The sequence below is a fragment of the Bidens hawaiensis genome, unplaced genomic scaffold (assembly GCF_021521415.1).
Source record: "Bidens hawaiensis isolate Kalapana, Puna unplaced genomic scaffold, B.hawaiensis_p1.1 tig00034191_1, whole genome shotgun sequence".
NCBI lineage: Eukaryota > Viridiplantae > Streptophyta > Magnoliopsida > Asterales > Asteraceae > Bidens > Bidens hawaiensis.
In genome coordinates this window covers 21660-93748 of record NW_027495897.1, presented here as the reverse complement: position 1 = coordinate 93748, position 72089 = coordinate 21660, and the positions used below count along the sequence as shown (strand labels likewise).

The 72089-nt window shown below is 34.7% G+C and overlaps 5 protein-coding genes across 5 annotated transcripts; 1 reads left to right on the top strand and 4 right to left on the bottom strand.

Annotated features, from left to right (window-relative positions):
• Positions 1 to 7485: 7485 nt before the first annotated feature.
• On the bottom strand, positions 7486 to 10880 carry LOC143585860 (auxin efflux carrier component 2-like). Its single transcript, XM_077067543.1, has 6 exons — positions 9163 to 10880; positions 8829 to 9072; positions 8640 to 8725; positions 8376 to 8533; positions 8128 to 8204; positions 7486 to 7820 (listed from the first exon to the last, which is right to left on the bottom strand). Exons 1-6 carry the CDS (start codon positions 10403 to 10405, stop codon positions 7754 to 7756), a joined length of 1875 nt encoding a protein of 624 aa, XP_076923658.1. The 5' UTR covers positions 10406 to 10880; the 3' UTR covers positions 7486 to 7753.
• Positions 10881 to 40947: 30067 nt separating this feature from the next.
• On the bottom strand, positions 40948 to 41386 carry LOC143585862 (uncharacterized). The gene is made up of 2 exons (XM_077067545.1): positions 41161 to 41386; positions 40948 to 41093 (listed from the first exon to the last, which is right to left on the bottom strand). Exons 1-2 carry the CDS (start codon positions 41354 to 41356, stop codon positions 40972 to 40974), a joined length of 318 nt encoding a protein of 105 aa, XP_076923660.1. The 5' UTR covers positions 41357 to 41386; the 3' UTR covers positions 40948 to 40971.
• A 3354-nt stretch (positions 41387 to 44740) lies between these two features.
• Positions 44741 to 46204, top strand: LOC143585861 (glutaredoxin-C4-like). Its single transcript, XM_077067544.1, has 4 exons — positions 44741 to 44897; positions 44974 to 45047; positions 45816 to 45914; positions 45994 to 46204. Exons 1-4 carry the CDS (start codon positions 44746 to 44748, stop codon positions 46065 to 46067), a joined length of 399 nt encoding a protein of 132 aa, XP_076923659.1. The 5' UTR covers positions 44741 to 44745; the 3' UTR covers positions 46068 to 46204.
• Positions 46205 to 47411: 1207 nt separating this feature from the next.
• Positions 47412 to 51374, bottom strand: LOC143585859 (putative glucose-6-phosphate 1-epimerase). Its single transcript, XM_077067542.1, has 9 exons — positions 51218 to 51374; positions 49381 to 49455; positions 49147 to 49203; positions 48908 to 49074; positions 48615 to 48749; positions 48339 to 48441; positions 48168 to 48267; positions 47830 to 48074; positions 47412 to 47715 (listed from the first exon to the last, which is right to left on the bottom strand). Exons 1-8 carry the CDS (start codon positions 51332 to 51334, stop codon positions 47860 to 47862), a joined length of 969 nt encoding a protein of 322 aa, XP_076923657.1. The 5' UTR covers positions 51335 to 51374; the 3' UTR covers positions 47412 to 47715; positions 47830 to 47859.
• Positions 51375 to 52893: 1519 nt separating this feature from the next.
• On the bottom strand, positions 52894 to 62331 carry LOC143585858 (villin-4-like). Its single transcript, XM_077067541.1, has 21 exons — positions 61967 to 62331; positions 61612 to 61711; positions 58650 to 58718; positions 58142 to 58556; positions 57924 to 58056; positions 56612 to 56774; positions 56373 to 56520; positions 56191 to 56294; positions 55950 to 56105; positions 55780 to 55848; positions 55611 to 55679; positions 55391 to 55528; positions 55187 to 55315; positions 54954 to 55101; positions 54714 to 54865; positions 54485 to 54610; positions 54319 to 54387; positions 53936 to 54254; positions 53625 to 53824; positions 53416 to 53556; positions 52894 to 53313 (listed from the first exon to the last, which is right to left on the bottom strand). The coding sequence occupies exons 1-20, from the start codon at positions 62020 to 62022 to the stop codon at positions 53443 to 53445; spliced, it is 2877 nt and encodes a 958-aa protein (XP_076923656.1). The 5' UTR covers positions 62023 to 62331; the 3' UTR covers positions 52894 to 53313; positions 53416 to 53442.
• Between the last annotated feature and the right edge of the window lie 9758 nt (positions 62332 to 72089).

Here is a 72089-nt window from a genome sequence, read left to right as displayed (position 1 = left end):
TTTGTTTTAGGAAGAGAGGAAAGTTGAGCCCAAGATACATTGGACCGTTTAAGATTATCGCTCGTGTAGGAGAAGTAGCATATAAGCTCAATCTACCTGCAGAACTGGAAGGGATTCACTCTACCTTTCACGTTTCTCACTTAAGGAAGTGTCTTGCAGACGACACGTCTCACGTGCCGTTAATGGACATAGAGGTAGATGAGCGATTGAATTATGTCGAGCAGCCAATCAAAATTGTTAACCGCAAAGATAAGCAACTTCGTCAAATGGTTATCCCCTTAGTTAAGGTGATCTGGATACATCGTAAAGGATCCGATGTGACACGGGAACCAGAAGAGGAGATGCGTAAGTTCTACCTGCAGTTGTTTATGTAGTAGATAGGTTTTGGGGACGAAACCTTTTTAAGGGAGAGAGACTTGTAACGTCCTAGTTTCGTTAACTAAAAAAATAAAGTATGTCGGTTTATTTCAACTATCGTATCAAGAAACTTTAATTTAAATTAATTAAATAATATGTAGATTATGGGTGAAATTAAGGGATTATTAGGCTTAAGAATTGGTTATGGGCCAAAAAGCCATTGGGCTTAGCCTATTTAAACCCAAAAAAAAACCCTAATCCTTATCATTTTCACCATCATTCTCCAATCATTGTTACACACACTCCCATGCACACAAACCATATTTCCAAACACTCAAGTCTAACCAATCAAATCTAAAGGTAAATATTATGTTCATTTCGTTCCTTTACTCGTTAAGGTTAACAACATGTAGACCGAATCAAACTGACATAATAAACCAAGATAAATGAGCTTGATTCAACCTAACAATGAACAATAATAATGAAGTTGATAAGAAAAGCAAATAATACAAACAAGAAGTTGATACAAACAGGTATTCTATGAAACCCGGATCCTACAAGAAAACCCGAGCCTAGATCTGAACATTAAACAACTCAGTGAGTCTCGCATCCGAACTCAAATCTTACTCATGTTCATCGCCGACGACCTGAAAGCATGCCCAAAACTCGAGACGCGACCTCCTTACCCGGATTCAAAAAAAACCACCAGACCCGAATCCAAATAAGAACAGCCAAACAGTAACAGAGGCAACCCAGATCCGAACTCCCATGCTTTCGCGCGAAATGGCCGTGCGAAAAAGTTACACGAAAAAGGCCGTGCGAAAAAGTTACGCGAAATGGCCGTGCGAAAAAGTTACGTGAAAAAGGCTATGCGGAAAAGCCCCAAGTGAATTCCTCATGCGAACTTTTTGTGCAAGCTGCCTCTATGAGAAGTTGGCATTTCGCATCCCTTTTAGCCGTCACCTGGTCGCCGGAAGGGAAAGGACGGGGAGGCAGCGGCGGCTGGTGGCAGCGGAGGTTGCTGTGGGTGGCCGGAAATCTGCAACTGGCGGTGGCAGGGTGATCATGAAAGAAAAAAGAAGGGGAGGCTGGTGATGGTTAGGGTTAGGTGAGATTAAAGGGTGGCCGGTGTATGGCGTCGTCGGAACCTGAGGGTGACGGTGGCGGCTCCGGTGAGAGAGAGAGAGTGAGTGTGAGGAAGAAGAAGGGTTGGGTTGGGTGGGGTTGGTTTTATACCTAGGGTTTAGGATAATAATAATAATAATAATAATAATAATAATAATAATAATAATAATAATAATAATAGTGTAAGTTGGACATGAAAACTTAAGCGAGACCCGAACCCGAAACCCGACTCGTCTAACGAACCCAAACCCGAACCCGCTTAAAGACGTTAACTTATTGACACAAGATGAATATGAGCTATAACAAAACAAGAATAATATATATGTAAATAATGATAATAAATAAGGATTAAAATGTATTAAATTAATACGAACGGTTAAGGAATAATACATGTCGGTTCGGTTAACTTAAATGGGTAACCCCGTTAACTTTAAAGATTAATAACGAGAAATTATAGAGGATTAACACATGTAAATTATTAACAGTTAGTCGGGCACAGTTGAAGAAAGGAATATTACTATTAACGGAGAACGTAACCGAATCCGGGTGAGTTCTAGCCCCTTTTTGTGTTATGCTTTCGGGGCTGTGTGCATACTGCGATGTGTTTAGATTTATACATTTAACTTAAATGGTAAGTGTATATTAGATATATGCTTGCGTATGAATGTGAATGATATGGATTGTTTAACTAGTATACATGTATTGTTATATTGGTTATGATTGAATGAATTAGAAAAGAAATGTAACAAAGTTAGAATGGCATGATATGTTAGAGGGCACCGGGCCCTAATAATAACCGAGGTATGTAGGGCACTGGACCCTTATAATATCCAAGGTAAGTAGGGACTGGACTCAGAGGAGATCCAAGGTATGTAAGACACCGGATCCTATAAATTCCGAGGTATGTAGAGTCTGGACCCTTATAATATCCAAGGTAAGTGAGGAACGGATCTTTATAGTATCCGAGGTATGTTGTCAGTAAGAAGTATAAAAGTACGTATGTATGTATGTATGTATGTATGATTGAATGATAGACGAACGAGTAAGTATCAATACGTATCTTCGGACGGTATTGGTAAGTAAAGGAATGTAATGTATGTTAATTAACTAGAACTCACTCAGCGTAGCTGACTTTTAGTATGCACGCAGGCAAGTAGAATAAGGCAAGTTGCTTGATGAGGACACGTGGCAAATAAGAGGAAGACTGGCACCGCTATGAAGAAGACACCCGTGTCGTTTATGTTTTATGTTTAAAACTTATGTTATGTTATTTTAAGACAAGTTATTTATGATATGTATGAATGAATGACTTTTATTCCGCGAAATGTTTTAATTAACTATAAGTTTACGAATTATGTGAATAAATCCAACCAACACGAAAGTAGGGTTCCCGGATCGGGGGCCTTACAGATAAACAAAAAACACAATGAGGGTTTTCACTCAACATTGTTTTTTTTTAGAACGAGAAAGACGGTGAAAATATTTTTGTGTTTTTACTTTTTACGTATTTTTATTAAATTTTGAGTTATGGTTTTTTTATTATTTTTTTATTTTTTAAGGGTTTTTTATCTAGCTTCAAATCATTCTCATCTTTCTTATTTTTGTCCCCCTTTATATAATAACTTAACCATACTAATATATTATTAAGTTATTTGATAAAATAAAAACGTTATAAGAAAATTTACTTTCACATAGATACCAAAAAATGGACATTATTTATTGTTTAGTAATAAATTTGATGAAAAGTTAAACCATACACCATACAAAACGTGTTTTTGTTTTAGTATGCTAAATGCACCCTCTCTTTTTTTACTTATCACATCAATCCCTTAAAAATAAATGTTTCACCCTTTAAAGTATTTTTAACGGTTTTCTTTTTAGAAGAAAAGAAGTATAAAAAAATACTTTATTATAAAAAAAGATAAAAATGCTTTATTAAATTAAATAAAATATATTTTTTTAATGTATAAAGAACTTGAACTACGTTCTTCTGAAAATTTAAAAATCATCTTAATGAGATTGATGTAGCTAGTATTTTCATTTTCTACAAAATGTATTTAAAGAATAATGAAATACTACGTCTTATAAAAATGATTAAAATTTGTTTGTATTATATTCGGGTGCATAAGATTATGTCCCATGAGAAAAGAAACAAACTTTTTAATCAATTCATATGTTATTTAATCCTTTTTATTTAATTATTAAAAACAATATGAGTTTTTAAATAAACACTATATCTAAAAATTATCTTTAAAAACACTCTTCAAATAAATTAAAACATTTATAGAAAAAAATTAAGATAAAAGAATTGTTTTTAATAAGAAAAAAAATGTATTTGATTAGTTAGGAAAAAATAAAAAGAACTTGTAATAAGTATAAAAATAAAAATAGCAAAAAGACTTTTTTTAAATAGAAAAAAACGTTTTTGAAAAATAATAATGATTATTAATAATAACATAATGGAGAAAACAAATATAAAGATGTCTGAATCATATTAATGTAAAAGTTAATAGACGGGGTACGTTTAGCAACACTCTTTTGGTAATTCAAATTAATTTTTGGTGTTTACAAAAAGGGATATGATCCTCATACACCACCATATGCTGACTGGACATGCATATACGGCCCGTATAGGCCTATACGGGCCGTATAGGCCACGCATGATTGACAGGGACACAAAAAAACAGTTTTTTTTTGCAACTTATACGACTGTATAGATGTTTAATGGCTCGTATTGGTCCCTGACACACCATAAAACCTATACGATCGTATAGGGCTATATGACTATATAAAAAACTTTTGCAGAAAAAGTCAGTCTGCCTTTGACCACTGTTAAGCGCTGCCGGAAAATAACTATACGAGTCGTATAGTGCTATACGACCCGTATTGACAGATTTTTATGATGGTTGATAAGATGTTCCATGTGTTTGGAACATGATGTATTTTGGGGTGCATTTTTAATTTTATGTATGTGTACCAGATGTTTATTAGTAGGTTTTGGCCAAATGTTTTCTTGTTTGCTTAATCACTGATTGATTATTGTGTATAGACTATTATAAAGTGTAACATAATATAATTTTAAACGAAGGTTCTCGGGGTACAATTACAAATTATTTAGCCAAGTATATTATATAAATGTTGATAGACAATTTATGCTATTCTAACATATCATATTTAGCCAAGTATGTTTATACGACCAGTGTAAGCCTATACGGCTTGTGTAGACCTATACGGCCCGTGTAGGCCTATACGAGGCACTACAAACAATTACCGGCAAACATCCGACACAAACTGACATGATTCAGGTGCTATTCGACCGTATAACCCTATACGAACCGTATAGAAAAAAAATGGTGTGTAAGGATCTCTAGTAGTCTGGAAGGATCCTAAGCCTTACAAAAATAAGGATAAACTTTATTAGTGTGTATAGAGTTTGAATCAAATACAAATGGAATTAACCTATTAAACATACAAATCAAAGAGAAAAAACAACTTGGTGTGTGTAAATAACAGAGCTTGATCAATTTCAATAACAAGCGTGATTCAGCAAGGGTTTTCGTTAGGCGATCCAACATAGTGTGCGAAAATAATTGAGTTAACTTGTTTGCATTATCAATCAAATGAAATTTAAGAACTTGATAATTTGAAATAACAAATCATGTGAAATTATTGAAAAAATTGAGTCGTAGCATTCGCATTTGTTACTAAATTATATCAATAGTTGAAGAGATGAACACTTATTTGCTTGAAGAGAAAAGGGAGTTACAGTTTATACATAACTAGATTAATTACTCTCATATGTAGAGTAGTTATTTAACCAGATTTATGACTGAACATATAACTAGAATAGCTAATTTCATAAATAGGGTAATTATACAACTTTAGAGTTTGTAGTTGAAACTATTGGTGGGTAAATGAATCAGTTAAACAAATTGACCTGAAAATTGAACCGAAACCAAACCGGTTTGACACCGATTATGTAGAAACCGGTTTGAAACTGATTGACACCTTAGGTTCAGGACCGGTATGTAATTTTCTCCACATAAACCGGTTAACCGAACCGAAACCGGCCAAAATCGGGCAAAAACTGGTCAAAACCCGAACCAAATCGATCAAAACCTGAATCGAAACCGATTGTAACATGGTAAGACACCTGTTTCAACCCGAACCGAAACCGATCATAAACCAGTTTTGACTTTTGTTGACCAAACCGAACTGGTTTTTACCCATACCGGTTTTAAGTTTTTAACCGGTTTGTGCACCTCTAGTCGAAACATCTAAACACACACTAATTAATAAGTATTCTACTTATACACGATAATTACTCTACCTTCAAAACTTACAGCAACCATGATAACAAAACTAATTACTCTATTTATACATAATAATTATTCTAGTTACATGTGTTAATTATTTACATAAAAAGCAACTATTATTACCAAGTATAATTGTTTGTATAACTAAAGTTATTATGCATTTAAATGCATGACTTTGAGATATTACTTGGTAGTATATAATTAGCCACCTATTTTTGTGTACAATTATTTTATAACATACCTACTTTATAACTAGAGTAATTAACTTCACATAATTACACGTATAGCACCACGTTATTAACTTTGTAATTTTCTTTGATTCATATATTTCGCATGATAAAGTGATTAGATTTGTTTGTTAACTCACACTTACATATATGTGTGTGTGGCGTGTGCATATGTGTGTGCGTGTGTGCACGAGCGTGTGGGTTTTAAATACTTGTGCATCATGACCAACATACATATGGCCGTTAACTAGCCTTGTCGTGTATTAGTACGTTGGTTTAGGTTAGACAATTTAAGTCGTATTTAGAACAAGTCATTTTGGTATTAATTCTTGTGTGTATGATCATACACTAATAAGCCTTTAAACACCTAATTGTAATGTGTTAATGAGTTAATTAATTGGTTTAAGTTATACAAAGTCATAGGAAGTCATTTTAGATGTGGTAAAGCATGGTCAGTATAGTACACACATGAGGCCATTTTTTTGTAATAAGTCTTTCAACCAATCCAAGAGGTGGATTATAAGGTATCATCTTGGCTCTATCTTACTTTAGATTAAAATGTATAGCAATAAACCTGCAATACCTTTAGATTTTAATTAAAACTAGCATTCATTACTGCATCGGATTTAAAATTCTAAACCATGTACAATTTTCATAATAAAACCTCCAAACCCACCGATTATAACCAATTTTATGGTGTGTGGAGTGTGTTTTGGCATTCGATAAAGAACACGTCAGGAGTCTCGTATATTTCGAAAACACGATGAAATGCGTTGCAAAACGAGAATGTTTGGAAAATATATATATAGAATGACTGAACACTTATCATAAACACAATCACATTGTTTCATCTGAAAGCTAGGCGGAAATATGATATTTAGTTAGAGCGACGCATTACTAACAAATCACCAGTCGGATATGCCTTCCCGACAATAAAACATGAAATACCTGACGCCGAATCTTATTTTAACTTTACCAGCAGATTAGTGACGAATGTTGCCAGTCTGTCGGATACCCGTTGTAACGCTGTTCAACCTAACGCAACTTTTTTCCATTGTTTAAGCCGCCTGTATATGTAATTTGTCGGTAATTATCGACTAATATCAATATCTTTTTTATTCGTCATTGGCCATCTATTAAGCATTTAAGGAATTCTGCTAAACAACAATCCACCTAAGAATAGCTAATTACAGATGTATCCTTTAGATTACAGATAAATTGAATGGTTATTGTGTAATTTATTAAATAAGTAAATCAGTAAAATTTATATACCCTTTTAACGCTCTTTAATTTTTTTAACAATGTTTGAAACCAATCCTAATATCAAGGTGAACCTTTTTAAGACGAAACCCGAACTCTCTTTATTTTAAAAGGTGTGTAGAGAGGTGTGTGAATATCATATTCTTGATTACCAAATAATTGAACTCTCTTTGACTGAAGTGGTTAACCATATATAATTCATAGGGCAAAACATAATAAGAACAAGAGTAAAATTAGCATTAATAATTCTACACTTTTTATATGGCACCTACATCTATAGTTTCCTTCATAAAAAAACAAAAGATAAAGAAAAATAATCTAAAACCGAAAGCAAACTATAATTTATCCGCGGGTCCACGTAAGCTGCATGTGATGTGACTCTATGCAAGTCGCCTTGTAGCACGTTGAATCATAATCGTTGACCGATCTAGCCTTGGATTTGCAACCAAGCGTTGACTTTTGATCATCTTATACTCCAAGCAGCACATAGTAAAGTATTGTTATTGGCAAAGCTATCAGCATTCCGAAAATAACCCTGCAAATTTCCAATATTACAGAAAACATCAACATTTCGACCTATATAAAACAAACCCATTTTAAAACAATATTTTTATTTTTTTAGAATGGATAGGATAAAATGTAATAATTCTATTAAACGTATAAATAACTAGAGTATTATAATTATACAATTTTAAAATACTTTTTTATACTAAAAAAATAATAAATTGTAGTTCAAAAACTAGAGAGTAGTAATAATTATTCTAGTTATCTGTATATTTTTCACGTTATGAGTCGTTTTAATTTGAACCAAACACTTTTCAGAATATCAGCATGTTACTTACGCAGTACTGAGAATATCGGCATGAACGTTATACTCCTTCGCAAATACAAAGGGCACGATTCCCTGAGGCAAAGCCGCCTGCATTTTAAATTTATTATTAGTGATGGTCTAATCGACCCTATAGCCTATTGGTTTAGTAGTATGGTATCCCCTCACAAATATTTGAGTTTATAGGTTTAAATTCTTGAAAATGCAAAGTAAAATTGAAATGTTGTTGTTCTGTTAAGTGTGATAGTGGTTATTCCATACCTGAACGATAGCAACATGAAGGAGAACACCCCGGAGTCCGATAGCGATAGACGTAGCCGCCATGACAGCAGGTCCGGTTAAAAACCTGACTGCCATCGAGAACGTCGCTACACGTTGCCCACATGCTATTATTTTTGGCTGTAATGCCATAAATAACCCTGTACTTATATACACATTCAATGCACCAACATCAATAATTACTGATAATATATAATCCTTCTATTATATACAAGCTATCAATGCAATCTCTAAATTATTACTTACCCAGACTGAACATGGCCATCCCTAGACCTGCGTCGGATAATATTGAGATCGACCCACTTACTATCGTTGGCATTTTAATGTCCCATCTGTACGTAAAGATTTAAAACAATGTCAATTATTAATTCATAATATCATGGTATATGTTGTGGTTGGTGAATTTGTAACGAGCTAGGCCAGTTGGAAACGAACCTGAATGAGACTAGTGACCAAATGAGACCTAAGAGGCTCGAATATGTGTTCGGGTTTCGAATAAGTTTTCGCCAAACCATTATGAGGATGAGCCTTGTCATGACACTAGCCGGTGGCATCCGGTGGTTCTTGTTTTCAGTTTCGTCTGTTCGCATTTTCTTGAAATGAGATCCGTTTAGTTTTGGTTCCTCGATGTCGATCTCCTTTTGTTCTCCGAATGTTTTGGTCATTGGACTCAAATTTTCTGTGACAAAAAATGTTTGTTTGGTTATAGATTTATTATCAGAAAACATAAAACAAAGGTTACAGGAAAAAAAAAGTTATAATATTTAACCTGGTGTGTGTACGGCTTTGGAAGGATCAATGGCTCCAAATTCGGCAGCTGCTTTATTAATTGCAAGTTTCATGTTACCTTCAGAAACAGGAGATGCACTTGAACTCCATACAAACATGTGGAGCTCCTTATTGCTGTTGGGCGGCGTTGGACTTTCTTTTTTCTTTGGACCGCCGGCGCTAGTAGATCCAAGTGAGAAAGTAGGGTTTGGGATTGGTGGTGGGTAAGAACATATTAAACTATTATTGTTATTATTATTGAATAACTCCCCGCTCATGCTCCTTCCTCCGGTTCGTTTCTTCCCTAGTCTCAGCATTTCTTCCTCGAAATTTGACGTTCTTGGCGTGGGGCCCTTCGAGGACTGCATCGAGAAAACATCCCCACCACCGAAACTACTAGTATACCCGTGTTTAGGGCTTTCGGCTTTACTGCCAGCTTTACTGAACATAGCATAAAAGTCTGACTGGTTGAAGCTGGAGGCCCGAGGTGTGGGTCCTCTGGAAGACTGAACGGAGTAGATCTCTACTCCTGTCAAATTTGACGCCCTAGGGGTCATACCAGTGATATTATGAGACTTATTGTACGAAGATATAACAGATCTTGAGGATGCGGTGGAAGATCTCCGCACCACTACGTGGAGCTTCCCGTCATCTCCTATCTCGGCGTCAGTCTGTAAAGGCTCACGACCGTTTAAGGAAACAACGTCAGACTCCACATGGAAAGATGTGATGGAGCCGGCAGTTTCTGGAAACTGCTCAGTTATGAGGAGCTTTGCTCCTCTATACTCAAACATAAACAGCATGAGCGTGTACCAGATCACGCTCTGCAACACCACAATCTGGACCATAAGGGATCCAGAGAAATCCCCATACATGGCCTTGAGCAACGGAATGCCCATGACCAACGTGTTCGGGAGCGTTGAGAGGGAGAACAACGTGATCATCCACTCAAGGCTCCCGCTCTTACTTAGCCATTGCCACAAAAACAAAGCCCCTAACATAACAATCTTTTGAAGGGAATCAGCCGCGATAAAGTGGTAATTCATCTTATAAGGATTGTTTGAAGATATAAAGTGGAAAGAAAGAAGTGGAACCGCAAAGACCGCGACAAAACGGTTAATGCCCGAGCATTGGTCCGGAGTGAAGATCTTCCACCAACGGACCGAACCATAAGCTAGCATCATGGCAACATATAGTGGCACAATGGCTGCGAGAACATCGTAAATGTCCTTTCCGGTGATCATGGTGCTTTTGCAACATGTACGAAAAGAATCACACCGCCACACGAAGGCACACACGAGGGGTTGATATTAATGGTGGTGACGGTGGTGGCGGTGGTCGTAGTGGAGAAGGGATGAGGAAGTTGCAGTGTGAAGGGTTGTAGAAAAAATACAAGTGATGGATGGATATAGATCCTTATGTATTGGAACTCCTCAATAATGGCAATAAAGGGAACTTGCCTAGAGAATCCTCGATAACACTTGTTTATTAAAATGTATAGATTTCAATAAATAAACAACTCATTATGTCGATAATTCATAAAAGTAAATGGCATATACATTGGGCTGTGTTTAGTTGGGAATTAAAATAGGTTAATAATCGTGGGAATCGATTTAGTCAATGTTATGTTACCATAACTAATTAACTTTATGCCGTTAAAAAAATTAACTTTATACAATAAGATTTATTTTTCTGCTTCTCCTTTCAATGTCTTAAATAAAAATAAATTATAACCGATAAATTTTCTGACCAGTGACCACATTGAATAGATAAATATAGCGCTACACATGTACATTCAACAAAATACAACTTGTATGGTTACTATATTTGAATAGAAAATAAACATGAGCATTATGCACGTGATCATGTGCAATGCGCATACAGCAAAAAATAAATAAAATAGAAATGCTCATGTGCACTAAAACATGCATATGCACATACGTATTATAGCACCTTATTGCACGTACATCAATTTGTGTAACAATATGGGACAACTGGGAGTGTTAGGTCGTAAAAGTAGCAGTCTAATGATGATAAGTGTCGAGTAGCTGTATGGCAAATCCTAATTGAGTAATTGGTGCACCAATTATTGTGATGCCATTGCGAGTTAGGGCTTGTAGCGTGCCATGTCACTACACGAAATAGAATCTAATCAGACAGGCTTTACCGATGATATCTGGCCGGCATACCCTTTACCGACATGTCTGCATGTCGTTGATAGATCGCTAGAAACTTGCCGCAATAGCTTAAATTTGAGGTCGGTACCTAAGAATATCGTTTCTGATTTTTAAAATACTTTTTTTAAATAAATTTAATAAATATTTTTGCCGAAGTCGTTGCTAAAGTTTTCGAAAAGTAAAGATTTGTTAAAACATTTTTAGTTTTCGCGACCACATCTCATCGCTAAAACATGCTTTTTAACTTACTAAGTTAAAAAACAAAGAATACTGCAAAAGAATTCTGGCGAAGCTTGTAGCGACCATATGCTTTTACTTTTTTTTTTAGTTTTTCAAAAAATTTTCAGTAATTTTTGGTAGGGTTGTAAGCGAACCAAATCAAGCCGAACGAATTCTTGTCTATGTTCATTTGTTTAGCATTAAATTTGTTTATGAACGGTTCATCAACACTAATTGAACTGAAAATCTTGTTCGTGTTTTTTTGTTAAAGAAGTGAACTTGTTCACGAACACAGTTCATAAACGCAAACAAACATTTATTATTTAAGAAAAAAACGCAGCATTCTTAATCTAAAACATTACATAATCACTTCAATTATTTTAAACTAAGGCACTTAATAATAATCGTAAACATAATCATTCCTGAAACGACAGTTTTATTCAAATATTGTCAACGAGGCACAAGTTAGATTTTTGTTAGTTAAAGGAAGACTTTATAAAAAAAAAGCATTAACGAAATGAATTGAACATAAACAATAAAGTTAGAAAATTTAAATGTTAGGTTGGTTATTATAAATAAAAGACTATAAAATATAAAACAAATCTTTAACTGGCGAACATAAACAAATGAACGTAAACGAACATAGATGAACACATTATCGAATGTTCACGAACACAACCTCTGTTCATATTCGCTCATTTAATTAAACGAACTTCCAGACGAACGGTTCACGAATTTTGCGACCCTAATTTTCAGAATACACCCGTACCAGAAAAATGCATAATAATAAAACTGCATATAGACCCAAATTAAAATTACAAACGTCAAATTACATGTTTGGTGAATTTTATACAAATGTCAAACTATCATAATCAAATAACTAACACTTCATGTCCTCATCTTCATCGTCCCCTTCATTATCGCCTTCATTCCCTTCTTGATTTTCACTCGATGTCTCAAGAATTTTCCCCTTGCTTAATGCCTCGATTTTAGCTTCCATTGTGAAGGTGATAGTGAGAACCCACACGCCTAATCGAGGGGGTATATCGAATTTGCCATCGACCAACATGGTCCAACCACGTCTTTCACCAAGGGCACGTGCTAAGCACTCGACTTTCTCAATTTGTGCATCATTATACGCTTCTTCTTGCATTCTTCTTGACTTGTCTTGAATCCTGTCAAGCATTAAACAATACAATAAACTTTCTGGTCAAACAGGTCGTATTCGTAATACTAACATATAAACGTATACATCCATACACACATATAAATAAATAAATAAATAAATAACAAATATAAAAAAACTATACACATATACATATACACGGTTCTCATTCACATAAATAACATATATAAAAAAATGCAAACATATACATTTAAAAAACTTATACACACCTATAAATACAAACATATACATGCATACACACATACTAATACATAAATAACATATATAAAAAAATACAAACATATATATTTAAAAAACTTATACACACATATAAATATAAACGGGTCTCATTCATAATTACTAACATATAAACGTATACATATATGCATATATATATATGCATGTGTACAAATACAAAAATAACAAATATAAAAAATCCAAGCATGCATATTTAAACAAACCTATACGCAGGGTCGGCTGGTGAGTTAGGCAATCCGTAGCACTTAATTTTCGACACACACACATATATATATATGCAAGGGATATTTTGAGAACCTTGTATAGGAGAGGGATATTTTGAGAACCACTGGATGCCACCGGCTAGTGTCATGAGATCTCCACTGGATATTTTGAACCGGTGGTTCTTGTTTTCAGTTTCAAATGAGATCTCAAGTATTGATTTTGGGCACAGGCCGGACGTATTTCCACCAGCATTTGGATAACGGTGTCTTGATATGATATTTAGGTTTTTTGGGACTGTTTAACATATCCTCGTTAAGAAACAACTCATCAATGAGTTTGCTCCATGCATGCCTCTTTATTTTGTATTTTTGTATTTCGGGGTGATGCCTTTTTTTGCTCTTTTACAAATTCTTTTAGCCTCGAACGTCGAGAAAATGATCTTTTGAGACACCCTAAAACCCATTAGGATCGAGTTGGACCTAAAATACTCTACATTTATAACACTTAGTTGTTTTTTTTATTGTAAAATAAATTTAACACAATAGTTAATTTTCTGTTTAACTAATCAAATTAATTACATCACCAAAAAGGTATTTTATTTTTTAAAATTAGGCAATCATGCCCATATAACTTTTTTTTAAACATTATTATTGTTTTATTTTCTATTTTTTTGTTCAAGTGGGTTTGTTTCATATCCTAATATGAACAGGTTGTTATCCTTAATTCAAAAATTACTGCAAATATTAATTACGTGAACACACTACTTCTTTAGAATTTCGACAATCTTCGTTTTATTGTAGTATGTAAACTACCTGCATATATATACATACAAAATTCATTTTCATTCCTCAATATATATTTAAAATAAATGCAAATGATTATACGATGATCTCGAGTTTTTATACTTAAAAATGGTATCCTCATTTGAGCCCAACACTGGGCACACAATTTTAATACGAACTTATTGAGTAGAAAATCACAAGAACAAGATAAGCACTTTTACGTGGTGCTCGTCAAATATAGTGAGATGGTAAAAGGCAAACAATTATGCGACTACGTTGTTCATATATAACGGTGAAAGGTAACAAATTGGCTTTCATTTTTCGTAGTTATTTACTTGAAATTGATGTCTAATGACGCGTTAGATACAAAATAAATTTATAGAGAATTATAACAAAAGAATAGTTTATTTATGTACGATATTTTGCAATTTTACTAATCACGATAGAAATGTTTGTGCAATGTTTCACCTTTCTTTCTAGCATCACTTTACGTATACATATATGATATATATTTATGTGTGTGTGGTGGAGAGTGATCGAATATGGGTATGAAATTGGTCACGTGGGCAGGCGGACAGCCATGCAGAAACTGCATGTCATACGCGTTTGCGCTGACAAGCTGAACGTTGAATGTATAAATAACTGAAATATTTATTTAAAACAATATTAAACTAATGTTAATTAATCATATCTTGCTTATCTTCAACGCCAGTAATCAATAATTGAATATATATTAATTGTTGTAGTAAATTGATGGAACTTTAATCTTTAATTCTTTTAACAAACAAAACCAGATAATAACGCACGTAATTTGGAAAGAAAGAGTTACAAATATTCTGTATATATATAAATTTAAAATTTTAAAGTTTAATTTGAAGATATTTAATTAGTTGTAATAAGCTGACGTTATCATTAAGGACAGGAATCAGAGGTAATTAAACAATGTGAATTAAGATTAAAAAAAGAGATGGTGTAAGCAGTGGAGCAGACATCGGCACAACCCCCTCATCCATGTGGGAGACTTGCACTGACTCACGTAAAATATAAAATTAGTGTAACGTAACATGTCTTGTTGCCAAACAGATCATTAACAACCTGAAATATATATGTACAAGAAACGTGAATCAGTTTACATCTTCACAGTATTAATTAATTTCTCTTAAAGCAAACTAGATAAAGTTATGTTGTGTATATATACTTGAATGTTTACTTAACTATTTGAATGTTTAGTTTAACTTATATATATAATGGACCGGCCGTGTATTTAAATCAAGTTTTAAATATATGAAAAGGTTAATATCGAGTAGTCCGCACATAAAATGAAATATATGTGACAAACGATCATGAAATGGTACATAAATGATAAGAGATACCAAAGTTTCTAAAAAGCATCAATTAATGTCTATTATTTTGACAGCAATTAGAGTTTGCTGGTTTGCAATGTAAAGAAACCAGTTAACATGAGGGCGGCATCTCCTTTCTCGTCTATTTCATGTTGATCAGTTCTTCACGTATGTAATGGAAAAACATGAATATTATGATAAACCTATAACTAAAACATACCTGTTACAGCAGAGAGAGTAGCCATGGCTGATGAGAATCCTCTTGTCGACATGATAGTCAACTTAGTCGAGTTCCCCTTTAGGATGTATGTTATTGATGGGGATTAAGGTTCTTGAGGAACCGAATATGGAGAGATAGGGGTCACAAATTTCTTAATGTGAGAGTTAGGTTTTTCTTATGATGTTAATTAATCTCTTCCATTTATTTATATACATTCAAGGGGAAACCCTTGATTAGTAAGTAATGATAATATGGTCCATCAACAATTACCTAGCTAATATAATAATAAGGTATAATTTAATTATTTTGATCTATTATTATATAAATGATAATGATGGCCATACATAAATATATATATATATATATATATATATATATATGTTTATTCTTACATTCTCCCACTTGGCCGAATAATCATTTATTATGAGCGTTAGATTAGTCTGCAGATTTTAACACTCATTTTAGCTTTAAACTCAATCTGGAGCAGAAAAACACAGTCATTGAATTGAACATCAGCTCAAGACCTCCATTAATCATACTGCATTCCTTGTTTAAAACCTAAGTAGTTATGATAAAAAATTTTATAAGCAAGCCCTTCAAATATTTGATTTGTATATTAATTTGTCTATATGTCATTACGCATGCAGAACATATTAAGAGACATACAAAATCAAAACTGGTGAAGAAAATTAATAATTAGTCAATTAAAATTAGTCATTCATATAACGATATACTATTATACTGATACATGGTCATAAATAATCCCGTCTTTATTATAAGCGCTTTCATAAGACTTATGGGCAATAGACCTTTAATTATAGGATCCTTAAGCATATCACGAATGTATTCGATATGAGAATTTAGTTTTCTCAATTCGTTCATAAACAAATAATTTATTTCACATCGAAATTTAATGCAGCACCTCTCGAACTATTACTGTTTGAAAAAACATGGTAGCTGACTTTATCACAATAAGTCTTCAATACATAATTTATATGGAGTTAGTAAACTTATAAGTCTAATGATAAATTTACAACATTTATTGACAGTTTCGTTGAGATTTAATCAACATATTATGTCGTTAAAATTTAGATTGTTGTTATCAGTTCATTATGACTCCTCCGTGAGACAGATTATCTTCTGACATAAGAATATATCCCGAAAATTACATTTTATTATTTTTGAATATGACGAAATTTAGAGTAATCAACCGGTTTAAATTCTCATTATTCTTTTAAATTATAGTCTCTCGTTTCCTTTAAAGATATTTCAATACTCTTTTAGATGCTTCGCGTTAATCTAGACATATCTAGTGTGTTGCAATTCGAGTAATATCTGAACGAGTATAGACTTGTACCTATACAAGGCTTCTACTTAATGAAACACAAGGAAATAATCTCAGTGATCCTATTATCCTCTAAAGGAGAGCGTTATTGTGTGTTACATGTACAAGGACCTTTTTAAGTTAATAATTTCCTGACTGACCCGTCGGAGGGAAGATCATCTCTTCTACCGGCTGACATTTTGGTGTTTGGATGGATAGGAGGGAAACACGTGTGTGTGGATTTAACAGGGGTTTCTCCTTTGGTGGGCTTAGGGAGTAGTGGTTTCGCGGTCGGTCAAGCCGCATTAAAAGCTGCTTCAGGTAAGGTGGCAAAACATGAAAAGGCGTGTCTTGACAACCAACATGTATTTATTCCTTTTGCTTTTGACACTTTTGGTTTCCTCGCGCCTGAAGCTGTGGAGCTACTTACCCGTGTTCAGCGGGTCATGCATAGTAATGTTATGACTCCAAGATCAGCAAATATAGTTTTTAAAAGATTGGGTTTTGCGATTCAAAAAGGAGTAGCGGCGCAGCTTGTTGCCCGCTTGCCTTCTGTTTCGATGTAATCCAATAAACAATCATATATATAGATGTATTACAGAAACAAAATAATGTCCCTTTGGGTCTATCTCAGTATGTTATGATATCTATCACATAAGAGATATCTCTTGAGATTTATCATATTAAAGTATGTACAAACAATACTTAGACTTATGTAACATATGTTTGTCAAAAGAATGTCATCTATATAAGGACAAGTTTGTTTTAGTTGCTCCCACTCATCTTGAGGTAGGTACATTGATCCACTTAGTTGTTGATGAAAATTATTGTATAAACGTTTCATCACATTTCTAATGTTTATAGACTAAGTGTTCTTTGACCTTCAGTTTAGAACTTCAAGTTGCTTTATGAACATGTAAATATGCAAGCCAGTTGTTAGGAATAGTTGTTTAAATGTTCATTTAATGTAGCTCTTAAATATTATAAGCTACTTGAACAACAATGATGATCCTCAAAGAAATCTTTTGTAATATGGGAAAGATTCTTTGATGATTTATTCCCTCTTGAATATAACCTTTAATAATCAATCATGCTTCTTAGTGTCTTAACGTTTGTATTAGGATTTAGTTTAGTTATGAACACTCTTAGGTGATTCAACCAAATCCCAAACGTTATTCTGACTTTATAGAATTTAATTTAGATTGCTAATGATAGCTTTATTCCATTCAAAAGATTGATTGATATTAATGGTTTAATTAGAAGATGTAGGATCAGTAAACTTTTCATCATCCATTTCAACTTTAGTTAAGGAGGTTAAATAATCATCAAAGTTAGTAGGTTTTTAAAACCTAGATGACCTCCTGAGTTAATTATTGGGTTTATTAGAAGTTTCGGTTTTTATTGATTAGCTCTTGTTTAGGTTGCTATCATTTTCAGGATTCTAAGTGTATAAGAGTTGGTGCAGTATAGTGTACAAGAGGTGTAATCGGAGTTAAATTTTGAGTAAAATTTAATGAATCTTCCCCCCCCCCCCCCCCCCCCCGCCTCTTGTACTTCTGATAAGTCATTTTAGGGACTTTTACTGTTCCCATTGACCTTAGAAACCTTTAGGAAATTGGCATGCTTAGGATCAATATTTAAAGACCAATAGATTCTAATGGAGAAACTAGTCGTTGTAGTTTCTCTTGTTTTGAGGATTACTTTAGTTATGATAAGAAATATGATTATGCCCATATTTAAGTACCAATGAAACTTTTGTAAGAGTATTGTTGAATTCTAAGGAGATAAGTTATGATGAAACAATTTTGTGTTGGAGCAATGTCTTGTACAAGAGGTGTAATTGAGTTAATATCAAGTTTTCACCCCCACCTCTTGCAAATCTTACAAATTATGATTAAGACACTTAATGCTCCTACTGATCTTCGAATCTCTTTGAAAGCTACATGAGAAGTTTCAATGATGTACGTGATGTAGGAACATTTCATTCATATACTATAATTGGTTTAATTTCCTTAACGTTCATATGTCATAAGAAACTTAGGGACATATTTAGAAGGAAGCATGTTAAGTATATATGAATGGATCTCTTTAAGACCGTGGACCATAGAAGTCAGATTAGATACAAGTAAATTGTCGTTAAATGATAACTTATGTCTGAATATTCCATTTGGAATAAGTTCCATGAATGTCAGTGAAATATAACTTTGGGTGGACCCATACTTATTCCTTAAGCCTAGTAAGGTTTATGGCATCTAACGCATGATTTTAAAATCACTTAGAATGAGATTAGATGAAAAAATCATCCTCATCAACCATGTCATAATTTCTCATGAAATTTTGGTTTCAATGGATGACGTTTATAGGTGTCATTTGTCTTTTGTTAAGTTCACATTTGCATGATAACAAAAGTTGTGAAAGTTTATAGTATCGTCTAGTTCTATCCAAATATTGATAACAAATAACATACGAGAGTTAAGAGTGACTTTATGTTGGCTATGCAAACCTCAAAACTGTCATAACGCAGCTTAAGTATTGATATTAAATTCTGATTAAACACTAGAATTCATAAGGTATCCTAAAGCATAACTAGTATAGTTGATTATGGTTTATGATAACTTGAACATTTAATTTTGTCATCAGCACTCATGTTAGTTATTCGTTGTTTTTTTGGTAAGGAAACATATAAAGAACTAGAATCAACCTATCATGTTTTAATTAGAATATAGAATTAGCAGACTTAAATATCATGAATATGTGACTACTGATTTTAGCTAACAGTTCTTTTAAATTATGGAAAATCCTCATTGCTTATGCCTAGTAAAATGACATATATATGCAGTGAGGCTTCTCTTTAGAGAACTTAAAACTAGAAGTTATACTTGTATTTTGTCTATGAACCTTAGAATTGTCCTCTTTTAGGTTTTAGTGGTGGTTAGTTAAATAACATCTTATTTTCCAGCACTAGATATTTCTTTTCTTGTACATATGTTGCTGATCAACACACTCATTTTTCTTTGGTACTTCTGAGTGTTATAGTTGATTCTTAAGGTATCAAATTGTACTATTGAAAAATTTAGTGTATAATGTACTGGAAAAATTATACTTATTTTCACGTGTAAGCCTTTAATTTTATGGATCATGATATTGTACATTATGATGTATTCAATAATGCCATTTAACCTTATAGTTAGAATTTAGAAGAAATGCATACATCTTTGGAGTTATTTTGATTATTTTCTAGATATTGATTGGTTTTAGGGAAAACTAAATCTAGAATAACTCTATTTGATAGCATGAGTTTATTAATTATCATAAGAGACATTATGTTTGACTCATCTCATTTATCATGCTCTAGGTTTCTTCTTTATTACTATTATTAGAAGAAGCAATTTGATGGTCATGTCTTGAGAAATAATAAAAATGATAAGAGCTAAAAGGTAATGAAACTCTTTATGAGGCAAAACATTTAGAGTTGATGATTTGAATGAGAGTAATTTCCAGGAAGAAAATTATAGTGAGTAATGTAATGGGATATTTAAAGTAAGATAAATTAATTAAAATGATCATTAGATTAATGAAGGATCATTAATTGTGAGGATCATTATATTTTGTTGAAGATGTGATATGTCTATTATTAACATCAAACTAATAGACAAATTAAATTAAAAGTTTTACTTAAATAAAAAAATAAATCACTTTTGGACAGAATTAAAATTTATTTAAGTATATGTACAAAACAATTGTAACACATCACCTTTGGGCAGAAGTGAGACAACCATTTTAATTATGCACGAGTTAGTTTTGCTTTATTTAAATGTAACTCATCACCTTTAGACAGAAGCGATACATTTAAATCATGTTAAGCGAAACTAACACGGCTTGTATGAAGACTTGAATGATATGTTAGATGTAATGTATCACCTTTGGACAGAAGTTTACATCAACAATTTATTCAAGTTTAAGCCTTTCCATGTGTTTGTAAAATTAATCCATATATATTTATATTTTAAGTGTCTTACAAAACATTAATTAATTAATAGCAAACCATCTGTTGCCGCGGATCGAACTCCATGGCGAGTTCGCTGGGGGTTGCGGGGCAGCGCGCCCCCGCCTGGGGTTCGGGGTGGGAGCCCTGAAGAAATTTTTCGAGTTTTCGATCTTATGAGATCTCGAAAATTACGAGTTCTCGGTTAACACTTGAGTTTTCGGTTTTAAGAGATCTCAAAAATTATGAGTTCTCGGTTAACCCTTGAGTTTTCGGTTTTATGAGATCTCGAAAATTATGAGTTCTCGGTTAACACTTGAGTTTTCAGTTTTTATTGGGTTTTCAATTTTATGAGATCTCGATTTAAATGAGATCTTGGTTTTTAATGAGATCTCGATTTTATTAATGAGATTTCTGTTTTAACCAAGATTTTGGTTTTAATGAGATCTCGGTTTTAACCAAGATTTCGGTTATAATGAGATCTTCAGTTTTAACCAAGATTTCGGTGAATACTCAAATCCAATTTATTTAGGGTAACAATATTTTGGTTAAAATTCTTTAGGGATTAATTTTATCTCCAAGATTTGTTTAATTTTTGAAATTTATATTTTCCATAATTATTCAAAATTTAAAATCTTTGAAGATTTGTTATTCAATTATTTTATGAAAAACACAATCATAATCCGAATTTTAACCAAAATATGTAATATTTTTGAAAAACCCATGATGAACACGAAGAACACCACCGAAAAACCATAAAGTTTTTAACAGGTTTTTAATGTGAAATTGATTATATTTTAAACAATTTATATATAACCAGATTTTCAATAAGTTCATAAGAATTTAATGATAATAAAAAACAGAATTCGGGTTTATCAGATTTTAGTTCATGTCTTCCGGTTTAGATCCAGATTTAGGGAAAACATAAAGAACTGATTAATCAACATCGCTCTGATACCACATGTTGATCAGTTCTTCACGTATGTAATGGAAAAACATGAATGTTATGATAAACCTATAACTAAAACATACCTGTTACAGCAGAGAGAGTAGCCATGGCTGATGAGAATCCTCTTGTCGACATGATAGTCAACTTGGTCGAGTTCCCCTTTAGGATGTATGTTATTGATGGGGATTAAGGTTCTTGAGGAACCGGATATGGAGAGATAGGGGTCACAAATTTCTTAATGTGAGAGTTAGGTTTTTCTTATGATGTTAATTAATCTCTTCCATGTATTTATATACACCCAAGGAGAAACCTTTGATTAGCAAGTAATGGTAATATGGTCCATCAACAATTAACTAGCTAATATAATAATAAGGTATAATTTAATTATTTTGATCTATTATTATATAAATGATAATGATGGCCATATATATATATATATATATATTTATTTATTCTTACATTTCATTTTCTAAACACTCTCTCTTCTATATCAGCGTAACAACATTGCATCACATTTTTTTCCATCTCTTTCATAAATTTGTGATATCCATATATATTCATCTTCCCTGACTATTTTCTAAATAACAATTAACACATAAAAATATGAGAGAGAGAGAGAGAGATATATCGGAGATGCGGGAAAGCCTCATGGGAGAAATAACCGTCGGGGGGGGGGGTTAGTTTACATAAGAGGGGGAAAGAGCGGTTTTCGATTCGGTACTGCACCATCCAGTTGCCTATCCCGAGCCCATGTCTTGCACATTAAATAGATATATTTGACAAATACACTTGATTTGACACAAAGGCAAGTGTAGCTTATTGAAATGATTATATATATAGATAACGCACTGAACTCACTTTAAACAAAATCAAGAGCTTAGCAAACAATATCTAAGATTATATTAACATGTAAAATGGTAAAGAAATCCGAATCTGACAAGAATGCCCGAAACATAAAGGATATGTAAGGGTATCGGGCTCTATCTAGTCGACTGCCCAATACAATACCCCTTAACCACAACCATTTACCCAAAAAGATTTTTTTTCCATGGTCCCTATCTTGCAGTTTCGTTACTTGCAAATATGTATTGGGTAAGGTATGAAACACACTTTACATTATGTCACACACACATCTCATTGCTAGGCATCATCATATAAGTCTCATAACAAATAAACAAGTCAATAAAACTTTTTAAAATGAAAAACCTTTCTTGGTTTCAAATACATTGATCATGCAATTTAGATCTTTAGAAGGATTACTTATAAAATAAGTGATCACACATCTCAAAATTTTGAATAATTTGGAGATTTGTGATTGACATTTTTTTCTGTAGTGTGAATAGTTTACTAAAAAAGGACTACATTTATTGTCTTTTTCTTCCGTAGTATATGAATAGTTTACTTAACAAACAAAGGAAAATATCAAAGAATGCAATGGATTTTAAGTTTTTAACCTCCTTCTCAAACTCACAAGATAAAATAAATAAAGAGAAAAGAAAGGATGAAAGGAGTTTTAAGAAAACCCAAAAATCTACGCATTATCTGAGAGTTGAATTTTCAAGTGATAACAAAGTTAAAACTGTTTGGAGTGCACATCCCACTCCAAACCTTCTTTCATCTAAAGTTTGCTAACCACAACCAAAAAATACAAACAATATTTTAAATCACAAGCTTGATATCTGTAATTCTCATTAACTTAAAAAATTACAATCCACAATAATATAACCACAAACTTATATATATATATATATACTAATTTTAACTTGAAGACCTAATTATACTAGATTACAAAACCTTATTATATTCAAATACTAATTAATAAAAATAAATTTAATTAATTAGTTAATTCTCTTGTTGTCCAAGTCACTAGCTGAACTTATTCAATAAGTAATTTAATCCTTATAAACCAAGTAATGGGCTTAACTTAACAAACAAAACACCAACCCATCGAGTCGCCCCAAAGGAAATTACGTCCAACATCATTCCCTCTTTTATCCACGTCACTGCCATATCATTATGCTCCAATCCAAATTGAAGTAGCATAATATAAAAATATCAAATTATTTTATTTAAATTGAAAAATTAACTAAGTTGTTTAAGTAAGAAAAAAAAGAACAGAACAGAAAAGAAAATTTATAAAAATTGTTAATAAAATGTATTTAAACTATATGTCGGTTATTTACTTTCGACTACCCTACAAATAAACAATATACATTATACATATATTCAAAGAAACAAAAGAGCGATCCAGCAAATATTCTTCGTGATCCTGGCCCAATTTGTTTACTCAAATAATGGGCCACTTGCTTCATTTTCATCAATGGGCTGATAAATTTATCTACAATTTACAAAGCACAGGGATATAGAAGTAAAACCATACATGTTATGCTTGCATGGGAATATTTTTTATTTTTAGTATTTACTTTTACATTTGGTAATCCCTAGAACCACGGTTAACGGAAGATTATTCGGATGACCCTATCAGTATCCAACTAATCAACAGATCAAGTAAATCACAGTTTGTACTGGTCAAGTGGCATTTCAAATATTACAGGAGATATCAAAATGAAAACCCTAAAAGGGAAACGCGATAGACGAACAAAGAGAAATTATCTCGATGACGTGCTTGCCTTCTCACTCTTCTCTTTATAGTAAAACAAACCTTTATGTGCCGGGCCTCCAGAACAGCAGCTCCAATCTACTAGCTAGTCCACGAGTAGCTCCACCAGTCTAGCTAGTATCTAATATCTACAAAACACGGCCCACTTGTTACCAGCCTTCACACCAATTCTCATATGCAACAAATAAACAACAAGAAAGAAAAATCTAAATATAGGATTATATAGGACGTATATATATGTTTAGAAGTGTAGAGGAAGTGGTCAATAAGATTTTGAACTATTAGAAGATATTACCGGGTCTATCTTTTTTTTTTCCTTAAGAAATAAATTTGTAGATATATGAGAATACGTCAACAAACGTGGGATGATTAGTTTTGTTACTCTAAGGTAGGCCAATTTCAATACAAACATGTTGATATTGATCAACAACCTTAATTTCAATTGTAAGAAATATCAAAAGAGTGTACGTCACAATTAGATGTTCCCAAATCCCACCGACCAGGCAATCCCACGACCACGATTTAGTTAAAATTAGAACTTTAGATAAAAGTTAGCAAGTGTTTTTCAGGAAATAGGGTAGAATGTTTCCCGGGGTGGTAATGGTGGACTTGCATGCATACTTTCACATCAATAACCCTATTTCCACTGTTTTGTGAGATTTTGAGCATGCGCACATTGCTCGTCCCCAATGTTTCATGTTTGCCTGCCGGATTCAGATTCGTTCGGATTCAAATTAGTATTGTATTATATTACCCTCAATTCTCTTTCTATAAAAAAACTTAACAATCATAAGTGGTGGATCTAGACATAAATCTCAGGGATAACGTTCAGAAATTTTTTTTTACCGTATTTCAAACAATGTAAACGAAACAAAAGTAGAAGCACGATAATAAATATAATTAAACACATGGGTGCAAATTTCTCCTCTTCGGTTTTTGAAAGCTGAAATCGAGTCATTACACCCCCATTTTTTTATTTTATCAAACGTTTATATTTTGACCGCACAAATTAAATCATTGTTCAAAAACTCATAACCAATTTGTGTGCGTAAACCCGCATTGATAAGCTTCATTTTAGCAAAACATATTTTAGCAGTTGCGGTTGCAATCGGTAAAACCAACACTCGTTTCAATATTCAATAAACTAAAGGAAAAGTGGTGTGCTTTTCGGCTTCCACCATTACACAAGCAGGGTCACACATTCCACACAATCTTGCAAATTTATCTTCCTTTAAAATGTGATAAAAGGTCGTACAATCACCTGAAATACACCCTCTTTCTTCATACTAAAATCATTCGGATATGTCTCCGAGAATGCCACTATCTTAGATTTGTTAAACTTGGAAAACAAATCTCATAAATTTGAATCGAACATATTTTCTAACAAACTAGTTGAGACCTCAATGAATCTATTTCCAAGTTCTTGATTTTGCATATCCAAAACCGTATTAAAAGCTTCAACCTCAAAATGATGATTTTGTTGATCATGTTTCCGTTTGATGTTACTCGTTCAAACAAAAGAAAAAAAAAAGGTTAATGGTTTTTATTGGCTTTGGGCTATAAACTTTGTTTAGACTTTATTTGATTTGAACTTTTAAAAAATGATAATTATGTTGAGCTTATTTCTGTTTGATGTTTCTCGTTCAAATAAAAGAAAAAAAAGTTAATGGTTTTTTTTTGGCCTATCAACTTTGTTTAGGCTTTATTTGATTTAAACTTTTAAATTGGCGAGGCTTTAAACAAATAGGGGTGACGAAATATTTTTTCAGAAGTAACAAAATACGAAAATGACCCAAAATAAAAAAAAATTTACACTATCGATGAAAAGTTGAAAGGTAGCGGACGCTACCCCTGGTTATACTATACATCCGCCCCTGTCAATCAGATATTCATTATTTTTGTCAATAACAACACTTCTATCATAAATCTTAAAAACTCTAAAATGTAGGGGTGAGGATAAAACCAAATTAACCGAACCGAAACCGAATTAACTGAAAAAACCGAACCGAAGCATTAACCGGCGGTTAATTTTTTGTTTTTTTTTTTTTTTGAAAAACTGAATTTTTGGTTTTGGTTCGCTTTTCCATTTTCAGAGAACAAAAAAAAAATGAACCGTACTGGTTGATGGTGATGAAGATTATGACGATAATAAAGAGTGATACTAAACTTTGAAGATGAACAAGATGATAAATGAAATTTGGGACTAAACTTTTAGTGTTTTTTTATTAAGAAATTTATTAAATTTTAAACTCTAATACTCTAGCAGCCTTTTATTCGTATGGTTCCACGTAAAACACGCCTATTTTTTTTAATTCAATATATATGCGGTACTCTAATAAGCTCTTACAAGCTTAAAAACATCTTTTTCATTTGAGTGAATTGCGGTTTTCGTCCCTATGATTTGTCCAAATCTGCGGTTTTAGTTCAATAGTTTCAAATTTGCGATTTTCATCCCTGTGGTTTCATTTCACTTGCAATTAAACCCGAATTCACCAATCCCGTTAAGTGTGGTCGTTAAACCCATCAGCATGTCATTTACGTGATGGGCAATTTTGTCTTTTTTTTTCTAAAATACACCCTTACCCCTCACATGAGAGGGCTTACGAATTAGCACTGAGGTTTATTTGGGAAGAAAAAGTATAAAACTGCCCCTCATGTAGGGTTGTTCAAAAAGCTCGTGGCTCGAAGCTCGCTCGAAAAAAGCTCGGAGAAAGCTCACTCGAAATCGGCTTGATTGTAATCGAGCCGAGCTCGACTCGAATTCTAAACGAGCCGAGCCTGAGCTAGCCCCCGGCTCGATTCGAGCTTGCTCGATAGGCTCGAACTATTTTATTTTAAATTATTATCATATATATATATAAATATATATATATATATACATGCATTTAATTATTTAGCCCAATTATTTAAAATATGGGCTTCCTTTCTCAGCCCAATATAATTAAACAAAATACCAAATAGTCACCAATCTCACATCTCACGTTCCCCATTCATCACCACGTTCAACTTCAAGTCTTCAACCCTAATCTCATGTTCAGTTTCAGCTCTAATCTCACTACCAGCCGCCACCGCACGTTGTCTTACTATCCCGCCGCACGTTGCCTTACGATGCCGTCGCCGCTGCCTTACTATGCCGCTGTACGCAGCCTTGCTATGTCGCTGCAAGCTGCCTTACGTTGCCGCTGCCTTATTCCACCACTCCGTCACAACGAACGCTGCTCTGCTTATTCCGCCTATACAAAGTCATGCCCAATTAGTCACCAATCTCACGGACTCTCGCACGCACTCTGCTCCGTCACCACTTCTCTGATTTGCTACTCTGATTTACCAGTAAACCCGAGCCAAATCGAGCCGAGCCGAGCTGGCTCGATTTAAAACCGAGCCAAACTTAAGCTCATATTTTCAGCTCGATTGAATATCGAGCTCCAGCCGAGCCAGCTCGATTGAATAACGAGCTCGAGCTAGCCTTCGCTCGGGCTCGGCTCGGCTCGTGAACAGGCCTACCCTCATGCGAAGGACACGTTGATGGTTTAATGACCAGACTTAACGGGATTAGCGAATTCGGGTTTAATTGTAAGTGAAATGAAATCACATGTACAAAAATCACAAATTTGAAACTATTGGACTATAACCGCATATTTGGACAAACAACAGGGATGAAAACCACAATTTACTCTTTTCATTTTTAAAACTTTTTTTTGCAATGCCTACACATAATTGAAAAAAAAACGACTATAATCAAACCGAAACCGAGAATAACCGAAAAACTAAAACCGAACGGCTTGTATATTAAAAAACCGATGACTTTGGTTTTGGTTCGGTTTCGCTTAATAACCAAACTGAACCGAACCGTGCCCAGCCCTATTAAAATGAAAGTTGAAAGAATATAGTGGGAAAAACCCTCAGTTAAGGAAAAAAGAGTGCAGCGCGTATTGTCTCAAACTAATACTAGTGGATCAACTATGTTGCCTCATTAAAAACCTTACTTAGAAAATCCAATGGGATAAAACTTAGTGAAGGGAAAAAGAATGCAACTTTTAATTCTCCCTCTCATTTGTACATCCCTTTAAATTGTGAGTGTCGATCTTCTGTGATAGCTTTCCTATACTTTGTAGTCGATAATTTGCCATTTGATCTCTTGATATGCAATTATTTAAGTTGACCATATGATCTTCATAAAATATTTCTCTTTCCACCTCTCATAAACAAATGCCACAAGATCCAAAATTATGTTGTGTAACATTCCCTGCATCTATAACACTAACCAAACTTGTTTCGGCGGGTTAGTAAAATATAATCTAATATTCCCCTTACATTAAAGGAATCAAAATATTTATGCAAAACTAGCAACACATATTAATGCAAATATGCATTTAATTATGGTAATTCTAAATCAAGAATTCTTAATATTTCGATGAAAGATGATAACAATCATTTTTCTATATGTAATAACTGGACATCATTTAACGTACTTAGATGATAAGTTTAATCTATATTAAAAGGTCTCAACATCTTCTAGATGTAGCTTAATGGATTAATTACATAGGTCAAGCAATAACAACATTATGTCAATGCCTTCAAAAATTCTTTCTCTGAAAGTTCTGCCGTTTCTCTAGATGATGTAATGTACATCATCACTGTAAACTGTGATTACTATGAACTTATAAGAATAGTATTTTGAACAAAATATTGCTAATTTTTTATCAAGTGTACATTTCTCTATCAGAATACACTTGACCCGACTATTATAGTCTTAACTTTATAAAGTACGTTGTTCACGTTTTGATATCAATGCTTCAAACACTTATAATCCATCAAAACATCTTTCCATTATGATCAATTATGTATCGATATAACCTCTTTAAGAGTTTTTCCACATAACCTTTCACATTGATCTTTATATCATGTGTCCAAAATTCATATTGTACCAATTCTGTATATATTGAGATATCACAATCACCAGGTACAATTTCTTTTATTATGTTTATTGGTGCACAAAACAACATTATTTATATGTCTCATAATGTTTTTAAGCATACAACTGCTTCAGGAAACTCATCAAGAGTTCCAATTATATTTAGTATACAAAATAATCATATTGTATTCCAATCTGAATATTTATACAACAATCACAATGTTCTCGAGAACTTACTTCACATGATTTTGGCAATTCAAACCCATCATGGAGTTTCATGTAAATTTCAGTATCCAATACATAACATTCATATACACATATAACTTCTCCTATTTGTATTACCAGACAAATAAAATACCGGAAAGTCAATACATCCAATACCAATTTTTATATTACATTAATTTATGATTCGCAACATATTTTACACCTTCAGGTGTATGGACTATTGGTCCGAAAACTTTCCGTTTCATTGGAGATTTCAAGTCTGCCTTATTTGCGCCTTTTCGTTTTGGCCAATAATTTTTATATTTTCATTCACAAATAGATTTTAACTCGTGATCCTCATCATTTCAAGCGCTACATTGTATATACAAATATAACGACGTCGATTTTGTTTCGATTCCACACATTTTCTAGACATGACATAATATACCGAGATCTCTTTATTTTCAGGTACCTAAGGTTCTTCTAGAACCATCATGTCTGGCATCTCGTTAGGAGACCCTTTTACTATACCTCGACTTGACCATGTTAATTACTTGCTCCATTTTCGAGGATTTTTATTTTGGAATCGACTAGCTTACCATTTCCAGCATGCCATAGACTTATCACCAATATTTGGTTGTCCTTCTAGGACTTAATCTTACATGGAGCACCAGCAGTTGGTATATGTGACTTAGCTAGTCACTTTATTTAGGTCAGTCAATTCATCTGGTAATTATCATTGTAAATGAGTTATCCTTGAACTTCTTGTTCATAGTTTTATTGAGGATCAATTATTCGTACCAACTCATTTATTTTCCAACTGCCTTCTAATCTCCCCCTAAGTTGGGAATGTTGATTCCATCAACATATATTTCCAACTTCTTCTAATTTCAAGATATACCGCACACCAAAAAAAATATCTGTTTTCTGACTAAAAACCAATTACAATGGGGGAGAAAATATTATAACTTATGGCTTGATGTGAATTATTGTTACTACATGTAAAATTACATGCTCCTAAATACAAATATGAACCATTGCTCTCATGATCATTGACGTTGCATCAATTATGAACGTTTAATGATTGTCTCGGCAAAAGACTTATTTCAATGATAATTAATAACTTGGGAATTAAATTCACCCCATGCCAATCTGGTATCAACTAAGCCGTGACACATGCTAACTTAAAGTTGCGAACCTGATAACCATTTAGACAATGCATCGATTTAAAACACTAAATGGTATCATATCGGGATATTCATATCCAATAATCATTTCCAGATACTTAGGGATTCACACCCAACTATAGTTGGGAAGTAAATAATTTCCCTTAAGAGCAAATCATGAAGAATCTTATAGTTCTTCAATTAATATTCACATCATCATCGACTCGGTATGGTCTAACCGGTCACACCAATTAATTAAATAATCATGATCCATAAACTTCTGGTTATGATCAATATATATTACTTGCACTTATGCTAATTCAAGACATAAGATACAAGTGCACTTAGTGTTATTGTCTCAGTCATGTTATAACACTTTGCCTTTTCATATGTTATTTTCATATGATTATTCCCTTAGTTTTTCATGTCTAGTGGTCTATCTCATTATTAACATGACCAACATTAAAATTCCGATGATCGACCTCATGACCACGATTACTATTTTCTCATTATGTCCATGATCATATTGTCATTACTAATTTTCAGTTATATCCATGATCACTACGTTTCTAATTATCAATATATCATCACATTCACTTCAAGGAATGGAGTACAACAACCAGTCAATCGCATTCGCTTTAAGAATGGAGTAGGACAGGTAAGTTTCATGATTGTTTATTATTTTCTTGGACATACAGGTATGAAATCATCATACCTTTTATACTCGTCTAATAATATTGCTACTTGAAGAGCAATGTTAAGGTATAACATATGGAAATTGTGTTATCCATATTTTCCTTATAAATAAACTTCTCTATACATAATCTCTGTTGAGAAGTAATTACGTGTCCGAGTCATTAAAGATTCACTGGTCTAACATCTTATGACTTTCTTGGTAATGACATGTACGAGTCACATATGATTTATCGGTCTAAACCTTACGACCTTCTTTTGAAAATATAATGAGAATCAATGAACATGCCACTTTAGGTCATGTCATATCAAAGAATGTTTACACTTTTCTTTATAGTGATAATAGACAACAACTCTTAACATGCTTATACAATGAGCTTTATAGGGAGTCTCACACTTCAAGTGTAATACCGTTACTTTTAAATAATTCAAGTAAGTATGTATGTTTCAGGCACCATGCCTTTATCTTTAATTAATATCAAATATCTTGAAAACGCGTATCATACAGATACATTATACAATACATACATTTTTTTATTATATCATAGTATATTTGGTCAACAACATATCTTACTTCCATATATTTGTCACATTGATTTGAAAAACATAAAAATATATTCATCTAAAGTTCTCATGATATGATATTTTAACAAAATAGGACCAAATAAGTTTTTTTTTATAATAATAATGCTATAAAGAATCTCCAATTTTTTAAAACGTCCCCATGATAAAGGTAAAAACAAAACTTCCCTATCTCATATAAAAAAATTTTATTCATGCTTCTTATATTCAATTTTTTTTTTAGAAACTCAATATTCAAAAATACCATGTCGGAAACAAATTAATCAAATCAAATACCAAAGCTTTACATCAATAATGAAGTGCTACCAGGAGTCCTCGCAAATGCGTGGATTAACAGTAAAACAAACTCGGTTTATATATTTGAATAAATTACAAGGAAATGTTTGAAGACGAAAGCATCAAATTATTAAACAAGATATTATCCAAAAATATCCACATGTAATCAACTCCAATATTTAGTGGTTACATACTCTTCTAGTAATTTAGTAATTATATTAACAAGGCTAACAAAACTAAAACATATAAGTCTCTTTTTCAAGCAAAACAAAGAAATCATGCTAGGGATATAGGAATAGGAATGTGATTTAACAGAGAATATAAAATAATTTTGGTGAAATATACTACAATCACAAAAATTTAATACGTGACCAACACAGTAATCACTATTTTTAATATCTTTCAGCATCCATATTTGTTTTCAAATATTTGATCAATAACCAAATTATATTAGTAAAGCCCATAGAACAAAACCAATTACAAAACAATGAATGTTTTCTGTCTGGTAAGCTAGTTTAGATAATGATCTATTGGGTCGACGATATTACCATGTGTGATAAGTTCTAGTTTCAATAACATAAGGCACAGAATATATAAACACGTGTTAAGAGGGTATATTCAATACCTTATTCTGCAATTAATAGTGCTAATGGGCGTCGGTCATGACCAGGTTTGATGGTTGCTTCGTGTGGCTGACGTACACAAGAAACCTTGGAAGTGGATTACAATTTTGGTGAGAGTACTTTCGTACTGATAACGTGTTGTGAAACAACAGCCTATTAGCAACAATAAGAGAAGAAAAGAGTATGGAGAAAAAAACTGATATTTTAATTGATAGGAATAGTATTACAATGAGATACATAAAGTATATATATATAGTAGAAATTTTGAAGAGAAAGTTAATCTATTTTAGTACTTGATAACCACAATATTATACAAATAATAAAATATTCATAACAATTATAGAATAAATCTGACTTGGTCTTACAAAACAAGGTTTGGACCCAATATCAAACTTTCCACGATTTTTTTCTCTTGACCGTTTCAAGGTCTTAAACAGGAATCATTTCCTCTTTTCATATACAATAACATATTTTATTTTCTATGATTTGATTCATTTACCGTTTACTTATGTTTTGATTAAATTTAGACTTGAATAAGAAATCATGATTGTGTTTTGTTTTTTTAGGTCACAACAACATGCTTTGGAACTTCCTTCTTTATACAGGACATGAACAACCAGGTACGTGTACCTTGTTGGAATTGTATCAATATAAAATGATTTAAAGCATTTGAAATCCTTCAAGCATAGATCCAGTCTATACATAGGACATACAGAACTATAACCCTAAGTAGTCGTAACCAAATGATTTATTGTACTTGTGCTTATTTCTGATTGTGTCCACACCAGACAATAATGTTGTAAACTTCAAAGTGGTGCCACTCTTCAACTCACCTTCTTTTTATCAAGGATGCAAAAACGCTTTCTAACTTCTACTACACGATATTTGCATGTATAGGTTACGACTTACAAACACTCAAAGAACCAAGACCAACTATCCTTATCTACTAAAAACAATGTTCAAACGATAAAGAACAAAAAAGCTAAACTTTTATCACCGTTATCCATCTCGCCATGCCACAAGTACAACGGTATGACTAAAGAAATGAAAATAAAGAAAAGAAAAGAAAACGTAAATAAACAATATCTTGGAACACCTTTTGGTGATGTCCGGCCGAGAAGTAGGGAAGGGGGACGCCATCTCTACTCTTCCAATTGCTTATTTATTATATTACATTTTGTATTATGATCTTAAATACAACAAATTTCACATGGTATCTAGTCTAGAATAATATAGCAACCAAAAGGATGAAACTACATAGTTAAAGCCAAATGATCACATCATATAAGCAACACTGGTGGCTAAACTAGTTACAAACAATGTGCCAAATATTAACATAAAATTTCTTATAGGGAATCATAAATACACTTTCTACATTTGAATTCAGCATATTGTATATACATATTTTTTTTACATTTGTGCATAGCTTTAATGTCTTAGACTCACCAATACATAATCTTCTTTAGGTGTTTATCGAATTACTATAGCAGGTCAGTCTAGTAATTAGGAGGCCTTCATTATGTCTGTTCGGTTTAAACACACACATGAAACCGAACGCACACGCAAAAGCAATAACGAACACGAGGATTTAACGTGGTTCGGTCTAAACTGACCTGCGTCAAAGGGTGGCAACTAGGTATTTTTTATTGAGTGACAATCATTACAAGTACATAATGTGGTTTAAATAGATATTGAACTAGGGTTAGTAAATTATTAAGCAAGAAATCTAAACCGGGTTGGGCTTGGGCCCGGCCGCCCGAACCCGTCTCCTCTTTTGACTTCATATAATAAACCGGCCTGAACAAGGCCTACGAACCCAACAATCTCCCACTCAGAGGCCTTGAGTACTCTCGTCTGCACTCCTGACTGTACTTCTGTAATATGAACGTTAAACATCTTCTAGTTGTCACTGCCTTCTCATCAATTAACCTGAAGGCTTGTTGAAGCTTCTCGGAGCTCCAACACGTCAGTCATGGCTAAAACTGCCCCTGACCTGTTCCCTGTCTATACCGGCTCCCACTGTAACGAACTACCGGATTCTGAGATAACCTGAGAACAAACACTCTCCATATTCAGCAAGTAATTTATTGGAGAGACTTTTACAGCTGGAATACTGGTTTTCTTAATCCACTGTCGGCCTGGAACTGTAACTGAAATACGACCTTTGCTCCCACTGCCACGATATCCCCCAACTGATTTAACCTTCCTAACTCGTTCATCCTGAATCTTCACTTTGGCTCTGGGTTTGTTACTTGCAAAACGAACCTTCTTCTGCCCACGAGATTCTATGAACCAGATTTTGTCTTTCACTAAAACTGGATCCACTCCTTTCGGTGACATATCAACCATGTACAACGAACCGATTTTCTTTCCACGAGCAACCACGAGATTCCCTTTGACTACTTTCCACTGCCCATTCCCAAACTTAACATCGTGCCCCTGGTCATTCAACTGCCCAACTGAAATCAAACGTTTCTTCAAACTTGGAATAACCCTCAAGTCTTTCAAAGTCCAAGAAGTATCGGCTGAAGTTATCAAATCAACATCTTCCATACCCGTAACCTCTAGAATATCATCGTTAGCTAGTCAAACCTTTCCAAAATCCCCAAATTTGAGATTATTCATCGTTTCACTACAGTGAGTGGCATGAAACGAAGCACCAAAATCCATCACCCAATAATCAACGTTACTCTCAACACTGCAAACCAAAGCCTCATCACTACCGGCCCCGTCATCTGTGTCGTCTTTCTTACCATTCGGACACTAATTTCTGAAGTGTCCTTTCTCTTTACAACCCCAACATTCTATATCTTTACGAGTTTTAGACTGACTCCTCTTCCTACTCCCACTGCCTCGTTGTTTTTCCCTACCTCTACCTTCTGTGACTAACATATAACATATTGCCTGATGATTCACCTGAACTTCTGCGTCTTGAATCTTCTCCCAGAATCAGGTCCCGAATCCCATCAAAAGTAATTTTTGTAGACGAACTACAAACCGCAGTCACTGTTTGCGACCAACTGTCGAGCAAAGAGGATAATAACAAGAGGCCTTGAACTTCATCTTCAAACTTAATGTCGACTGACACTAAGCGGGACAAGATCGAATTAAGATTATTAACATGCGTTGTAACTGGCCCACCCTCTTTCATTCTTGTTGTCACGAGCTCTCGGATAAGATAGACCTTATTCGATGCCGAAGGCTTCTCATACATGTTGGATGGTGCCTCCATCATACCACGCGCTGTGGTTTCTTTCATGATGTTAAACGCCACATCTTCCAACAACGACAAGGTAATACAAGCCCTAGCCTTTTCGTCTAACTTCTTCTAATCTTCATCTGACAACTTTTCTGGTTTTTCATCCTCAAGCACTACATCTAAGTCTTTCTGACAAAGTACGCTTCAATCTGCATCTTCCACCAACCAAACTTCTGTCCGTCAAACTTCTGAATCGAAATCTTTCCGTCTTCTGCCATGACAATGATTAAACGAAAAACTGGATAAAAACAGAGACAAACACAACAATGGCACGGGCCTGAACTTAACGGCTGTTCTACTGAACTCTCTTAAACAATCAACCTATTTAAATCGCATCGGAATAACTAACTAAAAATCAGAAACCTAAACTTTTAAACTAAAACGATAAAACCTAACAAACGCAGTGGCACTGGTTTTGGTTTCTTTAAGGCTTCTTCTGATTGACAACGGTTCTTCAACTAAATAGGATCTTGATTCAACTATTCGTGGCTCGTACTTTGCAACATAATAATTTCTTGACCCAAATATTATTATAAAATATTTCCAATCCACTTAAATAGCCAAACAAAAGAAAAACTAAAAAAAAACCTTTCTTTTTGCTTGGTGTTAACTGCACGCACGAACAGCAACAAGAGGAAAAGTGTTCCTTTACTTTTTCCTTGTATGTCACCAGAGCTCCAACCAAGTAATCATGCACCTGCTCTTACTTTGCTGCCGATCTTCAGATCTGCTGCACACAAAAACAAATTGGCTGCTCGATTTCCGCAACCGAGAGATCACAATTGCAAGCGGCGGCTGTTGAAAACGTCCAGCGAGACAAATTGACTACTGAGTCTATTTTCTGATCGGTGTTGTTGCCAGTGGCGGTCAAACGTTAGTAATGCGATGCTTGACTTTCGGAACAGATTCAACCCTTCAATCTTCACGGCTGAGACGTAATTAGGGTAGCAGCGGTTGTCTGCCGATAAAACCCTAAAACGAACAGTCTGCTGCCTATGCCTCTGATCGACTGACTGGGACGATGTTCTTCGTGTGATCCGAACCTAAGCTCTGATACCACTTGTTAGAATTAAACGCACACACGAAACCGAACACACACGCGAAAGCATTAACGAACACGAAGATTTAACGTGGTTCGGTCTAAACTGCCCCACGTCTAAGGGTGGCAACTAGGTATTCTTTATTGAGTGACAATCATTACAAGTACATAATGTGGTTTAAATAGATATTGAACTAGGGTTAGTAAATTATTAAGCAAGAAATCTAAACCGGGCTGGGCTTGGGCCCGGCCGCCCGCACTCGTCTCCTCTTTTGACTTCATATAATAAACCGGTCCGAACAAGGCCTACGAACCCAACAATGTCGCCTATGATACTAAGAGTCTAGGACCAATAGGTCAAAAATGGTTTGTGTCTGTGGTGTTTAATAATTCACTCTACATAGTACATAGTAGAGGTGCACAAACCGGGTATTCTCAGGAACCGGAACCGGGTAGGAACGGAACCGGGTATAGTCAACAAAAGTCAAAATCGGGTTCGGGTAAGAACCAGTTCCAGGTATAGTCGGGTATTTGACCGAGTTTTGACCAGTTCCATCTGGTTTTTTTCGGGTTTCGGTTAGGGTACAACTAGGTTTTGACCGGGTATTGGCGGAACCGGTTTCACTGGGTCCAGGTCGGTTCTGGGTACAGTTTCAGAAGGAAACCCAAAACCGGTCCATACCCGCGGGTAGGGTAGCGTCCGGTTCCGGGTAGGAACCGCCGGGTCAGGTCCAGAACCGGTTGTTTTGTGCACCTCTAGTACATAGGTGTAAGCTTACTGGGCTCATAAAGCCTTTCATTCATTCATCAATAGGGTCTTGGATGGTCAATTTTCTAGGTCGGGATTGATAAGTGGAATGAAAGTCATGAAAAATATATATTTTTCATGACTTTCATTCCACTTATCTATATAGTGAAGATAGAAGGAAAAAAAAAGATTCATTGTCTTCTAACCGACTGTTCTTTGTCAATGCTAGTAAGGACATATAAGTTCACAATAATGAAAATTGGTTGCTTTGGTAAGAAAATGCGCTATTAGCCCTACATTAGTAGAAGTAAGCAGCTAGCATAATAGGGTATAGCAAGCAAGCGAGTTAGCGAAGACGCTTAGGCTAATAGAAAAGAGAGCATCGGTGCGTAGCCTTTATACTACTACACTATGAAAAGGTTACAAAATCAATTACCTCGATGTTAGAAGAGTCAATGGGGAATGTCATACCTACATAGAAGAACCACTATTCGCGGACTAAGGTCTAACTTTTCGCCCTACTAAAAAGGGGCAATCAGCTTTGCACCACTAATAGACAAAAGATTCAATTTCGCAAGCCTTTGTCATTGTCAATAATCTAAGTAGTGCTTGTGCCCCCTTGTGAATCCGTAAATCTTAGGAGCATATGCAGTTTTACGCTTAACTAAGCGTAGACAGCATTTATTTACATTTGATTTAAACTTTTTTCTTGTTTAATAATTCTCATTTTTAGACATAAATTATGTATGCATAATTTTCACAGAAAAATACCTATTTACATGTGAACTTAGATTCAGTATATAGTTAAACATTCACTTAATAAAAACCACCTAGCTTGTAACACTCTAGCATCGCATATCAACACACATGTTATATGTTTTCAACAAACAAATCAACACTATTACTAGCGGTGGAGAAAGAGAGAGGGCGAGAGGCTCGTTGGTCATTAGTAGGCGAGATTAAACCGTTAAAGTGCAAGGTAGTGTATGGCTAATTGGCTGTATGCCCACAAAGAATAACAAGACTTTGGTTTTCGACTGGGACGGAAATATCATGGGATGATACGGAGAAAAAAACATTTTGGTGAGCCCACACATAAGGTGTGACTTTACTGTTAATAATATCAAGTGTCTTTACCATGATAAACAAAACATACTCCAGTGAGATACTGACTAGACAGCATAACCTTTTTGGGGCCTAAATAAAATTCTAAATGGATGCCTATTTCCACAAACAAACAAAACAACAGGTGAAAAGTAATTGAAAAACCAACACGCAGCACATTTAATCCCACACATTATATACAATCCATGCTTTACTGTAATTGCATAATTAATCATAAAATAGAGAGCTTGAGATATGAAGTAATCTATGATGTAAAAATCAACCATAATCGTTGTTTAACGATGATCACACTATATGATAATCAAACAAGCGGTAATTCAATTCAGAATCTACTGTAGTTACTTACAATAGGCACAGAACAAACAAATCAAGAAAAAGTTTCAACATCAAATTTAACAAAAGAAAACCATCGTTGCAGATCCTCAGTTCTCATACAAATGCGCAACCCGTAACATCAACCAAAACACTAACCTTGTTTATGCAATTAGAGGAACTTTGGGTGGCCCTTTATATTAAAATAAAAACAATCATATGACACAACTGGAATTTATTTACAAGCTTTAAGTTTAACATTCATCCACACAGGCTCCGACTGACCAATAAACAAAGCACCTTTTATTTTCTGCATTTATTTTCTAGTCCTGTGTTTCTTGTTTAGTTGTACATAGAATTATTTAAATGTGTGTAATTCCTTCTATCATCATATATTTTTTGATATCCAATGATTAAAAACATGGCAAATATTAGCTTTCAGAACTGAAGTACCTTGCTCTTTCTAAAACCAAGAAAGGCATCCTACTTTACCATAATTGCCGAAAAGTACTATCATAAACCTTAAGCACCCAAGACCTTGTATATGGTGGAAACACATAACCCTTCAAATTATAACAAAACCCATCAACAACACAAATCCAGAAGGCAGGTTATATAAGTCAAAGTTGACCTAGGTTAGACCAATATTCTTGCCCACAAACCCAAATCAAGACTCAACTCAAAGCATTTCAGAAACTTTATATCAAAAAAAGGGAAGAAAATTGGAACTATGCAGCTTATTTGCATCAAAAATTTAAGAACCCATAAGATAAAAGACGCTATTAAGCATGTGTTCTATTCAGAAAACCAACCCACAACCATCGATCCAACCGTCACTGACTCATCATACCAAACAGTTCTTTTGTGCTGCTTGCCTAGTCTGCCATCAGCATTACTAGTATCCTATGGTTAAACAGTTGAACCAGGCACAATGTTAACTCGTCTCCTAAGTTGTACGGATTACAGCCAAAACCAAGAATCGCGTTTAAGCCATAAGCTAATTGGTAATATAAACTGTATACAAAGAAGTGCATATGTTTGTTGAGACAGCCTTGACAATGCACGTCTGATTTGAAAGGCCATAAACTGTTACTTAAGTGTCACTGGCAATCAAGTAAAAGTTTACCACTTCACATCAACATAGTGAATCTTTCACCAGCAAGTCCGCTTTGTTTCAACAAAGATAAATACTTTCTCATGTACAATTCATATTAACCGATTAGCATACGGTTTAAACGACACACTTGGTTTTGTCTGTAATCAATGCACTTAGGATCTGGTTAACAATGTTGTCCACCTTCAAACACCCAAATTTTTCAGCTGAAACCTATGGTTTATGCTCACAGTCGAGGCTTGCAAATAACATAAGATCACATAAATGTCAAAGACTGAAAAGACAGATATATGATCGCACACACACAAAGAATAAACAGATCAAGTTCTTTCATTTCACAACAACGGCAGCTAAAAACTTTGCTTACTATCACCATTCACCAAAGAACATAATAAACAAGTTAACATACATCTTCTTCAACTCTATAGCTCCTATTACATTCATGATCTTATTATTTAACACATAATAAAGAAGACGACAAAGGAATATACATACTGAAACCGAAGCCCTAGACAGGGGGTATATTGGAGAAAGAGAAACCTTTGTAACCCTTGTAAGCATAATAAGCAATCCGAGTATAGTAGAAGCCCGGTATAAACAACACGCCCCCCAAAATAGCAAAAAACAACCCTAAAAGCCAACAATATTAATATTAACACACAAAGTAGTCGTAGTAACAATATGGAGAGAGGGGTACCGTGGCCGGTGTCACCGCCGACGCGGTTGACGGACATGAAGATGCCGGAGACGATGCCGAGGAGGCCGAAGACGAGAAGAGAGACGGCGAGAGCGATCTCCTTGATCGGAGGACGGTTGTGGGCGGTGTAAGTGGAATCCGAGTCCATCATGATGTCCTCGTCGGAGATGGAGAAGGCGTGGTCCACGTACGCCATGATTAGGGTTTGATTGATGGCAGTGGGAGCTTGAGGAGAAGAAGAAGAAGAAGAAGAAGAAGAATGAATTTGGGGGCAAATTAAGCTCACGAGATGTATGTATTATTATTGTTTGCGTGATAAACCCGTTACCTTTTATTACATTTCACGATTACTCCCTCCCTCGTTTTTTCTTTTCGGTATTTAAAACTGATTTTGTTGCGGGTTACGCTACAACACTTCTTAATTTTGAAGACACATGTTGATGCAGCCCCGATCTGACCAGTCTGTGTTGTCGTAACCATACCCAGGTTGGCTTCAGAGCAAAACTCTCTTGTATAACATACAGTGGGACGAAAACCAAGTAGGCTCGAGATTCGAACTGCCAGCTTCACAAGCCTCACTTAAAACCTCCATTGTCATAATCTACAGAAAATGACACAAGTCCCTACGGAAAAACCCTCCTACTTTTTTTAATTTACTTAATATAATTTTTATGCAATATCGTAATACATTTTGTTTTATTTAAGACGATATGTTTAAAATGTTGACAACATATTTTATGTTCAATTATTCCCAATTCAATTCCATTGCCATTGCGGATTTCGATTTCTCACAAACCAAAGTTTACTAGTGTTGTATCGATTATAACTGCTACTTATAAAAAAAAGGATAATTATATCAAACATGAACTCACTCGACTATTTCGATACAAAAGTAGAACATTAGTGGCTTTGCCGATATTATATGATATAAATATATAGTATGTGTCTGTCTTTAATTGTTCTTAAGATTGTTTCTAATGACTTTCTCCGTTTTTAGGTTCGCACTAATTATATAGATCGTTTCTAATGACTTTCTCCGTTTTTAGGTTCGCACTAATTATATATGCTTTCAGAAAAAGAATGATTTATAAATATAAATTATACTTGAATTAAGGATAAATACATGGTATACTATATAAAGGAATTTTTGTGAGAAGCTTACAAAAGATCTAATACGTGGCACATGTATTTTAGGTAATGGTTTTTTTCCATAGATGTCGAAATTCATCAATTTTTGTATGTATGTTAAGAGATATTTATTGTTGGGTCGGGTCATCAAAACATGTTCTATCGAGTTGAATCGGGTAATCAAACTCTTTTTTACCGAATTGACTCAGTCACCATTTATTTATTTATTTTTGCCTTTCTCAATGTAGATGTAAGGTTTTATCCGGGTTTGTTCCATCATATTACTTTTATTTGGTTTATAACTTGTTTTGTTGAATTGTAGAGGTGATCCACTCATGATTTAGGAAAATAGAGAACACGAATATTTTTACAACCGAGTGAAAAAAAAAATACATTAGATAACTTAATAAACGCTAATGAAATCCAAATGAAGCCTTAATTAAAAAATCATATTTAGTCTTAAGTAAATTGGAAAAAAAAAATATTAGAAGCTTAAAATATTAGGAAATAAGAAGTCTATAGCCATTAAAAAAAAGACAAAACCATGCAAATTGTAAAAGGTTTTTAAAAAGTAAACAGCAAAACCAAATGCTACATCCACTACACTACAAAACCACAGGTTCCCAGCAATACAAAATCAACAAGATAGCCGTCTCTATCACTCTAGAAAGTCAAAGGTTTGGTGAAGCTAAACGCAACCTATGCGTTCAATGCAAAAGAATAGAGATTACGTGACACATTTAGTTGAGAGAATATATTTAGTAAAAACTTTAGAAGAAGCTACATTCACGTAAATCACAAAAGATGATACGTTCAACACAACCAAATAAAAAATCTCAAAACATGAAATATTGAGACCAAATTTACGCTCCTTCAACATGTAAGATTGAAATTAACCATTAGAGGGCCAGCGAAACCCACTTCTCTTTCTGTAACCACTAGACTTTCCACTGACTTTAATTACTTTATTTAAGTGTCGTCGGTTTAGAAAAAAATCATGGATGTCATCAACTATATATACTATACAAAAAAAAAAAAAGTTATCGGAGTCGGTTGACACCCATCTCCCCTCTCTAGACCAGCCCCTAAATTTTAGAGAAGTTGTGTGCATATATTAATTTATAAGTGGTTTCAGATGCACTTAAATAATGGGTTTAACGCATCATTATAATCGACAATTTGTTAGTGTATTAGACCTGGACGCTTGCAGACGCTTTTGTAATGTTTGATGCACGTCATATCTATGCTAGACGCACCATCCTAATTATACAGTCCGTTCATGTGTTAGACAGGATTATCTTTAGCGCACTATTGCAATATTACTATATTAAGTTATGAGAGATGTGTCACTATAATTACATAGTTCACTCATACGACAAAACCCAGACACTCAGGATGTACCATTATAATGTTGGATGCACCATTGTAATTTCATTTGTTAGACCTTGATACCTTAAATGATTTGTCATAATGTTAGGTACACTGTTGTAATTATGAGTTTGGCCAATTTTACATATAATGAATGCATCAAGCTTAAAAAACACCATTTAAGTAAGAAGTAATTTTATAGAAAACTAACAAAGTTTTAAAAGTATTAGGTCACTCAACTTTAAAATAAAAAAAAATTCCAATTAAGTCACTCAGCTTTTATATTTTATTAAATTAAAGGGTTTAACATATTTTTTTATCATGTTTTGTTTTGTTTTGTTTCAATAGGACTTTTTATCTATTTTTTGATACTGATGTCGAGTGTTAACATGAATTTTTTTTTTATTTCTGATAGAACTAAAGTTTTTTTTTAAATATAACTACATATTTTGCAAATTTCAGCTCTCATATGTTCTCCTAATTGATTTCTAGATGCACAAAAAATCCCGATGAGGTTTGATTTAAAGATTTAGTGATCCGACTTGAAGAAAAATTGTATAAGTGACTTAATTGAAACACTTTTAAAACTTAGTTACTGTTTAAGAAAATGTTAGTGTTGTTATGCTTAAATCAAAGAAAAAATAAATAAATTACGTTTGAATCAAAGTAGAAGTAAAAGATTTTTTGTGGATGTCTTGGAGCTGCATAAGACGGTGGGGGCTCCCGGATAAGGAAAATGAAGTCTTTTTTGGGATTGTGATTATAGCGTGTTGAAGCCTTTGGAAAGCAAGGAATGAAAAAATTTTCAGAAGGAGAGATATCAAGATCGATTCAATTATAGGCGAGATTAAATCGTTAGGATTTATTTGATACAATCACAAATCCGAAAAAAGTCCTATAAATTGTTTCTGTTTATAAAAGTTTTAAGTTATAGAAAAAACAAAAAAGAAAAAAAAAAGGTAAAAAGACTTTTATGTTATACTAGTTTAGTTTTGTTACAAGTCTTTGTTCTAGACGGAAAATATAATAATAAGGTTTTGGTCTTTAAAAACCTTCCCCAAATTCAACAGATCTGGATACGGTCGGAAAATGGGTAAGACCGCCGCCTCCGTCTTCATCCTTCTGTTAACCATCTCCGCCGTCTTCATATGTCATACCGAAGCAGCATCCTCCCCCGTCAAATTCGTCAAGAAGACTGTTTCATCTCACCCCATTGTCATCTTCTCTAAATCTTACTGCCCGTACGTATGCATCATAATCCTTATTTGTTTATTTTTGCTACAAATATATCTCAATTTTGTTGGTGGTGTTCAACAGATACTGTAAAAGGGCTAAAGGTGTATTCAAGGACTTGAATACTAAACCTTATGTAGTTGAGCTTGATGAAAGAGGTCAGTCTCACTCACTTTTACTTTTATATCATTCCTTACATTGCTTATCTGGTTACATAACCAACTATAAACATTTATTTTTTTCAATAATTTTGCTATATGTGAGAATTTGGGGGTGTAAACGACTCGAGCTCTAGCTCGACTCCTTTATTTTTTTGCTAATTAATTAGTATTTGTTGTTAGTTATATTTATTTTGAGATAAGCTTTATCGTGTCAAAGCTTGGCTTGAGCTAGTGTGAAATTAATACATAGAGGTCTTAAATAAATAGTTAACACTTAAAACTACACATAGCCTGCTAAGGCTAGACGGGCCTAAACGATCTTTCCTTACAAAGCTCGAGCTCAGGCTCAGTAACTAAACATGCTTTTATTTTAGGCTTGGGTTCAGCTCGAGTTCAATAAGGCTCGGTTCGTTTCGAGCTTTTTGTCGATTCGATCCTGAGGAGCTCGGCTCGTTTGCACCCCTATGAAGAGAAGCGAAGAATAGGTTTTTGAATAGTTTTATTGAATGAAAATAATACTAAAATCCACTTTTAATATATCTGATTGAGAATTGGTCTTTGTTTATGTGAAATTATCTAATGCTCAAGAAACATCGACCATTTTTGTTTTAGATAAAAATATTTTTGTTAGGTACATTATGTATATAGGATTTGCTATAAATATATTTGCTATTATCTTCATTGCAGTATTGTACTCGTAATACTTGTATAAGTAGTTGATTTTTCATTATTTTACAATTTATGGGATGGATTTCGTTTTTGCAGAGGACGGGTCGAAAATTCAGGATGCATTGAGTGAGATTGTCGGGAGGCGTACGGTTCCACAAGTGTTTATCAACGGGAAGCATCTTGGAGGTTCAGATGGTAAATTTCAAGCAAGCTCCAAGCATATTTTTGTTTATACAATCATAATAAATCTTTTGTGTTGTTGATGTGTGCGTAGATACTGTTGAAGCTTATCAGAGTGGAGAATTGGCTAAGCTTCTTGGCATTGATTCTCGTAAAACGGACCTTTGAGTTTCAAGGGGCCAACAGCCTAATAATGCCATTCGTAGTATATAATATGTACCAATGGTGGTTTCAGTTGTGACTTGTTTTACCATTATGTCAAAGTATGTACCAATAAAGTTAGGCTTTAATGTTGTTTGATCTTAAAAATTCGGAAGTTATCATTTTAGGGTGTTCACCAGATTAAATTGAATAGAACAGAATTGAACCGTAACTGAAATTGGGTTACTTTTCTCTCTCGCTCTCTGTCAACTGCACCGAGGTGTCATGTGTCAAAGCAGGTTCCTTCTCTCTCTCTCTCTCTCTCTGGCACCAAGGCGTCACCACAAGGTCCACATCTCTCTGGCACCAAGGTGTCACCACAAGGTCCACAACGCCTCTGCTTGTTGTAGCTTCTGGTTGACATGAAAATAACTACAATGGGTGAGCCTAAGCCCACTACATTGTTCAATCCGTTTTTAATAAGTTTTATATATCACCCATTCTTCTACTAGTGCAATTGACCTCTAAACAAACAGATTTCAAACAAGTATATCTATAATCCAATCAGAGACTTATTTAAGAAATCCCAAATTAGACCCCATGTAAGGTGGTGTTGCATCAAGTTTCTAACAGCAGCATAGGTTGCGAGAGAACAAGTGTAAATTTTTAATTTCAGATGTACCCCAGTACACCATAGCAATGAAACTCAAGAAATAAGTTGAACAAAATGCTTCTGGCCCTTGCACCATAAAATGGAGAAACAGAGATTCGTTTTAACTTAATGATAAGCTATTATGAGAAGAGTGAATACTTTTGATTTTGAACTTCATGTGAATTTTGAACTTAAAATAATACTAAATTTAGAAGTCCGACATCGCCAATGACATAAATTATAATTATATAAACATTGGAGTCCCAATGCTTACAAGCACCTTCATATCTTCGTTGAGAACCCACTCAACATAAGCATATGAACATTTTGTTGAGAAACGATACAAAGTAAGGGTTTATCACTTAGACGCAGAAACAAACACGCAGCATCCATTAACTCTTGATGTTTCTGTTTGGGTGGAAGTAAGCACACTTTTTGAACGAGGGTTTGGGTCTGGATGGAAGGTTCTGAAAGGGGAGAGGGTCTGATGTCAATGCAGAGGGAGGACCGAGGCAGTTCTTAGGGATGGTTGTTCCGGTTGGGCGTGTGATTGTGGTCGCCTGGCCTTTGCGGGACAGGTTGAAGAGGACATACTTATGGCTTTATTTGTCTTGTAATAGTAAGGGCATATACTTGTTTTTGTCACCACAAATTACTATTTTACCACAAAGTTAATGCACACAGGCATGAGTTTGTTCAGGACAAGCAACAACTTCTCATATAGACAGCTGAGATGAAAAGTATATATCATATTTGAAGCACTTCACCAAAATACATTGTTTCTTTTTCTTTTTTAATCAAAACCACAACATGAGGAATCTTTTTAGACCATCTCTTATATTTTTATGCCAATCCAGGTTTGGCATTCCCATTACAATCAGTAAAGCTATTGAAAAAACAGTACTTTTTCATACTTTTCTGCTGAAAAGAGTTCCACCATTTTAACAAATGTAATGAAAATTTTACACAAGAAAAATAGGACTCACAGAAGAGTTGGCACGCGCCTTGGGTTTCACCGCAAACCTGCATATGCATCAGAGCAAGTAAATGAGAGTGACCACTTCAAAAATCAAAAATACACACCACATTTAACTACTAACATATGCATTTTCTTTTACAATCAATCAGAAAGCATACCTGTACATGATATGGATCGGCATATTATTCTCAACTACTTTGGAGAACTTTATTAGGGTCGAGTTGGCCACTGCAATAGCTGGAAGGAACAGCTGAGAGTTCTTGTCTTCCTTTCCATTCTTCACCAGGCTTCAATGTAATGGCCTTTTCAATGGTTGCTGCTTCTACACAAAGCATGTGTTTGTACTCGTCATCACCCAAATCAGCTATAGCTTTTGCCTTCTTATCCCACGGATTCCACACCACTAACAACAGAGGAAAAGATCATAATCAACAAACTTACATTACATGCCTTGTTAAAAATATAATACATAAATAAATAAATAAAAGACACATACCAGCATCAGGAAGTCCATCTTTCCGAACAACAAATGTTCGTTTCTTTTCATGATCCAGGATAGCAATCTTTGTTGGTGTGCTGAGATAAATCTTGTCAACCTGTGTAAAAAAGTGACTACATAAAGATAACCATATATGGCAATTGGCATAGTATTATTTGACACAAGTACCTCGGATTCAAAGGTTATAGCATCTCCTTGTTCTGTAGATCTCTCCCTGTTGTTCAAGTTGTCAAGATAATCAAGTGTCTCCAATCCTTCCACTCGAACTTCACTGGAGAAACAATATTAATATTTTTTCTTTAGCACAAGCATTAATAAGAAAACACAAACTCTCATCTCGCTGGTGAGTACAAAATTGCAACACAAAATGAATAGTTAAATAAATATGACACTTAGCCCTAAACACACCAAGTCTGTCCTAATATAGGTGCAAAGCCAATTTACCTGATGTCTGAAACTGAAAAATAGGTGTGATATGCAAATGTAAACGTAAATGGCTTCGCATCAGTATTTCTGATCCGGGATGTTAACATCAAGTCTCCTGCAGGTCCCAGCGTAACCCTCAGTCGATACTCAAAGCTACAAATAAATTTTAGGAGTTAGAATTGATTGCAAATTAGATAAATTATTTATGAGAAGTAAAATCTAGAAGTGTATAAACAAAAAAAAAAAGAAAAGAAAAAACAAACTTGATGATCATATATATCTAAAAAGAATTTGAGCATAATCAAATATACCTGTGAGGCCAAATCTTCAAATCCTCTTCAGTGGGCTTTAGTAACAAATCCACAAAAACTCTGTTGGTGGCATTAACATTAGGTGGAAACGCAGGAGGGTCGGGTTCTATGGTCCATAGTCGGTTTCTAGCAAATCCATGTGCTTCAAGAGGGCCTAGATTTGAGAACTGCATAAAAAAAGAACCTGAATAAATCCAAGAAGCCGTGAAGTAAATAGCAGAAAGATAATAAATACATACTTGGGGAAAGCATATAGGAATACCACCACGTATTGGCTTTGGAGGCTTAAAGATTGCCTGCAAAATGCATACACTTGTGAATGATGAAGGAAGCAAAGGTACAAAGGGCCGATTCAAAGTATGAAATTAAAAATCAACAGAATAAAAGAAAGAAAAAAAACACCATGAATGAATATATTAGCATGCCTCAACCAGAATCATAAAAGCATTCTTCAAAGTAGAATTAGGTAGTACCTTGCTACTGACAAAGAGCAACTCTTCTCCTTGCTCATTTTTCCAAGATGTCACATGAGCTCCATACAGATATACCTGCAAGAACAAAAATTTTAATGATCATTAAGGATGCACAATCTTCAGTTATGATTAGTTGAACTCAGTAAACAAACCAAGCCAAGGAAAAAGATTCAAGCTAATACATACAACCAAAATCTCAAGCTCAAACTTCAGCCATGAATAAACACAAGTATGCATACAAAAATGGAATTATGAAGATGCACGGAAATGATGAAAATGCATTAAAAAAAGAACCATGTTAAAAGAAGGTAAACATAAAATTGCATAACAAAAAAAGCCTTGCAAGGGAATAGATTGATATCTCTACTATGTCCAAATATTATAATGCTATATTATGGTTAGCGTAGCAAAATACAGATATCAATATTATCATATATCTCAAAAGGTTTGATGGCAGCTTTCCCACCAACTAGCATGACTTTTGTAAGTGCACGTCCAATTTTCTCAATTGACCTTGTCCAACACACCTACAGTGTCCTACACTAAACAGCAGTGTTTGGTATCTTTCTATGAATAATCTCAAACTGAAAGGATACTACACTGGACTGGAAAGGAAATATTTCTAACTTATAGGACTTGTTTCACTCACTTAGTCAGTGTTCTAGAAGTCCTTATTAACGCCGCTTAAACGTCAAGCATCCCCCACCACTGTTAACATGTGGGACACCACAGCTTCACTTGGCAATTAAGTGTTGAATTAAGTGTTCCAAAATCTAGCAAGAGGAAACAACAGCCTTATTCAACCTGTGTCCGTCTATCAAATTTCACAACTTGGAAGTTATCTTTCCAATCCGTTAAAGTATTTACTTAAACGATGGACCTACTCATCTGGAAAAGTATTCTACAAAAACAATGTCGTATTAAAGTCTTAATTCTTATATGTAAATGTAATCTACTATAATTGTATCATAGCGTATTGAAATAGACAGCTCATTAAGGGCTAGAAAGAAACTCGAGCCTAGCTCTGCATAATGCTTTCTAAATCACTAACTCATGTCAAATTTGAACACCAAATGTTCCACTATCACAACATTGTAAATATATTCTATTTTTATCATCATCTTCAGAGACTAAAGCCATACCAAAATAACCCTTTTATTGTCCAGCTAACAACCATTATAAGAACAGGTGAAGGAAAAATCAAATGAAGTTTCCACACACAAACACAAATGCGTATACCAAATTACCAGTAAGCAGAGAAATATATGTAACCCTCTGTTACTTAAAGAAGAGATCCGGCATAATTTGCATAAACGAGACAATAGAAAAGTGTAGTTTACCTAATATAATCAACTATGCCTAAGGCTAAAAGGGGTACTAATTACCAACTGCCTAGCAATTCTTCAAAACTGGATATAAACTTTTAAGTAACATTCAATTAAACAACTTTTCTGCACAAGCCAAATTACATAAACTCAAAGATCTACAAATCATAGACAGTTTCTGCAAACAAACAAGTCCAATTCAATAAATGCATATCTTATTCTGGAGCAGCAATTACAGATAGCCGCTTCCGGGAATGCGAATCAGAGATCTAGTTTCAGATCAAAAACTCATTTGCCAAATCAAGTTAAAGCAGAAGGAACATACAACGAGATTCCAACTGCAAATAGAAAACCTAACCTAACCTAACCTAACCTAGCGGATTTGACATCCAGTCCAGATCGAGTGAATAGCAATGCGATGACATAAAATCACATCAATCAATTCTAAAGTGAAATAAGTAACTGCTAGAGGCGAATGAATCGGATTGAAATACATATATATATATATATACCTCAGCACTGCTGCCGTGGATTTCACGGAGGATGACTTTGTCAAGGCCATTGATGCCTTTGGTGATCTCCACAGAAGAAGAAGAAGAAGAAGAAGATTTGTTATCGGTTGTTGACATCGCATCTATTGGTATTGGTGATGATGAACTAGTACTAGTACTAGTACCATAACCTAGCCCACAATCAAACGGCTGCAACCAACTCTCTCTCCTCTTACTTCCTTCCTTCCTAAATACGAGGGTTGTTTCCTGCCGGTTTAAGGAAAGTGTAAATACTCTTTTGAGTTGATGTAAACGATTTCTATATTTGTTTCTATCAATATCTTGTATGTATTCTTCATTTTAAATCCCCACTTTGTTGCCCAGTGGCACTAGAAGAAGGTGGATTAGTTTTATATTCATTTGTGTCACTTTGTTGCCCGTAACACTTTTCTGTTGGCACAACGGCTGTTAAATGTCATGGTTTTTCGGGAGAATGTCCAAGCCAAACTCTAAAGGTAGCGTGAGCTCGGTTAAGACAATATAGTCTAGCCGAAGTGAGACAACGGAACTCTCCAAATTTAACGAGTGTGGTGGTCTAACACACAAAATGGTCGTCGTTTAAAAAAACGTATTTTTCATTTTAGGAAAAAAATAAAGATTGTTATCACGATTTCCTGTGACGCACAAACAAAACAAGAGTAACTTTCAACTCAATTTTTTTTCCGAACAACCAACAAATAAAAATACGGCTACTAACCAATGACAAAAGACAACCTTATACATGCGCGATCATTGACGGGGCTGGGTAGTGCAAACCCACAATCTCTTGTTTTAGGGAAACCCGCAGCCCAAACATCCACTGTGATAAAACCCAGTTGAGATCGGATTAAAACTTGCGCCCTTATGACGCTCGTTTCAAAATTCAAATCTTCACTTTACTTCCGGTATGAGTTGTACTAAAGCTCATATATAGCTTTCGTCACAAAATACTAAATTATTTCAAAAACAAATTTAATTTTTCTATAAATCATCTTATTTTTAAAATTATAAAAACCATCAGTCTACTTGAGTCGTCGCAATTTTTTATTATTTTGTTATAACTTTTTAACAGTGTGCCTACATTTAGATTATCGTATGTAATACCTACACATGACTTTTGTATAAATAAACGAAATTTGTTAACAACTTAACATTAATAAACATTATACTTCTTCCTTTTGAATATTATAAAGACTTATCAAAACTTGTGTGTTCTTACCAGATGAAATGTCACCTTTATAGAACAATTTCACATGCATCTAGCTTTAATCATAATAAATATCCACATAATTAAATAACAACGCATATGCAATTCAGTTCACGATATGTTGTCTTGATCACATTAACATAAGTTGTAAAAGGTCAATCCGTACATTTGATTAACTCACTTAAGGCTAAACCCCAAGCAGATTCATTCTATATGCGAGATATGGTAGAATCAAGAACCACATTAGTTCGACTAACTATTAATGTAAAAATATGCTTATACGTGAGTAAAGTAGATACACAACCCTAAGTCACGTATTTCTTGGCTAGATAAATTCTCACATAGATATAGCACATTAAAATGTTACAAGATAGATTATTTTATGAAACTCTTAAAACAAGTGTATCATCATGTGAAATAATAAAAAGATTATTAAAATCCAAAATTATAAATAATAAATATACAGTGCAAAACACACAGTCACTATTAACTTGACACGTCCGTACACACACCCTCCATCCTCTGGAGTAGAATACAATCTAAAATGGGTCTGTTTCCACAAACCCTTGAAATTAAAATAATCAAATAATCAAAAAAAAACAAAAAAACAAAAATGCAAGCTCACAACAAATCCGTGACATTAAAAGAGAAAAAATGACCGTGCAATTGACATAAAAAAAAATGAACGAAGAACAAAGCGACATTTTTAGATAACCGTGAAAACCCGTTAATCACGGACCCGAGTAGGGTAGACTGAAACTTGCATTCCAACTCTCATATCAACCGCAAACCAGCTTCTTGAGAGCAGAAGCAGCTAAAAATGCACCAATGCTCTCACCGTCACACTAAACACGAAAATCTGACCCACCCTCTGCAAAATTTAAAAAGAAAAATAGTTTAATTAGGAAAGGGGAAACGTGAGATTAAAAAATGTGTTTTTAAAAGAATTAAAAAAAAACAAAAAGAACAATACGAATTTGTAATTCAAGCTGCATTAAACTCAGAACAACTGAAGTGCCATTTTCAGCTTATTTTGCTTCCATTTCGGCAGCTTGTAGTAGGCTTCTTTTGTCATTCCGAATTTCTCCCTGAACTCAGCAGAAGACAAGTATGTCTGCACAAACCAAAGTTTTCAATAATTTACTGAATATACTTCCTTACAAAATTTCCAAAAAACAATACCTCTCTTTTGGTCACATCAATATCTGGAGCAGGATCAGTGGATACTGTTATAAGCCGTTCATATGGATATAAAGTAAGCCCTTCTTCATCTTCAACCTCATTTTCCTTTACATCTTCTTGTATTGTTAGGGCTTCCATTTTACTGCTTATTGTGTTTTCTTTAGAGTTTGATTCAGTCTTCGGTGGCGATTTGGGCCGAGCTATCAAAATAACAAGTTTGGAATCATGTTTTGAAATGAATAGCAGATAATAATAATAATAATAATAATAATAATAATAATAATAATAATAAGTTTTGAAACAAATCTTACGTTTGATGGAACGGGGCATAAGTGGTTCGCGTGGAGGTTGTTGTTCAAAAGTGGCGGCTATTGATGCTAAAGCAGTAGACCGTGCAGCAACATTAGAGGAATCAGACTTTGGATAAGGTTTCCTCACTTGGGGTGGAGGTGTTGATAGGTTTCTTGCACTTGGATTCTCAAATGCGGAAGCGAGGGCGTTAAAGGCTGGTGATCTGCCTCGTACACGAACTCGATCAGGGCTAAATGACACGCTTCGTGAACGCTGCTGTGGTTTCTCAGCTGTAACCGACCTTCCTACGTGTGCTACCGCTGCTCGCCTTTTTGGCTTCTGATAATATAACAATTATTTTATTAGAAAAGTTAAAATTATTTTATTAGAAAATGTGACTTACATTAGTCAAGGTAGGACGACCGCCATTTTTTAGTATAGATAGCCTTCTTTGGAAAGAGTTTCCATGCATCTGCAGCCATAATAATATATTAAAATTATTAAAAATTATAAAAGTTATATATTTGGCTGGTAATGCTTCAACTTGTAGTTTCAAGGTTATGACTTACAGCAGATTTATTTGAATCCCATGTGAAGAAACGTGTGAAGAAATGTGGCTCACTTCCTTCATTTATGATGTATATTGGCGTTTGATGAGATAATTTCTCAAGAAGAAAATCATGTTTCACAAATTTCTGTTAAATTTGCAAGTGTGTTATTGTCACATAGTCATATGCAAAAAGTAAATTTTGGCAGAAAAATGAAACAATAAACTTAAAAGCACTGTCATATACGTACCTCCCCAATAACTAATGCTTGTGTTTTCAGTTTCTGATCAACCTCCTGTCCGACCCAAACAAAGATGCTTGAGTGGCAATCAAGAATAAATATATCTTCAGTCATCAAATCATCTTGGTTAAAGTTGTAGATCTCAGTGACCTTTAAAACTCCTAAACCAGCAAGAAGCAAAAATATCAAATTAGTATATTATACATTTCTCACAAGGAACAAAGAATTCAGTTTGGTAGTTAATTCAACCTTTTAAAAATGTGCATGAAAACAAATGAGGATCACTTTCAGCATCTCTTGCAATCTTCTGACTCGGGTATTCAGATTTCCCACCCAAAATTTCCCAAAATTGTTCAGACTCCGAACCCTCTTTTTGTAATTTTGACTGCATATTTGGCTGCAAGTATATTAACAAATATTCAGCATGTATTTCACTAGAGAAACCAAAGGTAAAGAAAAGGTCTTATGAAGAAATTTCAAACCTTAATGACATCAAGTTGTCTCTCAACGAGTTCCTGAACTTCAGGAGTCGTAAGGTTTCCAATCCATGTAAAGACTGAAGAACCACTGTGTAATATGTAACAGTATGAAGAGTTTAATGATGAAGCCACCTGATCAAAGTAAAAAAGAAATTAAAATATTTGAAGTAGCAAGAACAAAAATGAATATATTCAAACTATACTTACGGGCTCAACTTGGATTGCTTGCATATTTTCTGGTCCAGAACCTTGAACTCGAAATAACGCAATCCCGTCTTCTTTGTAGGTGTCATCTGGAATTTCTTTCTCTGATATAAAATTCTTGTATCCATCACTTATACCACCCTGAAAATTTCATAATTTAATAACTTCATGATTCAAATTTAAGGTTTTTTCTTTATTATAGTGTTTTGAGGTTAAAGCACACCTTAAGAACCAGAAAGCTCTGAAAGATTGCAAAGAAAAGAATAGGTTCACTTCCTTCATAAACTTGTAACTAAACACACATAAACGAAAAATATCAGTACAAACACATCGTGATATTAGCAACAGACAAGCAAATAGGTAATGCTAAATTAATGATTAAAGTAACTAACCTGAGAAGCTATAAACTTGAGCGACTCGACCATCTTGTTTGCCTGTGAGGTAGCTGAACTCCGTTCATCCTTCAGCACGATGTGGAAAACTATTATAAGTTCTTTAGATCTATTTCAATATCTGGTTTCGTTCCATACACGAAAACCAGAAAGTTTGATAAAAAAAATACCTCAACACTCTGCTTTCCAAGCCATGTCCCTATAAGGCATTCCTCTTGATCTTCACCAAGATAATTATATTGGAAAATATAACATTCTCCACTGTAGAACTTTGACTGGTCAGCAACTGGAAGAAGAATCTTATCTTGACCATTTACACGCCAAACCTGTTAATAAATAAATATGAAACCATGTAAGAACAACTGCACGCTCATTATGTATATTATTAATATTATATATTCAATAAATCACCTGTAAATTTCCAGTGCAATCAATATATGGTTGAGGTTCCTCCTTATTAGCAGGAGCAGCTTTAAGTAAACCCCTCACATTAACCCCTTGCCGCTTTAAAAGTGCTAAAAATAATCACATAAAAGTTTAAAATTTCTTTTCAAATCTTGCAAAGCATAAGTGTAGATGATGTAACCACTAACCAGCCACCTTGCCTCTACCATCCTCAGAGACTGCCACCTCAGCTGATTGAGGCCAGGTGTCGAATTTTGAACGGAAAGTTACCGTTTCAAAATTTTCAATAACACGGATGATATGAGATTTTAGTCTATCCCGGCTACGCAGGTATTCCTAAAAAATGAAGTCAACAATAATAGGTGAAGATGATGTATATTATTAAATATCATGACAAGTATGAGAAAATGAAAGCATTAATTTTTACTTCAGCAGCTCCACTTGCAACTTTCCTTTCATCAAGAGAAGTGCTTCTCCCCATCCATAGATAAAGTTCAGGCCCACAATCCAAAAGATAGCATTTATTTGTATCTAGCAATTCCTTTGTTAAGGAATCAGCAGCAACAGGTTCTGCTTGCCCCTTCTCGACACTTCATTACAATAACAATATATGTAAAGTTCATTAGTGTTTCATTTTGAAAACAGAATTTTATCAGACATTCATATTTCACATGCACAATAACATAAATTTTATTTTCCATTCATATCAAGAATAATAGTATAATACAACAAGCCATCTGAGATAAGGTGGTTGCAGAACAATGATAAAAATAAATAGTACTGAAAGGCAAAGAAGACTCATGCTAGACTTCACAAACATTAAATGTGCCCAATAAAAATAGTAAATATATATATTTAGCGATGGGTTCAATTGTCAGAGTCGCTAAATATATAAAAACCACGTTAGTGAATACATGGATTCCAAAAGTAGTGTCTTCACCAACGAATAGATGTATTCATCAGTGAATCAAGTGATTCCTAAATATTGTCTGATTCTCTTTTGAACAATTAAACCCACCCGCATAGGGCTTGTTCAACGGAACGAATTAAGTAGAGAACTGAGAGAACCGCATAAGCAACTTGTACGTAGTGCTTGTGAATAAAACTAGAAGAGAAAAAGGAGGCGGTTATGTGGTTACATGGCCACCTTATGTGTAATAATTTAAGAAAATGGTACATTTATGCGGTTCTTGTAATTCTCTCCTAAAAATTTGGTTTGGTATTAAGCACTCATTGTGAAAACCCTAAAAACCGAAACCGAACGGTTTTCAAAACAGTCAAACAGAGATATATGAGATTTAACGAACCTTACTATATAAGAAAAAGAACTTAGCATGGTTCTAACTTGCATATGCATGATAATATTGCATGAAATATAGACACCATTCACAAGGACAACCTTTGTTCTATTCAGGGTTTGATATTTACATAAATCACACATGTCAAATCAACAGTTAAAATGAATCAACCCACACAGGTATGTATAAACATATTAAACAAAAAAGAATATCCAAAAGCATAAACATCAATTTACCGGTCATCACCCCTCTTCATTTAAGTAGATAAAGCCCATCTCATTCATTATGTTAATAGCTTATGATATAGCTAAAGTGATCTTGTCTTTATACCACACTCATCACAAACATCAAGTCCACATGAACTATTTTATTCATCAACAAGAGATGAAACATCTTCATACAAGTTAAACATGCATATGTAATCAAGTATGAGCATATTACCAAAATAACTGAGTGGGAGTTGCATCATCAATCTTGATGTCATCTGTAGCTGTTTTTCTTGGAAGTGGAGCAAAGCCACCAAAGAATCCCCAGAACTCTCCAGTGTCAGCATCAGACATCAATTTTCCATCCTCTATCCAAGAAACAAAAACATAAATACGACTTTAATCATGAACATCATTTAAACCTTTTAGATTACCAATATAATATCCACTTACCAACAGTGGCTATGTCACATTTCCCATCATGATATGTATCTTTGATATGTTGCACAACCTCTAGTGCTTTAGCCCTTTCTTGAATGCATGAATTGGATCCATTAAACTGAAATATCTTATTGGCGGTGTCCAAGATAAATATGTCATCATGATTCAGTGAAGATCGAGAAAATGGAACCTCTTTTACATGAACCACATGCTTTCCTTGACAAGTAAACATACGGATCTTGTGTTCCTCGGATTCAACATGCTTAAAACCAGATGCAGTTCCACCTTCTTGAGGTATGATGCATGGTTTGAAGTATGATAAGAATCTCTCGGTTTCGTGTCCTTGTACTTCTCGATATTGAACAGCACGTCCTCCGAGAGCTGCATCAAGTTCAACTGTTTTTAGTGCTGCTGCTCCAGCTTCATCCTGTAACCGAAACAAAACAATCAAATTCAGTATATATTTTTTATGATTATATAAGATGTATCATGAATAGAAGAAATCCAAGTTGAACCCCACCTGACTTGTATCTTTGCCTAGCCAATAATGGATGTCATGACGTAATGCACCACTTTTCAAAGCAATAGTCTGTTGAAAGTGTAAAAATGGATCACTTAGTAAACAATGATAAGTAAGACAAAAGAGATAAGTTTCAAATTTTGTAAAATAAAGTATAACTTCTTTTTGTTTTCTTCTTTTCTGTACATTCTTGTTTTGAGGCTTAAATCCAACCAAATTATTAGTTTGTTCATGTGGAAATTGCAAAATTTTCCATTTTGGGATGTCCAGCTAGTTGATATGGTTCCTTTTAGGTCACATTTTCAAGCCAGACAACCTATTTGCCAACTTCTTTAAGATGGTAGTTAGTTTGCTTCATGTGATTCCTCCTTATCGTATCAGTTAAAAAAAATTGCTGAAGAAACAACAAGATCTTTCTTTTCTCAGGGTTCGAATCCTTCTGAGAGGTCCACTAGAGATCAGAAATTGTTGAAGAAACAGCAATCGATATTTCACAATCAAGGGTGTAATACTCTTTGGAGTAGTGGTCCTTATATATCGTATTAACAATCGAAATATGGTCGAAAGAAAAAATCTCTATTTGACAGGGCTTCTTCCTATACCTATGAATTCCGTTGGACCCAGAAATGATACATTGGAAGAATCCGTTGGGTCTTCCAATATCAATAGGTTGATTGTTTCGCTCCTGTATCTTTCAAAAGGAAAAAAGATCTATGAGAGTTCTTTCCTTAATTCGAAAAAGAGTACTTGGGTTCTCCCAATAACTAAAAAGTGTAGCATGCCCGAATCTAACCGGGGTTCACAATGGTGGAGGGATTGGATCGAAAAAAGAGCAATTCTAGTTGTAAGATATCTAATGAAACCATCGCTGGAATTGAGATATTATTCAAAGAGAAAGATCTCAAATATTTGGAGTTTGTCTTTGTATATTATAGGGATGATCCGAAGGTACGGAATGTATCGTCAAATATTCAATATGATTCCACAAGATTTGGTTTCGTTCAAGTAAGGGATTCTAGCCAATTGAAAGATCTTCTGATCAATTCAGAGATCATTTTGATTCCATTACTAATGAGGATTCGGAATATCACACATTGCTCAATCAAAGAGAGATTCAACAACTAAAAGAAAGATCGCTTCTTTGGGATCCTTCCTTTCTTCAAACGGAAGGAACAGAGATAGAATCAAACCAATTCCCGAAATGCCTTTCTGGATATTCCTCAATGTCCCGGCCATTCACGGAACGTGAGAAGCAGATGATTAATCATATGCTTCCGGAAGAAATCGAGAATTTGTTGGGAATCCTACAAGATCCGTTCGTTCTTTTTTCTCTGTCAGGTGGTCAGAGCTTCATCTAGGTTCGAATCCTACTGAGAGGTCCACTAGTTAGTTTGCTTCATGTGATTCCTCCTTATTGTATCATATAAAAAAATTATTATTACTTATAGGCTTGTAACGAACCAAATGTTCAGTAAATAATTCGACGGGAAGTGCAATTATGTCCACTAATTTATTAAACGAACAAACATGAACAAAATATTTGTTCATTTAGTTAAACAAACAAGCATGATAACATGTCTTGTTAGTTCATTTATGCTCGTGAATGTTCGTTCGTTTACATTCATATATGTTCTTTAGCTTACGTTTGTTAGAGTTTGTTCGCTTACATTCGCTTATATATTTTTATAAACTTAAATTTTGTACGCTCATTACAATCATGTACAGTTTTATTATTAGATCCAACAGAATGTTCGTTCACTTACATTCATTTATGTTCATTAGCTTACGCAGGTTTGAGTTTGTTCGCTTACATTCGCTTATACATTAACTTAAACTTTGTAGGCTCATCACAATTAAGTACAGTTATATTATTAGGCTCATCACAATCTGTTTATATTCGCTTTTATGCTTGTTTGTGTTCGTTTACGTTGGTAAACCATTAGTTTATACTATTAATAAAAGAACATAAACGAACACGAACGCGCTCATTTTCTTAGTGAACAAACATGAACAAGAAACCCCTGTTTGTTTAATTTTTCATGTTCGGTCGCTTGTCCGATTAAAGTTGAACGCACAAACATCAACATGCCCCGCTTGTGTTCAACCTGTTCGTTTACACACCTAATCATTAGATGTTGGACTGACTCCAACACTCCAACACTTCTATACAGCTGTGTAATTTAGCATTTATTAAATTTATGGGAGGGAGTACTGGCATGCTGTTGCTGATACTTAAATTAATTATGTATAAAAAGTTGTCTCCGCTGAAAATGTTATTTACACAATAATCTATCTTTGGCTTCAAGCAAAATATAAGATGATTAACAACTAAGTAAAGAAAAGGTAGAACCGTAGAAGTTTCAGAGAATATTTTTTTTGCTAATAACCTACAAGCTCAATAGGCAATTTGTGGATTGCAAATGTTGTTTCATTTGTTTATGTATTATGTATAAAAAATTAAAAGTTGTCTTGCCTAAAAATGTTATCTACACAATAAAATATCTTTGGCTTCAAGCAAAGTATAAGATGATTAGCAAATAAGTAAAGAAAAGGTAGAAGTTTCAGAGTATATTTATTTGCTAATAACCTACAAGCTCAATAGGTAATTTTTGGATTGCGAAGCACTCCATTCTAACAATTCTGGACGGCAAAGCACTCCATTCTAACTAGTTACAACTGACAACTTTTTTGGATAAGCAAAGCAGATAATTATCTTTGGTGGCATCACTTATAACATCTTCACAATCACTGTATGGATAGTGTAATTTTAAGTTAGGACACCGCACAATAGAATGATATTTACCACATAGCCACACAGGTGTTGGTACAAAAGGGTCAAGTGTAAATTACTTGCAGCATAAGATTCAAGTATGAACAAGTTATGCTTTCTTACATGAAACAATCATACGGGATAATAAAATAGCAAAAAATTATTCAACTGAATTAAGATCAGAAAACAAACCTTCAAAATAACATAGGAGTCCCCTGTAAAAAATTTGCCATAAGAAGATTGTGGAACAGGCATCGGCTTAAAATTCTCAATGCGCCACACTTCAATTCCTCTATAAATTTGTTTAGGGAAGACAAATCCGACAACCATCCATGATAACCAAAAAAACTGACATTATAAAACATGTAATCTACTAAATGCATGACAGAAATTATAGTTGATAGCATTTACAAATTCTGTGTACCACTATTTGATACATTATGGTTGATAACAAAATTTGACATAATCAACTAACCCACCCCCCACCCCACCCCAAATCATCAATTGCGTAAGAGAATAAAATAAAATATGAAAGAACAAAGGATACGCTTTTTGTCCAGCTCCTTGAAAGGCTGGATCCAAATCTCTCATAGAAACAGACATACCGTTTTACTTTAGTATGTGGCTTTTTAAAGCTACAACCTGAATATTGAGACGGTGTGCAAAAAATCCCCTGAAATGCGTTAAAAAGGTCAGTGGAGGTCTAGGAAATTAAGAAGATAATCAGAACGGCTTTTGGTGAGGCAATGAAACATAAGTTTGATGCTCACTATAATCTAAATATTGAAAACAAGATCTAAAAAGGCACAATTAGTCATGTCAATTCTAGTAAGGTATACCAAACAGCTCAATCTGTTTACAAGATTAGAAAACATAACACCAGTAACTACATTCGATGAACAAACTGTATACTGCCACTTTCTTTTCAGGTATTACATCACTATAAACTAAAACATTATGAAAAAAAATTGCTCAATGTCGATTTGACATCACGACAAACAGTATTGAAAAATCAGCCTAGGCGGCGATTAATCGGTGCCTAGGCGCTAATCAGACCTCAGGCGCCTCAATTTTGGCTAATCGGAGGCTCTAGAAATCAGTCCGAGTTGAATAAAATCGGTCCAATCGCTCAACTTGGCGTTGTTCAAAATCGGTCCAAGTCGGATAAAATCCGTCCAAATCGCCCAGCTTATCCCAAAATGTCCAGAAGCCTGTTAGTGAAATCCGGCCCAGCAAAATCGGCCCAAATACACTTTTTGACCTAGATGACTAGACCAGAAGCTTTTAAGTACTTGTTTATTATGTTAAAGGTTAAAACTTTGAATTTTGAACTATTTTAAAGTATCATATTCATATTGATGTGTATATAACTACACACACATACACACATATATATATATAAATCTGAAAATTTACATATAAAAACTTCAATCTGATTAATCCTAGGTGCGACTGCTTGACTAGCGCCTAGTGACTTATACAACATTGACGATAAACCACAGGAAAGCCTCATCCTAGGTGCGACTGCTTGACTAGCGCCTAGTGACTTATACAAATTGACGATAAACCACAGGAAAGCCTCCTGCTATCAGTTGTCTTGATAACCCTACATGTCCATTAGACCAAGTGTGGCCGGGTAATGCCCAAGGCATTACCCACCAACACAACAGAGCCACATCCACTAACGGCCGGCAGGTCATCTTCACCCCACCCCTCAGTTGCCCCAACCGCCACCGAATAATGCCCCTCTGGACTGCCACCTGGTGCTGGGGCGGTACTCCAGTACACTTAGCCTTAATTAAAGTTGATAAAGAATTTGAAAATGAAAGCTGCGTTGGTGTAATGCCAATTACTTAATTTCATGTGCAGGCAGGCCCGAAAACCAAAATCCCCCAAATTATAAACACACACACACACATACACCTGTCTACCTTACACAGACTTCAATACATTAACAGTCACCAAATTCAATGCCACAAATACACATCAGATGCGAAATCCAATAATAAACACTTTCTAGAATCAGACAGACAATTGAACATCATCATCATCATCATCACACCAAATCCAATAATATTCAAATAAATTATGGAGATCAATACACATATAGAACGAGCAAAGCAAAACCTAGTTAATACATACCTTGCGGATGAAGGTAGATTCAGATCCAGTGGGTTTGAGCAAAGCAAAGTCGAAGAAGAATCTGGTTGGTTCAAGAGATGGGGAGAATGATGATGAATGACAGGAGGGAGGGAGGGAGGGAGGAGGGAGTGCTTATCACTAATAACAATAATATTATTTATTAATAATCTGGCAATATGCGATGGAATTGGAACGGAAGCTCAAAAAGAAAAGAAAGATGCTCGTCAAACCCCGCATTTGACTTCAATTGTCCCAATTACTACTTTACTTTTACTTTACTATTTTCATTTTCATTTCATTTTATTAATTTAATACCGTTTTTATTGGTTGCTTTTTCTAACTTAGGTTTATAAATAAAAGCTTCTAATGCCAAATATACGTGTTACAATAATGCTTTTTTCTAAGGGAGCTATACTTTTCCTTCACACAAAAGAAAGGAAAGTAAATTTACACATAAAGTGGTTGGCTATACATACATACATGTTAATAGTATAATATGATTATAAATTTCGAAATAAAATTTAACTATAAAGTGGCAATACATTTTATTAATGTTTTAAAAACTGGTTTTTTAACCTAGAAATTGTATAATCAGTTGTATTTGACGGTTTAACCAGGTTAATTAGTTCACCCTATAATTTTATAATACGACTTCAACTCAAAAATAATCTAAAAATACATGATTCTATAACAAAAATAATCCAAAAGTTGATCAATAATAAAAAAAATCTGAAAGGTGCTCGATGGCAATATTGAGAACATTTCAATTCAATGGTAGATTGTCGAAGACCGTTCGGTTAATATTTAAAATCAGAAGATAAATGTCATGAATGAGCCACTAAGTGTTTGTTTTAAAGTCTAAACCAAAATTTTACCTTGGGCTTAAACTGGTAGAACGGAACTCGCTCAAACCATTTCATAACATAATTATTGCTGTTGTCTTTGTTTTGAATAAAAAGTTTCTTCACCGACTTAATCGAGAACTCGCTTGATGAGTCGCCCAACCAAATCTAAGTATCGATGCCTTAAGTCACCTATATCATATTGTCGCTAGTCGGGGTGAGCAATTGCCGCTGTCGCCAACCAGAACCATGTCACACCCTGACTTAGGGCCTAGGCGTGACACCCGTAGTTGGTATTTGTTTTGAAAATATATATCAGAGTTACGGGTTATTAGCGGAAGTCTTTGATTGTAAATAAAATAATAATTTATTTTAAAATTTTCTTGGATAATAAATATCCAAGTATTTAGTTTACAAACCTTGTTTTATTCTTGTTTACAATATTTTATTTTTTTAAAACTGAGCCATCTCCATCTGCGAGCATCTAACTTCACGAATGACTCTTATGCCTTGCTATATCTATATTATGCTTGCATTCCTGTAATGAGGGGAAAAATACGTCAGCGATATGCTGGTGAATCGTTGACTCTGAAAGCATTTGACTGACAAGATAGTTTTGGAACAAACTTAGCAGAAACGTTTCTTATTTCTAGGAACTTGTGCCAATGTCATACACACACAATTATGGTTCTCCAAGAACTAATGTCCGTTGAAGAACTTTCGTTATGTCTGTTAGCATGCGGCCACGTAGCCTTGATTGAAAGGTTAACAGATATGTTTGGATCCAGACACATGTGTACTCGGTCTGAGTTGCTTTTATTATCTACCTTGTGACTTAGGAATCACGTAATCCTTTAAATTTAGAGATCACGTAATCTCATATTTGACTGACTGTTTAAGATAAACAACCTGTTTACCTTAATGACTGACTGAAAAGGTTTAACGTATTCACCTGTATCGTTGGTGTGATTGATAAAACTGTGCTTGTTTGTGAATGATTGTTAACCTATAAACAAATAGGTTTGAATGATCACTTTGATGGTGTTTCTTGATTAGACTGCAGACTATAAATCTGGTTTTAACCTTGATTATGTTTGTGAATGTATTTTGAAATCATGATTGTATTAGTGCGACGTTTGGTATAGCATGCTTTGGCCTAATAGAGTTTATAACGTTGGCAAACTTCTCCAGGTAAGTAACGGGTCCCGCGATTGATTGGGATGTGTACGAATTACTTACCTTAGGCAAGAAGAGTCTACTAATGATACCCCCTTCTAGTTACTACATGCCCGTCAAAATATAGTTTTGTATATCATTACCCTTATAGAGGTAATGTTTATTGAAAACAGTTTATGAATGCTTTGAAAATATTTTCAAGGTTAAAGGTCATAGCCTTGACTAAGTCTAAGCTATTATAATATGATAGACAATAACTTAAACTTAAATTCTACCTTAGTGAATGTACGAGGATGCTAACACTATGGCAGAATGACGGCTTGGTTGTCAGAACCTTGCTCTTAACTCGCTTAACGGCTCTACAGTTCGTTAAAACATAAATACTTGCACGAATTTCAAGAAAACGGCACCTCGGAGCTTCTCAACAACCTAACACGCTTCTCTATGCTTAAGTGTGTGAAAATGAAGGTGAGAATGGGATGAATGGACTTGAATCCGTGGCTGCCTATCTATAGGCACGATTTGTGCATCTTCGCCCTGCGCGAAGATGCAAGGTATGACGGTTCGCGCCGCGCGAAGTTACATGGGCGGCGCCGCAATTTTGCATGTCAATCCTGGAGTGACACGTGTCGACACGCAATCGGATAACGTTGAAATGTGTGCTAGCATCTTCGCGTCGCACGAAGATTCACTTTTTCCATATTTTTATTTTAAGTGTGACACCCGGTAAATTCCCAATCCCTTAAACTAAGTAATCAACCTAATAATTAGGTGATTGTAAATATTATGCGCGCCATATAGAATCAGCGCGGGCATTTGTTATGTTCGCCCTGCGCGAGCGCGCTATGTTAGAATCAGCGCGGGCATTTGTTATGTTCGCCCTGCGCGAGCGCGCTATGTTAGAATCAGCGCGGACATTTGTTATATGCGCCGTGCGCGAACGCGCCATGTTAGTCAGCGCGGGCATATTATGTGCGCCCTGCGCGAGCGCACCGTGTTAAGAACCAGCGTGGGCATATGTTATATGCGCCATGCGCGAATGTTTTGGCTTTATGTTTTCATGTAACTTAACGTTATGTTGTCTAATGGGTCGACCATCCCGCACGATGCTAAGGCGGGTGCATCCTAAATCGTTTATGCGCGTGCGGAAGGGAACTAACCTCCCCGCATGGCGGGAACATTGAAAGCTAGTTTGTCTGAAGCTCCAAGATGGAATTGACTTCAACATGACTGATCACTATGTTGAAATACCAAGACCACCTGGAGAATCTACAAATGAAACTCAATGTCCCTAACTGCGAGAAGGTTACGCACCTACCCGCAGCAAAGAAATGTCCTTCACGCAGAAAGCTATGCGCACAAAGTGATACGCACAGAACACTTAGTCTATTCTCTAGACGTAAGGAAATTACTCCCGCCCAAAAGGAAACAGTAGCGTGTTTCAGAGATTTTCCACTTTTTACTGTACACTGACAAAAGTACCTGAAAAAGCACACTGTAACATGAAAAGTCAACTGTCAGCCACCCTACTCCCACCAACCACAGACCTGCATGTCCTGACCAAATCAAATCAAAATCTTTTATCCACTACTCCACTTTTAAATAAACAATAAACAATAATAATTTCCATACTTTATCATCATTACACCTAGATATGAAAAGATTACAATCCCCTAAAGCAAGGGATTGTGTTCCCTTGAGTTTGCCTATAAATATGTAACCTAAATTATCACCCAAACACACTTCAAACTTCTCTCTTAAGAACTGCAAACTTGCACTAAACATCTCCCAAGCATCCGTTATTTTCGATTCCGTTCCAGTTACTAGGTAAGCCGAGATTATAAACTTGAGATCTACTTTCCAAACCTTATATTCTCCTATTTCTTATATACTTCTTGTTATTTAATCGTATTCTAGACCTTCAATTCAAAGGCCAACACCAAGAAAACCCGAATCTCGATTAATCCCTTAACAAGAACCACAGGTGAGTCTCACAGCCCCTATTCTCACTGTTTTCACTATTTTTAAACTATTTTCGGGGCGAGGGACACGTACTTAAATAATGTTTTATCATGGTATACTTACAAGCTATGCAAGCGATTATGTGTTTAAAATTATGTTTCATGACGAGCAATGCAAACGGTTATCTATGATTTACGATGTATGTGCGCCAGAACTCGAGTAAGTGATCACTTTACCATTGGAACTCTAAGGGTAGGGACTGCTGGTTTGATCCGCCCACTCGTAGGGGTCGCACCTCTTACGCAGACGAGTGCCTAGTATGGTCATGGGGCAGTACTATGGGTTTGAGCCCGCTCGTAGAGGTCGCTCCTCTTACGCAGACGAGCGCCTTGTTTTCCGGCACAACGTCCGCGCGTAACCCGCGGGACGGTATTACAGTAATATTCGCTCGTAGTGGCAGCGCCACTTACACAGACGAGCACGGCTTTCCAGAAATATCCACGCGTAACCCGCGGGACGGTATTACTTATTTCACTCGTAGTGGCAGCGCCACTTACACAGACGAGCACAGTTCCCAGAAATGTTCGCGCGTAACTCGCGGAACGATTTTATCAGAATGTGTTGATAGAACTATGTTTTACCAAGCATGTGTTTTAATGATGCTATCAGAATTATGTTTCAGAATGATTTTTATCAAGATTATGATGCAATACGATTTATCAAGTTACTAAAACTTGTGAACTCACTCAGTTTATACTGATTCAAATGTTTTACGTGTCTTTCAGGAGATAACTAGGTAGCGCATGGAGTCACACTTAGAGCACCTCACGCTGAACATCTAAAACTAGCTTTTTGGAAGATTTTAGTTCTATCCCTTCGATGCGCGTGGTTGTTCTCGCCGCGCAAGGGGATATGGCGTGGAAATCTTCAACAGTTTTTATACTTGGATGATTTTATGTAATTTTTAAACAATGTAATGTATTTGTATTAAACATTTCATGCGCAATGAAAATCTTATCTTGAATGTTTGCAATGGCCCGTGCTTGAGTATCAATCCCCACTCGCGCGCGCCCGGCTGTTTCCGCCGTTCAGGGCCGGGTGTGACATTAAGTCCCTGAACTTTTAAAATTGACATTTTTGGCACAAAATTTAAGTCGAAAATTTCGCGGTGTTACAAACCACCCTAGTCGTCGTCATCGATGTCTAATTGTTGCTAACCCACCTTTGCACCGCCCTTTTGTCATTAGTCGTAATTAGGGGTGTTTTAGGAAATTTGAAAACCAAAATTCGAACCGAAACCAAAACCCAAATAATCCGATCTGAATTCTTATTAGGACCGGATCGATCCGAATCCGAAGAACTACTTAGCATTCAGATCAGGATTTCATAAAAATTTGGATAGTTCGAATTATTCGGATATCTGAATAATCAAAATAAATAAGATACTTTTAACTATTTGAAGTTTGACTTTATTCGAGTACTAATTTAATTTTTTGAATTATGATTAATCATGGATTTAATTAGACTTTTATTTGTGTACGCTTTCTTTCAATTTTCCGATTTTGTTTTCATTTAATTAGCAGTTTGTTTGAATGTTTGTTATGCGGTTTATTTCGGGTTATTCGAATTATTTCAGATTATCCGAATCCGATATGAATTCAATTTAACATATTCGGATCGGATAGGAACACCCTTAATTCGGATCGGATAGGAACACCCCTAATTTGGATCGGATCGGATTTCAGATAGGGTCCTAAAAATTTCAAATCCGAACCAAAAAAACGAATAATCCGTTATCCGATCCGATGAACACCCTTATTCGTAAGGGTGAACCAGCCAAGAGTTCGGCCGGTTTGTTTCAATTTAGATCGATAACCTTGAGAGAACACAATTGAGATCGTATTTATTCACACGGCTTTGGACTAGCATCCAATTGCGTTATCATGGCGTGTGACTTCTTTAGTTGTCATCTTCTTAGCCAATCAAGGTAGAGTATATTTGAGCACCAGATAGTTGATTATCAGGTTTCTTTGTTTCTTCCAATTGGAATGCTGTAATGGCTTTCTCGTTTCAATAACGACTTCCGTTGTATTTTTATGGTGTATGCCACCATTGGATGTCCCCCCACAGACTTGTCCCACAACCAACATGAGGGAGATAAATAACGTGTCCCAAAGTAAATAGTGTGGTGTTGTGGTATGATTCCTGATTTCCACGATATATTCCCATCTCCTTACAACCAAGGCATCATTTCTTTGCATTCAAACCACAACACCGCCCTATTTACTCGGTTTTGATTTTTTCGATTTACTGTTAAAGCTTGTAATTTTTTTTGCCAAAAAAAATTGACCCAAAGTTGTGAATTTGGATTTTGGACCAAAATTTTTGTTATTTAATTGCATAAGATACATTTGGTTAGGGCCTAAAAATTAAAAATGAAAATTCAAAAGTTAACATACAAATAAATCAACTTAATCCATCCATTCAAACAAAATTGATCGTTATAACGTGAAAAAAGCAAATACACCCATATAAAAATATAAGCCGACAAATAGTGTAATAACTCCTCATCATCGTTTACAAATTCATTGCATTTGCATATTATATTATATATATATATTACATTTGTGGGAGATCTTAGGCTTATATAGTTGTACATCATGTTTTAACTATTGTACCAAGCTTTTTGCTTCCACGTGTCTCTGAGCCCTCCACCTTTCTTCTTCTTCCACTACACACGTATCTTCTTCTTTCATCCGTTCAAAACTTCAAATTGAAATGGAACTCTACACACTTTGTCTAATGCATGCCACCACCACCGTTCTTTGGCTCCAAGACCACCTCACACCACCAGTTTCATCCAATGTTGTCATCTATGGCGATGGCGGTGTTGTAGTGCATCGGTGGTGCCAGTAGGCTCTGATTCATCTTTAATTGACCGCCAACTGTTTCCGGGCTCGATTTCGAAACCCTACGTGACGGTTGCGATGGTCAGGTAGGGTTCGATTTTGAAACCCTAGGCGACGGTTGCGATGATCAGGTAGGGTGCATGTACTTCGAAACCCTAATTTTAATCGATAAATCTTAACAAAGTTGCTATTGTTATATAGAAATTGGTCAATTAGTATCTTATTTGAAGGATGTTACATGTTGATTGATTTTTGGTTAATTTGCAGGGGGTGAATGTTGTCTGGTTCGTCGTTGGTCGGTCGGATTGAAATTTACCTACGTTGTCTCCATGATTCAGGTTGTCACAGATTATTGTTCATGTTTTATGTCCCAATTTTAGTTGAATTATATTTGCACTTGATAATATCATGATGCTTGTATCTATATTAATTTACAACTTTAACAAGTTGTACATGGTGCTTTGTAGGTGGTTTTGTTTTTCTATTGGACCTCACATGTCTCTCTGTTTGAATTGTACTACGTGGCTTTTTCTACTATCTCCAAAATCAACACGTGTATGTTTGCTCTCAACTTTCATAAATAAACAACTACCGTCACCAACAAACTATATCTTCATCTCATCTTGCTTTTCCATTTTTCTCTGTCAATGATGTTAAATGGAGGCTGTCCTCCCCAGTTTCTCTCTATTCATACACTTTCCGCGACTGTGTTCGGTTTATCCGCTCCTTTGCGGACCACCGACAATTCGTGGACTTATACGGTCTCATTAATATCTACGGAGAGAAACAAAGAAGGGGTTTCTAAAGAGAGAATAAGAGACGGGTGTTACCGGTCGTATTTGACGCCAAACTACATTCGATTCTATTTCATAGCATGTGATAAAGGCTATGCTGATGCGAGTAGACTCATCTGAGCCTATTTGTGATTCTTATTTACGTACAGGTCAATGCTTTTGCCTTTATAATGCTTACTAAATCGATGACTTGGGACGATTTGTTGTTGATTAGTTCCTGTTACTTGAACTGATTTTTTGCTTTAAATGAATTGCATGTTGTTGAATTCAATAAACTTTGTTGTGAGTTTTGAGTTGCAACAGTTTGCAAGCACCAACTCCATATATCTCTCATGCTACAATTCCTTTATTGGGTGGTGATTTTTTAGGCGATGACTTTGCATGTAGCTGTTGGATGATTTTTTTTTATTCAAATGGTGGTGCTGTAGTGGTTTACCAACGACAATGCTAGAGAGAGAGAGAGAGAGAGAGAGAGAGAGAGAGAGAGAGAAGTAAATGGTTTTCTGTGGATCTTTTGATTGTAAATTGCAACGGTTCACGGAAATGATTTAATGTAAAAAAAAATGTTACTCTCTTATTAGAGAGACTTAACATATATTAAATGTCTTTGTATTAAATCTTTTGTTTCAAATCCGGTTGAAGCTTCACGGGTAAACATTAGAGTTATGTCACCAACCCGATTTGATAACTCGATGCGTGGGTTTTATAAAACCTTGTTCTATCTTAATCTGCATCTTCAATTTAAGAGTCGTTGGGTATTTTCTTTTCCGGTAACAATTCTATAAAAAGATATATTAGTATTTTATTGATGTTAAAAGATCAATAAAAAAACATTTGTAAAATAC

Bases quoted from the DNA above. Each gene is read 5' to 3' on its own strand.
- LOC143585860 (XM_077067543.1), bottom strand. From the start codon at position 10,405: ATGATCACCGGAAAGGACATTTACGATGTTCTCGCAGCCATTGTGCCA. The intron at 8,534-8,639 runs GTAAGTAATAAT...ATATAAGTACAG, and splicing joins GATGGCCATGTTCAGTCTGG to GGTTATTTATGGCATTACAG. The intron at 7,821-8,127 runs GTAAGTAACATG...GGAAATTTGCAG, and splicing joins GCCGATATTCTCAGTACTGC to GGTTATTTTCGGAATGCTGA.
- LOC143585862 (XM_077067545.1), bottom strand. From the start codon at position 41,356: ATGGCGTACGTGGACCACGCCTTCTCCATCTCCGACGAGGACATCATG. The intron at 41,094-41,160 runs GTACCCCTCTCT...GTTGGCTTTTAG, and splicing joins CGGCGGTGACACCGGCCACG to GGTTGTTTTTTGCTATTTTG.
- LOC143585861 (XM_077067544.1), top strand. From the start codon at position 44,746: ATGGGTAAGACCGCCGCCTCCGTCTTCATCCTTCTGTTAACCATCTCC. The intron at 45,048-45,815 runs GTCAGTCTCACT...TCGTTTTTGCAG, and splicing joins AGTTGAGCTTGATGAAAGAG to AGGACGGGTCGAAAATTCAG. The intron at 45,915-45,993 runs GTAAATTTCAAG...ATGTGTGCGTAG, and splicing joins GCATCTTGGAGGTTCAGATG to ATACTGTTGAAGCTTATCAG.
- LOC143585859 (XM_077067542.1), bottom strand. From the start codon at position 51,334: ATGTCAACAACCGATAACAAATCTTCTTCTTCTTCTTCTTCTTCTGTG. The intron at 49,075-49,146 runs GTATGTATTTAT...TTTTTTATGCAG, and splicing joins TTCCTATATGCTTTCCCCAA to TTCTCAAATCTAGGCCCTCT. The intron at 48,075-48,167 runs GTATGTGTCTTT...CTCTGTTGTTAG, and splicing joins AGATGGACTTCCTGATGCTG to TGGTGTGGAATCCGTGGGAT.
- LOC143585858 (XM_077067541.1), bottom strand. From the start codon at position 62,022: ATGTCTGTTTCTATGAGAGATTTGGATCCAGCCTTTCAAGGAGCTGGA. The intron at 61,712-61,966 runs GTATCCTTTGTT...ACAAATTTATAG, and splicing joins CAAGGAGCTGGACAAAAAGC to AGGAATTGAAGTGTGGCGCA. The intron at 54,611-54,713 runs GTACGTATATGA...CAAATTTAACAG, and splicing joins AAGCATTAGTTATTGGGGAG to AAATTTGTGAAACATGATTT.